The sequence below is a fragment of the Oreochromis aureus genome, linkage group 14 (assembly GCF_013358895.1).
Source record: "Oreochromis aureus strain Israel breed Guangdong linkage group 14, ZZ_aureus, whole genome shotgun sequence".
Taxonomy (NCBI): Eukaryota; Metazoa; Chordata; class Actinopteri; order Cichliformes; family Cichlidae; genus Oreochromis; species Oreochromis aureus.
In genome coordinates this window covers 2,119,391-2,184,943 of record NC_052955.1, presented here as the reverse complement: position 1 = coordinate 2,184,943, position 65,553 = coordinate 2,119,391, and the positions used below count along the sequence as shown (strand labels likewise).

Genomic DNA, 65,553 nt, shown 5'->3' with positions numbered 1-65,553 from the left:
TCTGTGTTGTGTGTCTGTGTGTGTGTGTGTGTGTGTGTGACTGTGTGTGTGTTGTGTGTGTGTGTGTGTGACTGTGTGTGTGTGTGTGTGTGTGTGTGTGTGTCTGTGTTGTGTGTGTGTGTGTGTGTGTGTGTGTGTGACTGTGTGTGTGTGTGTGTGTGTGTCTGTGTGTGTGTGTGTCTGTGTGTGTGTGTGTGTGTGTGTGTGTGTGTGTGTGACTGTGTGTGTGTCTGTGTCTGTGTGTGTGTGTGTGTGTGTGTGTGTGTGTGTCTGTGTGTGTATGTGTGTGTGTCTGTGTTGTGTGTCTGTGTGTGTGTGTGTGTGTGTGTGTGTGTGTGTGTGTGTGTGTGTGTCTGTGTGTGTGTGTGTGTGTGTGTGTGTGTGTGTGTGTGTGTGTGTGTGTGTGTGTGTGTGTGTGTGTGTGTGTGTGTGTGTGTGTGTGTGTGTGTGTGTGTGTGTGTGTGTGTGTGTGTGTGTGTGTGTGTGTGTGTGTGTGTGTGTGTGTGTGTGTGTGTGTGTGTGTGTGTGTGTGTGTGTGTGTGTGACTGTGTGTGTGTGTGTGTGTGTGTGTGTGTGTCTGTGTGTGTGTGTGTGTGACTGTGTTGTGTGTGTGAGCATGCAGATAAGCATTGATCATAAACGGAGACAGACGTGATAAAGCGATGACAGCAGCAGTGACGGGAGTTGGAGCTTCAGGTTAAGCTCATGATCCTCGTTAGTATCATTTGAAGAATTCCTCCTTCCCATCAGCATATAACCTCCAGCAGCATTTCCAAAATCATCACATCAGAACTGTTTGCAGTGAGTATCTCACACCAGAGAAACAAAGGGAGGGGGAGCCGGGACCAGGCAGGGGTCATGACTTCATCTGGAAGTCAAACATCTCCCCCCCGTCTGCCGTTACCAAATCCTCCCACAGATTCCAGCTCAGTGCCGTGTTTCGTCAGTGAGTCAAAGAGCGATTGTGTGCACGCAAAATCAAAAGAGAAACCAAACGCTCCATCAGCCGGGCATGACAGAGAGGAGAGCCTGTGAAAGGTTATGGCATGGCTGCCCAACCTGCTCAGGTGTGCTGCATCCTTACTCACCGGGTCAGCTCCACCCACCGATTACTTGGAAGAGATGGAGAGATAAGGTGAACGCTTAGAGCAAGGCCAGATCTGTCGCTGTCACCTGTCGCGAAATCAATCAAAATGCAGAGCAGTGAAACAAACCACGGAGGCCCCAGAAAAGTGCAATCAAACGGTGAGTTTATTACACACAGGAGAAGCGATATCAGCATATATCTCCCCACAAAAATACACTGGACGCTGATTTTATAGCATTTGGTGATCACGCCCCCACGTACGTCAATTACAGATTAAAAATACATTGTTTACAGTCAGTGGTACATCTTGTACATCTTTAATGGCTATAAACAGACATAAAACTTCTCTTTTCTATAACACCTTCCATACAAGGCAATACATTTCAAGCTTCGGGGTCTCTAAGGGCTAATTATAGACCCTCGTCATCAGTCACCAAGTAGACTAAAATGGAACAGGTTACCAAAGAAGCAGAATACATTTGGGCCTTCGCTCAGGCCTGTTACTAGATTTATGTGTATTGTAAGCATGCATGCAGTCAACCTGCTATGTTCTCATCTTCCCTCAGCATGTATCACCTGGACAGTCGCACCAGTGAAGCTTAAGACCCTTTTGGATGGAACATCAACTCCAAATAAGCACAAATATGCAATGTGTATAGATTGACCTTTTCTATTTACAGGCTTAGTTATGATCAATGTGATGACAAACATCTTCAATACAATATGAACCCTGTAAAAAAATATTACTAATAGAATAATGCTGTAAAATATGTTATTAATGCAATTATAATAATGCAAGTTATATGGCAGCAATAAAAGAATTTCTGAATCTCCACACACCGCACAGCTGATGATGGAAAATCTACCTTTAATAATCAGAGTTATCTTAAAGTGAGCCTTTTCTCTCCTGCACTGCTACAACCGATCTTAGGCTGCCTCCACCTGCACCCACCGAGTCCTGCAGCTCTGCTCAGTCTGGGAGAATCCCTGCAGAAAGATTTCTTCATGATTGTTATTCCAAAAACATGTCCTGACAGTTTGCCCTCCAGAGCAGAGACAAACCAGCCTGAGGCAGTTTGAATATTTCCCTCTGTGCTGTGCAGAGATCCGACTGATAGGGTTACAGTCAGGCTCTGCCATCTGTGACTGGAAGACGTGATCTATTTAAAACTCTTTTCTCTCTTCTTTGGAAAAGAGAAAAAAATCAGCATGTTTTAATCTGAAACCAGGCATTCATTGTGGCAGCAAGGTGGAGGTGATGGTGGGAACAGGTTAGTATACCCATAAGCACTTTCAGTAACCTGGTCTACCCCCTGATCTGTTTGATGGTATCAAGCCTATCACTATTCAATTCAGTTTTATTTATACAGCACCAAATCACAACAACAGTTTCATTAATGTCCTTATTTTGTAAGGTAAAGACCCTGTACTAATACAAATACAGAGAACACCAACAATCATATGACCCCCTATGTTGAAGCACAGTACGTATCACTCCGCGAGGCTCCTGCCTACTATAGCCATGATGCTCCAACAATCCATCAAGCGGTGCGGCTTCGTAGCTCAGCAAAGTCGTACTAAAACATTTTTGACAGTTTTTTGAGCGCCATGTGCCACATAAAATCGGTCCGAGGTCAGTGAGCACAACCAGAATTCATACATAAGGCGCGCTGTCGATTTTTCAGAAAATTAAAGGATTGATTTTAAGTGTGCCTTATTTTCCGAAAAACACGGTAATAACGATGGCCCGCTAGCATGCTCTGCCAAAAATTGTGCTTTGTTGTGTATCTGACAAATGAAAGCTAAACCAGTTCCACACCACTGAAGTTGCAGCATTTTTACAAACCAGTTCTGGTTCATCTGTTTCACTCAACGATCCGCTTTCACTCTTCTCATTCTCCGCCGCGCTTTTTCCGCCATGTGCATATGGAAACAAAGGCACTGCGCATGCACGTTTTACCCATATTCTATCGCGATATTTCATTTTCTTATCATTGCCCAACATTATACCAGTATTACCGTGAACGGTATGATATGGCCCAGCCCTACTCCATAATTAACCTGAGGGTATGAAGAGGACTCTCCATTTACATGAACTATTAGATAGATATGATACAAACCATCATTTCGGTTGGGTCTGTTCCCACAAACCCCGCTAGTTCTAGAGACTTATTCATCATGAAAGAAAACAAGACAGTCGATCGATTGATTACTTGCGCAAGGGAGGCCTCGTTGGTATCTTAGCTCATCACGAATGACCCCGACGATGGCCTCCTCCTGCTGCCTTTTATTGAGAGACAGTTCACACAGCAAACTTCTGTATGTAAGTAAGAGTGTGTGTGTGTGTGTGTGTGTGTGTGTGTGTGTGTGTGTGTGTGTGTGTGTGTGTGTGTGTGTGTGTGTGTGTGTGTGCGCGCGCTTTGGGGGTGCGTTTGTGTGACCTCCTGATGACCAAAAGGGTCATAAAAGCAGGAAGCTTACAACACAACAGATCTTTCAGATAGGATGTATCTACAATAAAACCTCCCCCAACACAAAGTGGTTAGAGGTGTTCAGGATCAAAGGAATGGCTTTGATCTTACTGCTTGAACTAAGACTGTACAAATTTAAGAAACACAATGGCAACATTCAACAATTAGACCTAACAATTTCCTCTCCAGCTTACGGGTTATCTGCTTTAGGCTACGTGTTTGAGAATTATACCACGGAGTCAGGTACTTCGGATTTGAGGCCTTAGTTTTCACAGGAGCTACAGTATCCAGAGTCGTACGTAGTGAGGAGGTAAAATTATTAACAAGATGATCGACCTCTGTTGGAGTAGCGTTCAGATAGCTGCTCTGCTCTGTGTTGGTACAGGGCATTGAAGATGATAACAGTGGGTGGATTATATTCTTAAACTTAGTTACAGCACTTTCAGAAAGACATCTACTGTGATAAAGCCTACTCTCCACTGCTGTGTAATCAATTATTGTAAATGTAAATGTTATCAGGAAATGATCAGACAGCAGAGGGTTTTCAGGAAACACTGTTAAATGTTCAGTTTCTATGCCATATGTTAAAACAAGATCTAGAGTGTGATTAAAGTGGTGGGTGGGTTCTTTTACATTTTGAGAGAAGCCAATTGAGTCTAATAACAGATTAAATGCCATGTTGAGGCTGTCATTTTTAGCATCTACATGGATGTTAAAATCACCCACAATAATTATTTTATCTGAGCTGAGCACTAAATCAGATAAAAAGTCTGAGAAATCAGAGAGAAACTCTGTGTAAGGCCCAGGTGGACGATAGATGATAACAAGTAAGACTGGTTTCTGAGTTTTACAGCTGGGGTGGACGAGGCTAAGCATCAGGCTTTCAAATGAATTAAAAGTCTGTCTTGGTCTTTCGTTGATTAATAGGCTGGTGTGGGAGATTCCTGCCAATCACTTTAGTTTGGTCCAAATTCTGTGCCAAAGTGAGACTAAACTGGTCCTGAAAACAGTACCAACAAAAACCCCCAAATACCCCCCCCCCAAAAAAACAACAACCAAAAAAACAGAACCCTGGAGTCAGCCTGGGAATACAAACAGAGGGCTGGTGTGGCCAAAACAGGCTCCAAAACAAGATGTGAAACCAGGCCCCGACCATCCCAAAGTTCCACAGCAGTCTGAAGGAATCTGAAAACAGGATAAAGCAGGTAATCCAAAACAGCTGTGAAATCTGAACCCTGAATCAGTGTGTAATTAGATACAGAGAGAAAACACTGAGTCTGGTAAGCTGGTGCAAAAGCGGATGTAAAATCTGGACTCGCACCAGCCTTCAACACTTCCTAATAGAATTTAAAACCAGAACACTGATCTACACTCAGTGCGGTTTCACCGTCCTGCATAGTGTCTGTTTGCACAGGTCGTATGTTTCACAGAGAGGAGGATTATGGGTCTTCAGCCATCAAGTTCATTGCCAAAACTGACCCCTGTCTTCTCCTGGGCTAAAGGGCCAATGGCAGCATAGCACCACCATCAGTCTGGAATCTGCAGCAGGTTCTCCAGGACGCTTCAAGACCGGAAACCAAACCCATGACGCAGCTCGCTGTGTGTTTACAGCGTTCACTCTGCTGCTAAAAACCAGAAACCTTCAACAAGCAGCGACATGTCGCTCTTCCTCTGACACATGTGCTGGACCCAGAACCGGCTTTGAATAACTGACAGGCACTCCCAGCTCACACTAAACACTCGCGTAAATCGAATAAAAACAGAATTATGTTTGCTGATTGAAAATAAGAAAACATGAACACAAACTGTGAGTCACGGGACATTTACGAGTCGACTCTGATCTGTGTTACACACAAAGCCTGACTCAAAGCCGTAAAGCTTGCTGGTTAACCTTTAGCTGCTTTTACCTGCTGGTTCTGGTTTGTGTGTCTGACTTAGTGTATTTCCAGCAGTTGCTGTTTTCTGATGAACAGTGTCGCACGCAACAGATCCACTCAGAGCAGAGCTCTTTCCAATAAAGATCTCTGGAAAAATGAAAACTTCCTGGTAAAAATAGGTGTGTGTTTTTGACTTGCAAATGAGGAACGGTGCTGCATGCAGGACGTCAGCACAGCAGCAACCACCAGCTTCCTCCACCGCCCTCCCTCTCTCTGTGTGGCCTGGCCTTCCTCATATAAACTGTGCAGAAGGAAGTCATAAAGGGTTTCTCACAGATTCACCGTGAAGACGCGCAGACAGGACAGTGCTGCAGGTAAGTCTGCTGTTTCTACCCCACCTCACCTGTATGCTTACATGTCACATGTCTGGCCTTTAAATGCTGTGATTAGCATATTCACACAGAAACACTGACACCGCCGCTGTTGGTATTAGTGTGTCTGCTCACAGATCTGAAAGTGTGAAAGTAGTGAATAAAGGAAAATGTTTTCTGGTTTTGGGATGAGAATGTAGAGATGGGAGCTTCTCCTCCTGCGGTTTCACTGCTCGCAGCGCGCACAGGCTTGTGTATCTTTGGCTCACAGGTGGCATCTTTCATGTGGTTCAGTGGTTCCCGGCCTATCGACCCAGCGCTGCAGGCTGCACAGAGGTGCAAACATCCAAAGAACGTCTGCTTTCCTCTGCTGTCCATCATTACTGAGAACCATGGATGGGAGCGATTTAGCTGTGAGGTTCCAGTGATAGTTAACTGTTATTGGCTGCGTTTGTGTGCCGGCAGCACAGAGTCAGTGGTTAGTGCTGTCGCCTCACAGTAAGAATGTGTTCCTGTGTAGGTGGTCTCTCTGTGGCTGTGAGGGTCCCATCAGGGCTCTCTGGCGCCCCCCTCCCCGGTCCGGAGACAGGTGTGCTGGAGTAAGTGGGTGCGAGGCAGAGGAAGCGCTGCGTGGATGTGATTTGTACCCAACATGCTGTTTGCACTCAGAAACGGCACTGAAAGTTGCTAATGCGGCGGACTGCACCGCAGCTCTTCGATGATGAGGCCAGTTGATGTGACTTTGTGGCAGACTTAAGTGCAACAACATGAACCGCTGGGACGTCTTGTAGTTGGTTATTTTCGTGGTCAAACATTTGTCCCTCAGGTTTTTCCTCCTTGTTGTTATTCCCTCACGTCCATGCCAACGGTCTGATCTCCCTCTGGGAATGTGCTGACATCCTTATACTGATGCTGTGATGAATACTTCTAATACATCTCTCGTGAGGTGCAGACGGATTCACGCAGGTACGGCGTAGATTCCTGCAGAAGCACAAATCCTCATTGTTGATCACACAGAGACACCACAGTGATGTTTGAGCACAGGTTTAGTTTTCAGTCACATGTCAGTGAGTCTTCTGGGAGATATTACTGGTGGTGACGCAGTGTTGTGATGAGGCTTCCTCAAAGAAAATAGACCCTCTCTAAGTGTGGAACTTAAAAAAAAAATGTTTTCTTTGCCAATAAAAAAATTCTCATGAAGTTTCGATTATCGGTGGCTGCTGTTTCTCTTTAACTGGGTCGCACTGTGGCAACTAAGCCGCTGTGACCACAAGCTGCAGCTTCGCAGTGCTGATGTAACAGAGCAGACGAGAGCGCTGAGCTGATTGGTCAGGAGAAAAACACCAGAGCTGGAAATATCTGCAGTCACAATCACAAACAGATCGAGGTTTCATTTGCTTTAAATCCACTGTTCAAATGAAAACGTCAGCGTGGAGGGACAAACAGGGCGAGTCCTGCATGTTTGCCAACAGCTGCGTGCCTCGTCACATGACCACACATACCTGAACTGGAAACACCTGTAAGGAAAACAACAGCAGCCCTACCCCATCGCGTCTGCTGTTTCAACCTCAGTTTAAAAGTCCTGCAGGGACACTTGTGCGATTAGAAACAGGAAATGGCGTCGACCTGTTGCACAAACACGACACCCTCGGTCCAAACTGAGCGTATCGACCCTCAGGGCCGCGCACAGGAACGAAACCCCTCGTTTAACAGAACAGTGAAGCCAGAACGATAAACAGGCCGACAGCACGAAGCCGACATCTACAACGCCATCCGTGAGTGAGGTCAACGCTTCGGTCAGAGCGCAGACTAAATGTAAACTTATCGAGTTACGTGCACTCGATGAACATGTTGAACGTGGAACATCCTCAAAAAACCCACTGTGGAAGAAAGAGTGTGGACAGCGAGCGACGAAAATGAAGAAACTGATAAATACTTTGAGAGCAGCGTGCAGTCGTGTCAGAGGTCAGACTAGCTTATTTCACTGTTGCCGCTGTATTCAGCGCATTTGCTGCCAAATGCAGTGATCTGATTGGTCAGATCTGTTTGTTCGTCTCTGAAAAATCAAGTTTGGTTTCACGTTCTTCCTGCAAAATTATGCGGTTGGCGTGAACGTCACATCAACAACAACTGAGCGTGAAATATATTTTTAATGCGTGAAACAGTGGCACAGATTTCGAGTGTGTGAAGGTCTGCAGAGTTTCAAAGGTGATGTGGGCCTGCTGCTCTCAGTCACACGGGAGTGAAACCAAACCTCAGCATCAGCTCAAAAACAAAAGCTCAGGGAGGGAGGGAGACCTCTGTGGAGAAATTATAGAATAAAACAACAATAATAATAATAATAATAGTAATAATAATAATGCCCGGCTGCCTGTTGCCGTGGTGTTTGCTCTGCAGTGCAGCCTTCACAGGTTCACATCAGACTTGTGTGTCGTGGTCCTGAGTGTTCTGACTCAGTGTTTATGGTTTGCGGTTAATTTATTTTCTCTTTTATTCTTTTTCATGGTTTTGGTTCTGCTTGTGTTAGAGTCTTAGTTCCTAGGATTTAGGTTTCTGTTGCTCTGCCTTCCCCGTGTCCCTCGTAGAGTCACTCTGCCTCCTCAGTCAGTCGTGTCTCAGGGCTCGTCTGTCTTTGATAGCCTCGTGTCTCATCTCAGTGTATCTAGTTTTGCTTCCCCTTGCCTCATTATGTGTGATTAGTCCCAGCTGTGTTTCCCTCCTGTTTCCTGTTCCCTCCTCACTACCTTGTGTATTGAAGCTCTGTGTTCTCCTTTGTCGTGTCGTACGTCTCTTCAGTGCTGTGTGTTTCCTCCATGGTCCTCATTTCCTGAGGCCTTGGTTTACTAGCTTCTAGTTATTATGGTTTGTTTCTTGTTTCCTGTATTCAAGTCTTTCACAGCACAGTGAAAGCTCCTTTAGTTCCTCCCTCTGTGTCCTGTGAGTCCTGCATTTGGGTCCAATCTCCTGCCTGCCACACAGCAAATGTGACTGTGTGTGGTTTAGGATTCAGAGCTGTGGTGAAGGTGCCAGAAGAAGCAGGCAGAGTGGGACTTCCTCTGGCCCCACGGCGGCCCCCGGGCTTTACCCTGGCATATGTTGGTCCTGGTTCATCGGGCCGGGGCTTTGCAGAGGTAACGACCTGTAAGGACAGATGATGGAACCTATGAAGGAGGAGGCCTTGGTTAAGATGCTGTCAGTGATCGGGGTCAGGCTATGAAGATGAGCCGGCTTCTGTTTAGGTTCACGAAACTTCCCACACCCCCGCCCGTCATCGTGTGAATGCAGTGATCTTTCTGCTTTACATCAGTGATGCTCTGCTGCAGTAACAACAACATCATTAAAAAAGTGGAACAGATGAAACAAACACTGTGCAATAAAAACACCGACGGGTGCTGATCTGAGGTCAGATAAGCTCACGATAGTAAGTAGGTTAACACAGGCTAGCAGGATCCTTCCTGCGTCTCTGACCTGTGAAGATGTCACACAGGGTCAATGAAAAGATAAGAGCAATCGGTTCTGTGAGATCACATATCGTCGTATCGATGAGGAGATCAGACCGACAGGAGTCCTCCTCCTCTGGGAGGAAAGTCTGAGCCGCTGTGATCGTCAGGAGGAGACGCGCTGCTCTGTGAGAGGCAAAGATGATTTAATAATCATCATTACTCCACATGTTTCTGACTCTAACAGAGACGAGTGTCAGTAATGCAGCTGCTGCTGTAACCTGTCCTGTTGCTGCACAGCTACGAGGCCATGTTTGCAGTGACAGACCCACCTGTCGGGTAAATCTGTGTCACTGTACAGGTGTGTGTAAACCCCACACACCTTCAGGCGGTGAGGAACACTAAACGTGAATCTGTTGCTCGCAGCTCAGGAAGCTCCTTGTTCATATTCATGTTATGAATCAGGTGTGTCAGGTGTACAACGCAGCCGCCAACACATCTCACAGAAGAGATGACAAATTACACAGAAGGAAACAAATCTGTGGTTCTGGAAACACGTCCACTCTGCGTTTACCACGAGATTTATGACCCACATCAATGATATTTACAAGATTTTCTAAAATGAGTTTTATTCGCTGATGATGTGAATGTTTTGGGCTGTGGTGAGAATCTCCACAGGATTTAAAATAAATGGTTTGATATAAATAAATATGATGCTAAATTTGTCAGTATTTGGTAACAGTAAGGTATAAAAATCAGATTCAGGTCAAACAGAAATGTTACATTAGTCATATTCTAAATAAACTTTCCAAAATCACCTCAGTGACCTTTTAGAGGTGAAAAGCGTGCCGCTGATGTGTGACGCAGGAGTGTAAGGGGGACATTACACTAAAGATGTGCGACGTTCAGACGACCACAGGACGTTTCTCCACATCCACACAGTGCGTGGCGTAGAGTCGCCGCCCCATCATAGCCTCATTCTTCCTAATCACAGGTGCGGTCAGTTCAGATTATCACTATGAAGCACAAAAAATAAGACCTGCTTTTTCTTGGTGTTAAATATCGACATAATTATGTGTAAATGTTAGAAAAAGCGTGTGCGGGCACGTTAATGAAGCTCGTCCTAAATATGGAGTGTGTCTGAGCTCCATGTAAAGGTGATATTGTCCTGTGTGAATATTGTTTAAATGATTAAATATCATTAAAGGAAGTCAGTCTGAGCTTCTCTTTACCTGTTCAGTGTATCTATACTTCGATTTTCTCTTTATCAGTTTTCTGTTTATGGTGTGATTTATATTTACATGTTTGAAACAAAACGCTGAATCTGGTCTGGATGGAGATCTGTATCAGTAAAATCCCAGTTACCGTTGCCTCTGTCTGCTCTTCTATTTTAACAAACAGCTTGAAGAATGAGCTGTTTTTAAATCGTCCGTTTCTTCGGCGTCTGTGATGTTCGCCGCCTTTCACCACAAGTTTTTGTTTTGTTTATTGCTAAAGGCTCCCTCTTATTTAGCATCACATTTGTTTAGGTGCCGTGAGAGCAGCGGCCTCCTGAAAAAGGCATGATTGGTAACCATGTGTTGTACCACTTCCCTTTTCGCCTTCAGCAGTTCCTGTGGTGACCGTCTCTGTTTTAACCGCCGTCTAACCCGGGTTGGTCTTTCCAGACCCGGAAACATGGCAGCTTCGTCCTTCAACCAGTCCAGAAGCAACAGTAACTCCAGCTGTTATGAAGACATCCAGGACACTTCAGCCCACATCTTCTTCATGGTGATCTACACCCTGGTGTTTCTAGTGAGTCGCTGTCCTCTCTGTCTTCATGATGTGGCAGCAAATAACTATTAAACTTTGACTAAATGATGCAAACCTCCTTCCTGTCCCTCCTGTGTCTGCAGGTCGGTTTGTTCCTCAACGGTTTCACCCTGAACGTTTACTTCTTCAGGGGTCAGCGCCACGCGTCCAGCGTCACCATCTTCCTGAAGAACCTGGCAGCGGCCGACTTCCTCATCAGCCTCTGCCTCCCTTTGCGAATTATGAAGTATGCCAACATTAAATCTGAGATCATCCGCAAGGTCTACTGCAACTTCGGCGCCTCCGCCTTCTACCTGAACATGTACGCCAGCATCACGTTCATGGGCTTCATCGCCGCTAACAGGTGGGAACGTAATCAGGACACCTGCACAAAACTGAGGCAAAAATACAAAAGCAGGGAAAAAACAGGCGTTAGAGAGAAGAGAGGACTGTAAATAATCAGGGAACTGATTACAAGATGAGACACAGCAGGGAACAGAGGACAGGTGGAGACAATCACAAAGGACAGAAAGAAAACTAGACCAGAAGAATAAACTTCAACAGCAGACAGACAAATAAGACTGAGGCCTACAGGGAACAGAGAGGGAACTAAAACAGGCGCCAAAACTCAAAAAACCAAAGAATCAAAAACACACCTGAGAAAAATACAGCTGATACAAAAATACGCTGAAGCTGTAGCAAGTTTGTTTCTGCTGCAAACATTTTCAGCGTATTTACAGTGGATGGGATGTGGGTTCTTATCTTGTGGTAGATGATTGTCTTCACTCTGTATCAAATTAAATTTCAAGGAAATCGAACGTGGTTACGTTTGTCTGGCGTTTATTCGGGTCGTGACACCGAGCTGAACGCCACCTGCATACATGATGGACTTTTTTTTTCAAAACCATAAACAGTCCACGATGTGCGTCATGGCGATTAGCGCCATTGCCTGGTAACTAGGTCACAGCAGCATGAGTAGGGTTCAAACGTTAGCTCTCCGGGTACCCTCAAAGACATGCTCCTCAGGTTTACTGGTGATTCTAAACTGGCTGTAGGTGTGAGTGGGTGTTTGTGTCAGCACTGTGATAGGACGTCCTGTGACAGATCATCTCAAAGGTGTAACATCCAAACTTTTTTACTGAATTTTCAACCGTTTAAAATTCCAGAAGGTGAGCAGTGAATGACTTTTTATTAAGTCTGTTATGTGGCTCTACAGTTCATCTGGCTTCTCAGCCAAACAGGAGAAAATTACACGTACAGATGTAGACATGAGCCTGATCCTAGCAGCTGTCAGTGTGACGCTGCGTGTTGTCTCTGCAGCTGCAGAGAGGTATCAGCATGATACCGTCATACTTGTTTAAAAAGCAAAGGATGTGGTGTTGATGCTACTTCTGCCTCAGTGGTCAGAGCTGAAGCAGCAGAATGAAATCGACAGCGCAGTTCATCACTGACTCAGCACATTTGCACATATTACACACACACGCACACATCAAGAGGATCATTTAAGAAGTGAAACACCAACATCAATGCATTTGCATTTAACATTTGTGAACGGTCAACTTTGCTTAAACCGCTGTGGTGCATCTCCACTCGATCTCGGCTGTTACTGCTGGACCTGAAAAAATTAAGACCCAATCTGAGACAGACCAATGGAAAACCCCAAACCCAGGGAGAGCAGGAACAGCCAAATTACCGTATTCTTCGGACCATAAGGCGCATTCAGCGAAACAAAACAGTCAGATAAGTCAAACTTTACTCAACTCATTCTTCTTGCTTCCTCCACTTCCGTATCATTGATTCATTAATGCTGTATTCTCTCACAGCTGCTCTATTCCCATGTTGTTGCAGTATATTAATGACTAACCTCGTATTGTGGATGGATTATCTCAGTTGTTCTCCTGACTGAAGTTTGGTCCGTTTACAGCATCCTGCCATGCGATTGCATTTGTCCCTAACCACTGTGAACCCTCACGTTAACTTTTATCGAGTGGAAAAAAGTTAGCGTTCATCCTCCAGCTTCACTGTGTTTATGCTATGCTAACATAGCTGTGTAGCTAGCGATCACGTAGCACATCATTATATACCAGCTAGCCCAACTTCAGTAACCCTACAAACGTCACTGCTGTTTAGTTTTCTGTCTTCATTTATGTTGGAAGTGATAGCAGAGCTGTACGTTTGAATGTTTCAGAAATCTCTCAGTCAGAACATGCTATATCATGTTTAGGTGGAAGCCAGCGAGCTAACTTCCTGCTAACTTCTAACTCTGTTAAATGTAATAAATCCTGTTTTCATGGATGCCTGGATGTTAAATTTAATAGTTACACCTGGTAAAGCAGCAACACTGATCATTTTATCAAAGATGAAAGAATTTAGACAGTTTGTAACTCTCAGTGATGCTGCAGTGTTCGTTTGACTCTGGGACCTGAAGGTGACGGAGTTTAGGACCCAGATGACTCCGCGAGGCTCCTGACTACGGTAGCTGTAATGCTCCGACAATCCATCAAGCGGTGCGGCTTCGTAGCTTACCAAAGTCGTTCTAAAACATTTTTGACAGATTTTTGAGCGCCATGTACCACATAAAATCAGTTCAAGGTCAGTAAGCACAACTAGAATTCATACATAAGGCGCGCTGTCGATTTTTGAGAAAATTAAAGCATTTTAAGTGCAACTTATAGTGCTGAAAATACGGTAGATCATATATTCACACCCTACCTGACCTGATTATTTCCAGCAGACTTCAGACCCTGTCAGACTCAGTGGACCCATACAGCGCTGTATCCGTGTCACAGTGAGTTTAATAAGAAGCGTCTCCAGTTCGAATCACACAGATCCGGATCTGGCAACAGTGCAGGTCCAAACAACTGTGAACAAAATTTAGGGAACATACTAGAGTCCAGTTATCAGTCTACTTCGAAATGGCAGTCATCAGTCATGTCCCTGTGAATAAAGGGTTTACTGTCGTCAATGAAATGCTCCCTGTCCTCCCTGAAGAGGAAGTCTCTGTGCGTAAAGGTTATCAGTTAAAGCTTTTCTTTGGGCCACAATCGTCCAACAGTCAGTGGCCACAGACATGGTGGAAAGTGCAGGATGGAGAACATGGGTCCACACTGGATGAACATTCTTAATCTTTGGTTTTCAGGAGGTGAAAGGGTTGGTTTGACTCACACACTGATAGCTCTCTCCTCCCTGCAGGTACCTGAAGATCGTCCACCCTTTGGGAAATCACATGCTGCAGACAGTACGAGGTGCTAAGATAATATCCATTGTAACCTGGGTCTTCCTCATCACTGTGACGAGCTCCTACATCCTGGTCTCTCTTATAACAGAAAACTCGGTATTTGAAACACTAACAAAAGTGAGCTGTGATGAGATGCACAGTAAAGAGCTCAGCGTGCTTTACAAAATCATCCACGTCTTCTCGGCCACCATCTTCGTGACCGTCCTCGTCTGCCTGGTTGTCTTCTACTACAAAACCTCTCGCAAGCTTTCAGTGGCGCAGGAGAAGCAGCCTGCATCTACTGGGTCCAAGAAGCTCGCCAGATCGCGCAGAAACATGCTGGTGCTGGTCAGCGTCTTCTGCGTCTGCTTTGTCCCCTACCACCTGGTTCGCCTTCCTTACGCCTACACATCCAAGACCAACAACTGTTCGTGGAGACAGGTGTTCTTCTACGTGAAGGAAATGGCGGTCTTTGTGTCCGTTCTCAATGTTTGTCTGGACCCGCTCATCTACTTCATCTTCTGCAAGGCCTTCCGGGCCAGGTTGAGCCTCAGGAACATGCAAACCACTACAGAGGTGTCAACGGTCGCAGCGAACGGAGAGAGGAGGAGCAGCGATACGCAGAGCTCCATCAAAAGGAAGCTATCGCTCACCCCAATGACAAGGACCAGCGTGCTGTAGCTTTAAGCTAACACACGAACAACTGTGATGAATGTGAGCTTTAAAAACTGCGACTATATGCCAAAGCTGCCTGCTGGGACCAGCCATTTCAGGATGCTGGGTGGTACCACGTCGGGCTTTTCAAAGACCTACACTGAAATGTTTCTGTTTGCTATCAAACAGTCAAAGGCCTAAATATTAAGAAAAGTCATGTCAGTACACTGAAGTATTTTTTTTGTAGATGCAGAATTTCATCACTTAGTAACTATTTATCATCTATCTTCTGTTTTAAGTCTGTGACTGTAAAAAATCCCTGATGGCCGGCTAAACTACAAGCCAACATATCTCAACATATCTCAGAGGTTTTGACATTTTATCACCTCTTCCTGCACTGATGTACCTTTAAAACGTCCGAATCAGCCTCTTTTCAAACTCATTTACAGGAAGCAGTCCGATTTGGTCTCAGGTGAACTGGACCAGTAAAACCACTGCATAAAAACCTATGTGTTTGAAAAAGTGTAAATATGTACATTCTGTTATTGTTCACTTAAACCAGAGCCACAATCTGTATGTAAACGACTCTGTATATAAATAAATGTAATACATTTATCACACTGAAATAGGGCTTTGTTCCTAAGCATCACACAGTACAAGTCCCTCCAAAAAGTCAGTTTCAGGCAGGCGCCAGCTTTCATATAACCAACTGACGCGACCACAGACGCAGGCAGAGGAACAATGACTCACTGCATCGAGAGGGGTTTTTCTACAAACATCTTTGGAAAACCTCGGCCTCTTTATCACGAGGAAAAGGTTTGAATTTTGACTTGCAAATGAACAAATATGGCACTTCAACACACGCACAGGCTTTTTCTGCAACTCTTCTTCCTCCCACGCCCTTCCTCCATGTGTCATCACACCTTTCTGACATAAACCTGGGCCAAAGGACATCACAGACAGGCGAAGGTCACTGCACTCTGTACACCTACTACACCAACAATACTATGCAGATCTCTTATATTTCTCTGCTACAAATACTGTAAATAAGTCCTGTATGCACTTAGATATGAGCTAATGTAAATGAAAGATTAGTATTCTCCTAAAAGGTGTGAATTAAAAAGTCTGTTTACTTAAGTGAAAGTGATCAATACAACAATGAAAAAGAGATTAATTATGAGTTTAAGTGTATTCAAAGTGCACACAGATGCTCTGTTTCACTCTTCTTGCTTGGTGTTCTCTCTCTGCGGTAGAGCATCACTTCCTGTTCCTGTTCCAACACACAGTGATGTTTTTGTGTAGCTTATCTGTGTAGCCAATTTCATTAAAATTTATAGAGAACTTCTTATTTCATAGTGTCACCTTCACGTGCTTCATCCAAAGCACGCTCTCTGTGTACGGAGGAAACTTGTTAGGAGAGACGGCATCCATCCCACTTTGGGAGATGATTATGAGTCTCTCTATCCACAGCGTCTTTACCCGTGGATAGAGAGACTTTCAGCTGTACGGCGCACTGTGATGACCTGCATGATAAGATCAGCGAGCTCTGCAGCTTTATGAAAATATCCCAGCACCATGCTTCTGTTCTGGTTTTCATCTATCATCTGTCTCCTCGTCACACAGCACAGAGCATGTTACACTGCACAAACAGTCCCAGTTTAAACACTGGGAGGAACCAAAATCCACCAACTCCATGAGCACAGAGCGATCCCACACAGATGCTCTCAGGAGGAGCCCAGCCGACCCTAACTGTGCGTTCATGTTTCTTATGCTTTGTGTTTCAGTTTGAAGTCGGGCTTGTTTATAAAACCGATTGCTCATGGGTATGAATGTGAGTGTGAACGGTCGTCCGTCTGTCTGTGGTGACCTGTGGTAGCTGAGATAGGCTCCAGCCCCCCGTGACCCTGATAAGGATAAGTAGAAGAGGATGGATGGAAGCTCTTACTTATATCTCATTATGATTAACAGAAGACGAATGCAGGAAATAACACACACTGAACCTGTCTGTTGAAATGAAATACCTGACAGGGCCAAGCTGTGGTGCTTCACAAGGTTAGAAATCCAGACTAAAGCCAGACTAGTCTGAGGACACAAGAACAGCAGAGAGGAGATTCAACTGACCTGTTGGTTAAAATAACCGATTCAGCAAACTGCAGTTTTCTTAAAGTACAATAACATCTTTGACCTAAAATTGTTGTGTATTTGCAGTCATTCCAGCACTGATATGAAGCACTGCAGGATGTTACCAAAAGTATTCACTCGTCTGCCTTCACACACACGGCCCTCATCCCACTCTTCATCCACAGGGTTTAACGTGACGTCGGCCTTTTGCCACAAAGTTTCGGGCTGTTTCTGGGACTTTTTGATCATCCTTCCAGAGCAGACACTGAAGTTGGAGGAGAAGGCCTGGCTCGCAGTCTCCGCTCGAATTCATCCCAAAGCTGTTGTGTCAGGATGAGGAACCGCCAAACCAGACTCATCCATTGGATAGCCAGACGGAGAAGCGTGATTGGTCACTCTCAGATTTTACGTGACCTGCCGCTTCATGGCTGAGCTGCTGTCTCTTCACCGTCGCTTCCACTTTGCTGTAATCCCACTAACAGCTGACTGTGGAATATTTAGTAGTGAGGAGATTTCTGCTGTGACACGCTGGGGTTCACTGAGCTCCTGAGAGCCTTTCACAGATGTTTGTAGAGCAGTCTGCAGGTGCTGGTTTTATACACCTGGACATGGAAGTGACCGGAACACCTGAACTCACCTTGCAGCACTTTCATAGTGAAACCTCTGTGAGAGTATGAAAGCGACTGGTTGTTGTTGTTGTCGTCTCAGAGGTGTTAAAGAAGTGGATTTATAGGTGAAATGATGTGAGGGGAGTTTGGTGGGACTTTTCTCACTAAAGGGAAGTGACAGTGTTTCATTTCCTCTTCTGGTAACCTCCACCACACGACTGACAGAGGCTGAAAGCTGCAGCAATAGACAGCATAACGGGGAAGTTTGGCTCTTTCTATATTGTAAATCCCCAAATTAACAGAGCTCAAAAGGACAAAGACACCGCGCTGGAAGCAGAGATGCATCATAACTTCTGAGAGTTCAGGAACTTAACAGTGAAGATCTTCAAACTTTGTCCAGTTTGTCCGACCTCGACATCGATGTTTGGATTACAGTTACATCAAACAGCTTTCAAAGGCATCTCAGACGCTTGCTATGATATTTTTATCATACCTGATAGTTCTTTTTTCATAGTAGTGATGAAAAAAGAACTTTAAAATAATGAGCTTGCAGGTTTTACTCTGCTTTATCTCAGAAATCTCTCTCTGCTTTTCGGACACATTCAGGATCATCATCACTTTGGTTGTGCAGGGAATGAGTCACCATTCAGACCTTTCACAGTGAGCAGAGCATCACTCCACCTTCTGTCTCTGCTCACCTCCTCGTGCATGGAGGTGAACACCAACAACCTTACCAACTACGAGCTAACGGCCACACAACAGGCAGAATATTGCAGCTAACATGTACGACAGCAGTGCCCAGCAAAGGAAACGAAGCTTCTCTGTCAGCGTGTCAGTGATGCGGGTGTAAAATCGCAGCATGTCATGTTTAACCCAGCCAGGGACAGAGGCTCTACTTTTTTATTTTGGCCTCCTCTCAGGCTCAGAGGTCATAATCACGCTTCACTTCAACTCAGTGCAGAAAACTTGCTGCCCTGAAGTTTCCTGCTGCTGACCAATCATCTGGAGCTCAACAAATAGTTTTGGTGACATTTAGGAGACATGCAGGAAAACAGCTGCCTGATGATTTTTGTTTCCCTAGAATTCAGTTTTTAACCTCACTGCAGACTCCTTGGTGTGTTTTTGCTTTTTGCTCATGTCGTCTTCTTTTGTTTGCGTGACGTGGAGACACGCAGCATTAAGTTTAGCTCCTGTAGAACAAACTCAGTGTCACCGCAGTAGACGATGTAGTCGCGACCTTTACTGGCTCGTGGTCGTCAGCACCAGTTTTCCAGGATTCACTCAGACCAGCTGGGAGGACACACATGGGTTCGATTCCAGGAGCCTTTTTTAGATCTAAAGTCTGAGTCTGACAGACGCCTCACTGATGTGACATCATCGCGGGGATTTAGGACGCTGCTGGTTTTTGACCTGGTCTGTCTCTGGGTCAAGCACGCTGAAGCAGGTGCAAACAGGAAGTCAGCAAACAGCATGTATCTGAGTATTAAAGTCACACAGTGGGTTTCCTGCTGTTGTACAGCCAGCAGTACGCTCTGACCGATGAGGACTAAATAAGGACTGATGTGAAACGATTGAGCTGAGCGTCATCATTCTGTTAAAACTGTGTCAGGTTCCCTGAGCTGCGCTCGCCGCCTGGCATCAGTAACAAACAGGAAGTCTTAATGTGCAGCACGGGCACACCGGCCTGCAGCCACTTCTGACTTTGGTTAATGAATTGATCCCGGAGTGAGATTCGTGGCTCACATTTGCGCAGGCAGACTCTTCCTCCTTTGTCACTTTTGTTTTTGGAGAGTCTGTTGGTACACGCCTCAGGCATGCAGCAGAACACCCAGCTCATGCAGGGTGAGGTGAGCTGGGGATTTTTCTGGCTGGTTGCCATGGTGAATGATAATATCAGTGATGCTGGAGTCATCACATGGGGAGTTAATTCAGGGTAAACACACATTGTGTTTACACACTCAAAAGTCTGCTGATAAACTTTTTCAAGTGCCAGAAAACCTTCCATGCTCAGGCGCAGGTATGCAGCTGTTTTATTTCTGAACTCCAAAAAATAACTTCTCTCCATCTCGCACCAACTCGTGGTCCACATATCTGTGGCCCTCACAGCGACTCAGAACAGACTGCAGGCACAAACGCTCCGATCCTGACGCAGACCTGATTTCACAAAGGCGGGGGCCGAGTCCACTCAGGAGCAGAGTCGGAGACTTTAATGATTCTGCTGGAAACTACAGCTCCCTGTCTGCATGTGCAGCCAGCCTCATCCTCTGCTTTGGGTTGTGATGTTCATGCTGGTGAAACAGAGTCTGTAAGATTTGTAATTTAGCTTTAAAACCAGGATGTTTCTGGTTTTTCTAACGTGCTGAAGACTTTGCTCAGCTGCTGTGTTCTGCTGGTCAGTCAGGTTTGGTCACCTTGTTGTTGCTGAACAGACTCCGGGTCATGTGTGAGTAAATCACACGTTCTGGTTCTCGTGTGGTTCTCAGTCAAACCTCAGGTTCAGGTATTGAGAGTTCACTGATGATCAGTATCAGCACTGCAGACGGCGCACAAAGCAGACCTGCTGTCTCTAATCAGCATCTCTACACTTCCCATTTAACCTTCCTGCAGCGTTGGCTCGTTGTGTCACAGCGAGTCATGTGATCCACTTTCACGCAGTCCGGCGCATTAAACCTTCCCCACTGAGTCACCACACTCTCATCAGAGCTACATGCTGCTTTGAGACTCACCTGCATGCCAAACCCCTGCACAGCAGCCCTGCTCGGTTATCCCGAGCACACGGCGCCATCTAGCGACTTCTTTGAGAGGTGCGCTGGCAAAGCAAAACAATCATTAAATTAATGTTTCATTAATTATTTAATTCAGCTAAAGACAAAAATAATGCTGGATTTATTACTTTGAAATATGTTAAAATTTGTTCTCAGTTTACTTTGTGATGACTTTATTTTTGGGTTATTTACAAGTTTGATTTGTAGGTTAATAATTGCTTAATTTTTGTTTTGTTGTTTATCTTTGAAAGTCAGACAGGAAGAGTATAGGACCAGCATGCACCGGGGTGCGCCCGTGGATTTGCACCAGAGCAGGAGAAGCAAGAAACAACAAAGACTGATCTTTTGTTTGTTGGATAAATAAAACGTAAAGAAGTTTTGGACATTGGACTTGTTTCTCAGCAGAGAGCAGCAGCGGCTTGATTTTCAATGGTTGGACAAACAATGGAAAATAGTTTTTAGCCAACGTGATGAAGGTGAATGAAGTTGCATCTATGACTTTATTATTGATGCCCGTCAGGGAAACACAAAGACTGTAGAGCCGCTGTTTTCATCATCCACACGTTTCCATGTGTGTCGCAGTTTTTCAGTTTCAAAGGGACATGAGCGGTACAGCCCTGCGTCCTTCCAGCCTCTCGGTGTCCGTGAATCAAACAGCGGCACTGCGGTAACTCCGTCTGACTTTGTTACCTGAAGTGGATAAATGATAGTATCATAGAAACACCCACGTGAGCTGTGTCCTCGGAAATCTGGGCTGGTGTGGACTCTCCAAGGACAAACTGGTAAGAACTGTTCCCCACCGCACTGAAATAAACAGGCTGTATCATAAACTATGATATAAGTGTGGCGGTGCTGTTAACATGTTTAGTTATAACGGACACTTTCCTGCCTTTAGTCGCGTTGATGAGCGGGGTTAGTTTTCTGTCTGCGACGTGTTTCACTAACAGTTAAACGCAACATGACCGAAAAACACACAAATCAGACGTTACTTATTTTTACTTTATGTTAGTAATTCTAACAGACAGCTGGTGCTTAGAAAACAGTTGAATAAATATTAAAAACAGATGATGTCATCATTTCTGGACGGGGTCAGCTGGTTCAGACGTGGAAACGCGCCTTCTCTTTCCTCCTTGTGTAAAATGATTTTTAATGCTAGTTTTAATTTAACACCAGATAATAAAGAACAGTGAATGATTCAGTCTAACGTGTGCTCCAGTGAGACATTAAACTAAAGTCACGAAACTTCAACCTGAGCCAAATAAACACTGAATGTCTGATCTGTGGCATCTGTGAGGTTAATTCAAACACACCGTCAGTCTTTTTGCTCCTGACCAATAAAATATTACCTGCTGATGTTCTCCTGCACGAAGCGACCGCAAACAAACGTCACGACGCCGATGTTCACAGGTCAGGAGAATGTCTTGGTCATCTTTCCCTTTGTCCGTTTTATTACTCTGCTTTCAGCGCTTTCGCCTCACAGCTGAAGCGAGCTGTCTGTGTTTCACGCACATTTATAACTTTCACTGTTTTTCTTGCACAGAAACGTTTAAACTAAATGGTGATTTTAATTTGTTTTCCATAACAAAGAAAGACGTCTTGCACATGTTGTGACGTCACATCCTGTTAGTAGTCTGCCTGCGTCTTTTCTCTGGACATGAATTTAATTTGAAAATCATCTGAAATGATGGAGCAGCGAGTGTGTTACATTTGTGTAACTGCGCTTTCTCATCTCTGTGCGTGAAGCAGCTGAAAGTTTTTTCCCTGCAAAGAGTTTCTCGGTTCCTTCGCGTTCATCCACACAGCGCACTGTCGCGTGTTTTTGCAGAGATTTTTACAGCGTGGGAAACCGTGATTCAATTTGCAGATACTTATCACAGCGCGTCCCGCCCTCCTACACATCCGCATCCAGCAGACACTTCCTGCAGGGATGCAGCACAAACCTGCAGCGTAAGAAGTGCAGGCTTTACTGTTTCTACTATTTCTATGGTTTTCTCCTCATCAGAGATCTCACACTGGTTTATCACTCTATCTTCACCTTATCATTCATCATGCTTCCTGTTCTTGGCTGTGCTTACATGTTTTCACTGCCTTTAAGTGTCATCTGCATGCAGGCTCTGCACATGAAAACGAGCCTGCGGGGCTAAATCACGCATCACATCATCCACACGCTCCTGAGATGAATTTGTTTATGTGCTTTTTCCCAGAACAAACACAAGCAGTGCAGCTTTGAGCTGTTGTGTTTACGACACCTGCTGTAGTTGTGCGTATGTTTCTGAGGTTAAGCATTAATCATCACAGTCATGTGTAAACCAGGCTCAGAGGGGAGTTCATGCTTCGCCCTCGGCCTCCCAGCAGGTACGGTATGAAAATCCTACGTTTCCTTCACCTCAGTTTTCAGGAAACTCGACCTCTGACCTTTAAGTCGAGGTCACTGAGATTCAGTTGTGTTCTCGAGTTATCACATTCACAAAGTCGTATGAGCTGCCCGCCTGTCCACAGGACCCGGTGTGTTTCTAACTGACGTGCTGGTGCCGGGCGCCTGTTTTTCTCTCAGAGCTTCGTTCATCGGGGCTCAGTTCCAACGAGGAGCTGAAACGCTCCTCAGAGATGTTGCTCCGTGTTGACATGACATCATCACACGGCGGCTGTGCTGGGCTGAGCTCCAAGTGTGGGCTCGTGTTAAAGAAAACACAGAGAGCTTGATGAGCTGCAGCGGGTCAGAAGAACCGCAGGTGTGAACTCACCTGTGGACGTCGCTCGCTCTGTGCCGGGACCTGCTGAGGGATTTCTGTCACACAAACACGTCAGATGATGTCTAACCATTTATTTAGATTACATTTAATTATTCTTTTCTTTCACTAAAGCTGAAATTTTCACTGTTAAAGTGACGTCATCTTCCCCTTCCTCTCTTCTGTGGACTTTTGCTTTTTCTCCACTTCTGCTAAAAGCTGATAAGTGCGATCAGCCTCGCCAGATAAACCAGAAGTCGCTAAATTTATCTGTAAAGAATCATTACTCACAACTCAGTTGCTGGAAACGCCTTCAATATGCATATATGTGTTTGTGTGTGTGTGTGTGTGTGTGTGTCAGGGAGGCGGGGCTTGTGGTCACACTGACGACAGCAGCAGCGTGCTGCTAACAGGCAGGAAAACACCTTCCATCTGTCTGCAGCTTCCGCAGCTCCGAGCACATGATCTGCACTGACACACCGAATCAAACACACCCAGAGGACCCGAAGAGAAGCTGGAGGCCCCGCTCAGTCCCTTAGGGATCCAACACGCGGTCTGACAGCCCGGGAGGGGACGAGGCGGGAGGGGACGATTCACTCAGGTTTGTTTTTAAGAGGAAACAAAGCAGCGATCATGACTCTGTGGGAATGTTCTGTCTGTTTCAGGGGAACCATGTGAAATGGATGACACACACAGACACACACAGACACACACACACACACACACAGACACACACAGACACACAGACACACACAGACACACACTGTGAAATAATGAACCAACAGAGTTGAGATTTGTGATCTGAGACAGTCATTTTCTTTTCTCTTCCTGCTCCCGTTCTCGGATCTCGTCGTCTCCTTTCAGTAGTTTTCTGTCTGATTATTTCACGTCTCTGTGGTCGCTTTCGTGTCACTCTGGTGGTTTTACATCCTTTCGTGCTGAGCTTGTGTGTCTTTGGGGTTTTTTGATTGATTTAGAACAGGAAATGTCACCTCTGTGACAGTTTGGTAATCTTTTCACAACTTTTACAGCGAGTAGGTTTATTTTCTGACCTCTCCTCAATATTTCATACTGCTGTGTTAAAGGATTACAAATGAAGAACCGAAAGCTGCAGTTCCTCTAACATCCAGCAGGGGCTCGAGCAGTGAGGCGAAACATGTTTACAGCCTGATACAGAAACGGTTTAGCTAATTTCCTCACAACAACTGTACGTAACTCACCTGTTTAATTGTATCAAGGCGTAAAGTTTGCATTATTAGGGGCGTGGCCTCTTTGACTGGCAGGTAGCTGTAGCTGTCTGCTAGGCTTCGCCTCGGCTCGTTGGAGTCCCCGAACTGGACCTCTGGACCCCGTTTGTGCGTCAAAATCCAAAGTCTACAAACCAGTGTGTAAACACTATGCTGTCCATCTTTTATATACAGGCTGTTCCTTTTTAAGGTTCAGGGGATAAAAACACTGAATTTATCCTAAAGTGGCAGGTTCCTCGGCGCATGCAGAAATGCATCTTGGGACTCGTGGTTCTCCCCTTCAGCTTTCACCTCTTCGTGTCTCTGTGGTCTCGGGTTTGGACATTTCTGCCTCCTCTGCTTGTTTATCATAAGACTGCAGCTGCAGGTGGAAATTCTAGTCCCAAACCCTGGTGTCTGAGTGCCATGACCTTTAGATGACTCTTCATTTTCAGAGAAAGCTAAACCCCCGGTGTCACTTTCTGTAAAGCTGATTTTCCCCCAGTTTGTGTGACTCAGTACAGACGATTTCCTTCGTCTAAATTTTCCTGCTTTATTCTCCTTATTTGGATGAAAAATGACCCACTGTTGGCGACACAGTTTATTTTTACTTGGGTGCACATGCGTCGTCCTCCTGCCACAAATATTCACAGAATGTGGATTCATCCGCTGCTGAAAATAGTCCTGAAGACGAGCGCTCTCTTCTCCTGTTTCGTTAAAAATACCAGCGTTTGTGAGGCTTGAAAAAAAGCCAGTGTTCAGGTGAAGCCACAGACGGAGAGGAAGTCAGATCGTGTTCGAGGCCACGTTCTCCTGGTTTGGGCTGAGAACTTTGAGGACTTCCTGTTCCATCGATGGGGCGCTCTTTCAGAACGAATGAGGCCCTCATGGGAAAAACTGTTAAGGTAAAACACCTTTGTGTGAGTGTTGGGGACATCATGGCCCCCCAGGGTGCTTTTTGGCATCCTCCATTTTGATTTGGGGCGTGAAGCGAGCAGCGGCCTCCTGATAGCATCACTATCGACCACCACGCTCAGCCGCCTCAGCCGGGCTTTAACTTAGGGTGAACATATTTTGACTTCCAAAAAAAAAGACACTTGGCCCCGTCATGAAGAACTTATACTGTTTGTTCAGAGAAGATTTTAACATATTTAAATGATACCCTTTCTGTGCCGTTAATGAATGGTGAAATAAAATATGTCATAAAGGCTTTTACAAGTCAACGAGTGCAAAAAAAGCGGACGGTTGGTCACCCTACTTTAACTTCTGACGTCTGGTTACCGTTTGGAAACGAGCGCCGTGGAGGGAGGACGCCCCGCTCTAAGAAAGCGAATGTTTTATTACGGAGGGTGGATTTGTGCAAATTAAAATGTGACTTTTTGTGCAGAAGCAGGTGGAAATAACTTGTTTAATGTGTGCAGCTCCCAGCGGCTGGCTCAGTTCAGCTTTGGGTGTTTTAATTATTTTAGTTTTTGTGGTTTTGATGGGATTAAAAAGAAATGTTTTCCCAGTTAAATGCAGCAGATCTGTGATCCTGACTCGACGTTACAGGATGTTTCTTACCTGCTGATCCTCTCTGAGAGGATTATTACCAGGAGAGGATGAGTGCTGATGGTCTGCAGCTGTAATCAGAGGATCTGTATCAGTTTGTTTTTCTTCGACATGAAAATGAGCTCCCGTGATGGCGAGCTTTCTTTTCTCTGACTTCCTGCTTCACACAGGTTTGCTGCGACCACAGAGCTTATTTTACATCCTGCACCTCAGCATGTGCCCGTCTCACACCTCGGCTCTGCCACAGCTCGCTGCTGTTTCTAAAAAAGCAGAAATGCTCAGAGGTCAGAGGCTCGTGTGTAAACATAGAAAGCAGCTTCTCAGCCTTTTTATGTTTACGTGACAGTTACATTTATAAATGCTCCCGCTGTCTGTACTGAGCCTCAAAACCAACACTTTTGGTTTAATGTTTTATAAGATGTGCAGTTCATCTGGTTTGTGGCTGCTTATAATAATGCAGATAACAGGAAATGATTCACGATAAGAAAACATCTAAAAACATCAGAAATAACAAGTTTGAGGGGAGCTTGTTAGAAGATGAAGAAGACCTGAAACCAGCTGTGAGCAGCTCTGTGGGCACATCGGGAGGATTCAGTAGCTGCTGCTTGTTTTCAGGGTTTAGATGGTGAGAGATCTGAGGTAAACCAGACGCTTTAACAAGCTTCAAACAGGGCGCTTCATGATGATTCCTCTGATTTCAAAACTTATTGACAAAAACCTGTGAGTTTGAAATTGTAGACGTGCTTGATTTCCACTGTGAGCGTGAGAGGAAAATTAGTGCAGCTGAGTGTTTGAAGCCGTCGGCTGTAAACCTGTTTCTGTGTCAGGGCCTGATTCAGGTCTGTTTACACTGAAGGGAGAAAGTTCCCTGAACACAGAGTCACATCACGGACACATTACAGACATGACACATGACACATGACACGGACACATCGCAGACACGTGTCAGTTAAGATCAGATGAGACTGTGCGCGGCTGATCAGCACGTCCTGTTTGCAGCAGCAGCTGTATGAATTCTTATAAAGACGAGAGAAACGTGTCTGTGCTGCTGCTCTGTGCACACTCACAACCTGAACATCAGCTCCCCGAATCTGAGTTTAATGCGTTTGTCTCTGTTTCTTTGTGTGTGTGTGTGTGTGTGTGTGTGTGTACCATGTTTGTGAGGACCAACAGCCTTACGGGGACAAATCCCCATCCCCACGAGTTTGAAGACATGTTTGAGACTCAAAATGTGGTTTTAGAGTCAGGGTTACAGTTAGGTTATGGTTATGGTTAGCATTCATTTTTGATGGTTAGGGTAAGCAGCTAGGGAAAACATTATGTCAGTTAGATGTCCTCACTAAGATATGAAAACAAGAGTGTGTGTGTGTGTGTGTGTGTGTGTGTCACAGCTGCTGCAGATGTGCAAACTTGCATATAACAGTTTGAGTGAAACACTGCATACGGCGGGGTCTCTCAGAGCCCCGCCCCCTGCTTGGCCGATGACCTCTCACAGTTTAAAAGGACTCTCATTGGCTGGTGCCAGCAGCTGTAGCACCTCCCCCCCACCTCAAACCTTCCTGCTTCTTCTTTGCTTCCCTCCTGCTGCAGAGCTTTCCACTTTTCCCTGTCGACCGACACAACTTTCCTCTCACCGACCCTTTAACACATTCATGCCCGCCTACAAATCTATGCACCTGTACCTAAACTGGCCACTTTTTCATGCTTCTCATGAATCCACTGCCAAAAATGTGAAATAATTTATGAAATACAAACATTTTTTGCAGGTACTGGGAAATAAATGAAACCAGTGTGTTTAAACTGACTGCAACACTTTCAGTGCAGACAGATAAAAATGCAATCACACGTTTTTTAAATGTGCTCGATCGATCTCTCTGCGTTTCTACAGAGGCCGTAATACAAACGAGGTTTTGTGGTTTAACCTTTGGAGTGGATCCTCTTCCTGTTTCAGGCTGACAGTGAATGCAGCTGTGAGCAGCCCAGCAGCCTCTCTGCTTTCACCTCCCGACGAGCGCCACATCACCTCACGATGACTCCTGCCATCAATCTCAGCACTGGCGGCGCTCCGGAGAAGTCCTGCATCGTCAACGACCAGATGGGACCCTTCACAGTTCTCTACATCCTCATCTTCATCATCAGTCTGCCTGGAAATCTGGTGTCAGTGTGGGCCTTCATCCACAGCCCCAGAGCCAAGGTAGGCGGGACGACTCGAGATAACCCGAGGTCACACATGAGGTGAAAAGTGAGGCGAATGTCCCGTGGCGAGGTGTCACATGACAGTGTAAAGGCGCTTGAAGAGCACGTATCAGATAAGAGAAGAAGAAGTGATGTGAGGATTTGTGGTCAGTTGTGGTGAAATGAGCTGGAATGAGGATTTGTCTGACCCCGTGACTCACAGTAAGCTTCTCTTTTCCTCGGACATAGAAGAAGATTTAGAAAAGAGTCGAGGTTTTAAAAATGAAGCTTTAAAATGAAATTGTCCGTCGGCCTCTGACTCCTCTGTGCTCAAGGCTCTCAGATGGAGATGTGGACAAAAAGACCGCAGAGTTAAACCCCTTTTGCATCAGTACCTACTCAGATTGACTGGTTTTCCATTACAACCCAGTGTGCGTGCTTGTCGTCATAGCAACGCATCTGCGTGTCCAGCGACGTAATAATATGCAATACGAACGCTACAACAAAGGCGGACGTCGAGGCAAGAATAAACCTGCTGCTCGCTCTGTGGCCTTTCTTTTGTAGACGTTTCCCTCGTTTCTGAGTTTAAAAAAATAACAGTTTTAATTTTTGTGAATGAGACGCTCTCATGACTCATCGAGTGACGCTTCTGACCGGCCAATCGGTGGCATGTAGTCTGATGACGTCACATTTTACTACCTGCCTGGGCGAGCAGGTACTTTGACCTAATGGAAAATCCTGGAAACCGTGGCGAACGGTTGCCAAGTCGATCTGATTAGGTACTAATGGAAAAGGTTTGTAAGACACTTCAGCACAGCCTTCACTTAAAAACACCCATGAACACACATTTACGCCTGTGTGGTGTAAGTACTCCCACCTTACCCAAACTCCAGGTTCTGGACAAATTCAAAGACCTTTTGGTCACTTTGAATTTAATTTGTTAGAATGTATTTATTGTCTCCAGAGCTGCAGTTCCTCTAATGTCCACTGGAGGCGCCAACAGTGAGTCAGTCCCCACAGACCCTCATGTTAAAAGGTGCAACTGGTTAAATTGTATTAAGGCAGCTGCAGCACAGGTGGCTGTAGTAGCAGAGCTGATGATTTGAGTCCGTGTCCATGTTTAGATGTTTTTGTGTCCCTCAGCAGAAGAGCGCCAGCATCTACCTGATTAACCTGCTGGTGGCCGACCTGCTGCTCCTGCTCGCGCTGCCCTTTAAGATCATGAAGGACCTCGGGGTGGCGCCGTGGAACCTCATGGTGTTCCACTGCCAGGCCAGCGCCGTCACCATCTACATCAGCCTCTACGCATCCATCGCCTTCCTCGCCTTCATCATCACGGACCGCTACCTGCAGGTACTCTCCTGCCTTCTGAATGTTCAAAAGCAGCGCTCGGGTTAGCGGGCACCACGCACCGTGCGGTCTTTCTTATGTATTTAGATTGAAATTGTTTTCAGACGTCAGAAACAAGAATGTGAGTGTCCTCCTGCAGGAATGCCACACTGTGCGCTCTCTGCGGCTGCAGGAGGTCGGCTTCGCCCGGCTGCTGTCGCTGGTCGTTTGGCTGCTGCTGCTGCTCATCATGGTGCCCAACATGGCCCTGCCCATAAAACAGGTCAAGGTAAGGCAACAGTCCTGACAATAATCCTCTGTGACTGTTGGAGGTGCACGATTCACATTTCTAAAGTGCACCGTGCAGGCCAGCGGCGGCTCTTGGAGACATTTTGTCCTCTGAGCAGAAGGAGGTGACGCTGTGCCTCAGACTTGTTTGTTTCTGTTGCTCCTGCAGGAGCAGACCTACCTCAGCTGCTCTTCACTGAAGAAGGACATCAGCCTCCACTGGCATGCCCTCACCGTCTTCCTTTGCACGGCGCTCTTCCTCAACGCCTCTGCCGCCACACTCATCTCCAGCACCCTGGCCGTGAAAAAGCTCCTGCGCAGCCGCAGCGACCCCAAACTCTGGGCGAGTGCCAGGAAGGTTGCGGCGAGCGTGGCGGCCGTGGCGTTGGCCTACGTTTTCAGCTTCGTCCCCTACCACGTGGTCCGCACGCCGTACACGCTGGCCCAGACCAAAGTCATCACAGACTGTGAAACCAAGAAGCGGCTGTTTCTGGGGAAGGAGTCCACGCTGCTGCTGAGCGTGCTCCACCTCTGCTTCGACCCACTCATCTTCTTCTACCTTAACGCCCCGTTCAGACACACCATCAGAAAGCTGTTTCCCTGCCTCGGAAACCACGCCATCAGCAACGCAAAGGAAGAGGCGGCAGAGGAAATGATGCAGCCGGCGACCTCTGCACAGCAGGAGGCTGCATGCTAACCGCACTGTCTCCTCCAGGATGGTGGTTAGCTTAGCACAGTGACTGGAAAGTGTTAGCTTAAAATGCACTCTACAAAGACTACAAACATGGACTAAAGACTTACAGATGCTCCTCCATGTGCAACAGGATTCAACTTGACTTATTAAACTTATAGATGATTACTCACTGTTCAGTTTTTATCAGTGTGACTGATGTTAATAAAATAAGGACAAACAGGTGAAATTATTAAAACTCTGTGATGCTGTTACATGCTGACTCTGTAACTTTCAAAATATCTGTAATTATTAATTCATACAGATGAAGCAAAGAAAACAAACCCGATTGGTCCTTTTAAGTGCTGTGAGCATCTGTCACCAGCAGAGGGCAGCAGTGACCAGCATTCACCACAGTGCTACTCACCTGAAACACCTTATACAACCTTATATATCCCTCTTATCTTTTTCAACAGAGGACACGATTATTAAAGATAAATACAACAACAAAAAACATTTTTAATGTCATGTCAACAGGTCAGAAAGCAGAATCTAAACACTGTGATGATGATGATGATGTATTTAAAGTGCGCCTTGGGAACATTTACTGAAGAAGTAGAAAAGCTGTTGATCCGAGTGATCCCGTTAATGTTCCTTCAGCTCCAAATCAGCAGTTATGCACAGTTACGATCCTACAAACAGGCCAAACGCCGTCGGCGCGGAAATAAATCAATCAAATGATGAGTGTGGCTGTTCTCACGTGTAGCGGGATCTGACTGTGGAACTGCACACTCATTGGCTGACACCTGATCAATCACATCCTTTGCCAATAGGCACATCCTAGATAACCATCCTTTCCGAAATCTAACACCACGATGATCCCAACAGGTTGATTCTGTTCATCTGGACGTTTCAGTGGGAGAAACGTTTCATCATCATCAGGTGACTTCTTCAGTCTCAGCTGACTGCAGGTTTCAACCTTATGAACAGGACATTTGCATAATGACTGGAACCAGCAGCACTGAATAAACAATAAGCTGTGAGGTCAGTCATTGATCAACAACCACTGATCAATAACCATGCGTCCCATTCACAGAGAGTTGGGGAATGGCTGCAATCACAGCATAGGCCCCTCCTCCATTCAGAGATGGTCTTTCTCTCACGTTCATTCAGTGAGAGTTATAAAGGTTATAAAGGTTAAATTAACGATAGAGACCAAACATCATAAACATGTTTGTTCTTTTGGAGTCTCTGGTGGACATCAGAGGAACTGCAGGATTTGGTTCTGAGTGTTTTCATCATTTTCTGTGAACAAATAAAAGGTTTTTGGTAGTTTAAGATTAAAAACAATCAAAGAAGAGGAAGTATCTCCCTATGATACTGTAAGCAGGAGGATGGAGCTCCTGCAGCCGTTCACATTCCTGACCTGATGGAGTGCATCCTGATCCAGGGCCTGACCTTCTGACTGCACGTATGAAATTATCTACAGCATCTTATAATAATGGTCAAACACGCCTCACGGTGGCCAATGCAAATTATAGTCTGAACATTAAACAGTGAAAAGAAGCTTGTCTCTAAAAAATCTCTCTGCATTTCTGTTTGGAGACGTAGCGTACGAAACATAATCGGATCGCATCATTTAAACTTAAACACTGAGGAGACGTGCGTGACGACACGTGGACCGAGCTGCTGACCGGAGACGTCATTAAAGATGGCGGCTCGCTGATAATATGTGGCTAACGCTGACATTATAAACAAACATGTAATATATGTATTATAGCTGAGAGCAGCTGCTAACTGCTCTTTGTAGGTTATGACATCATCTGCCTCCAGTAAGAACACTTCTACACTACTGCAGATCTGTTTTATTCTCATTTGTAGCTTTTATATTTGCATACATTTGTAACTATTTCAGCTTTTTAAACTCAATAATGCTTATTTTAAGACGCTGGAAAATGTTCTTGTTCTTTTCCTACACACTTCATCTGTCCGTCCTGTCACGGACTGAACACTTGTCCACAGTGAACTTCACCTCTCACCCACTGAAGGCTGGGATAGGCTCCAGCTCCCTGTGCCATGAAATGGATACACAGGTGAGGACAGTGATGAAGGATGGACTTTATTTATCCCACACTTGTGATTTTCCTGAATAAAGTGATTCAAAAGTCTGTGTCACCCATGGAACCCCAATCGCAGGCAGCGATCTTGTTGGTGGCTGTTGGAGTTTTCCGGGTTTGGCTCATGTGGACAGCCACAGCAGTGATAACAGACACAAAGAGGGACAGCTGAGATCTGTCAGCAGATTGTTGCACACCCTGGAGGCCTTTGACATTCAGCACACGAGCGTCCGTGTCACTGTAAAACAAACTATGAGCTGCTTTCACCTCTGAAATTCCCTCTCGTTCTCCGGAATCGCAGAAATGTCGCTGACAAAGTCGGAGATGCCCAGGCAGCTGTGGAGACCTCAGCAGATATGAGCTGCTTGTCACATGATGCTGACAACAAACTGACAGGACGCAGGCCCCATAAACACTGATGGAGCCTCCAGTGGACATTAGGAGAACTGCAGGTTTGGTGCTTTGCTCCGTTTTTCAGCCTCCAAACTTAAATATTTGATCCTGGAGTCGAGTCAAAGCTTTCTGAGGGCAGTTCACCCAAATCAGGAGGCTCTGAGTTGAAAGTGTTATTTATGAGGACATGTGAGCTGATAACAGAGAGTGCACAGCCATGTGTTCTGCCATGCTCCTCCCTGCCTCACCATTTCAAATATGCACTGTGGAGACAGTGGGCAAAGGCCGGGGCCAACAGTTGCAGTGGGGCATGGTAACAGGGTACGATCCGAGGATCTGCCTGACGACAGCGTCCTGCTGTTTGCACTTGGAGCTGCAGCTGCTGCAGTTGGGACGGTCATTAAATGAACTTAAGGCCTCAGAGGGCGGACGACTTGTTTTTAGTCTCGTCAGTAAAAGAAATAAAACAAACTCTCATCTGATAAAATAATAATCGTTTATTCTTGGCCGTCCATCCAAAGACCGGTTTGTGTTAAAAGGAGGCTTCACATCTCAGTGCTCATAAACATCAGGCTTTAATCAGGTCAGAACAACATAAAAAATATTAAAGGCAACAATGGCCGACAAACCCTCCACAGTAAGGACGGCTGCAGAGTTGTGCTGGTTGTGAAGGAAGGAGCACCAAACATATTTCATTCAGTGGGTGGAGACTCAGCAGCAGTGATGATGGCACTGATAACCAGCTACTAACAGGGGAACCAGACACCTGCTGACCTGAGATCAGCTACAAGTCTGTCTACATTCATACACAGACTCAATCAGAGCGGACATAAAGCCTTCAGTTAATCCAAAATGCTGCAGCAAGAGTCCTGACAGGGACTAGAGAGAGAGAGCAGATTTCTCCTGTACTGGCTTCCCTTCATCAGAATCAGAATACTTTATTGATCCCTAGGGGAAATTATTTTGGTTACAGTGCTCCAGTATAAACAGTAACAAAGACAGACAATACACTAAGTAAGAAATAGACACAATATATACATGACTTATATACATATAAGTCACATATTGATAAATATCTGAATAAGAAAGAAGAGCGTGTGCAAAAAGGACGTAACTATTGCAGTATACAGTGTGTGAGGTGGAGGAGATGTACAGGGAGATGGCCACAGGCAGGAATGATGTCCTGTGTCGCTCAGTGGTGCTTTTTGGTCATCTCAGTCTCTCACTGAACGTGCTCCTGTGGCTGGCCAGCACGTCATGGAGTGGGTGGGAGGAATTATCCAACATTGTCTTTATCTTGGACAACATCCGCCTCTCGACACCACCTTAAGAGTCCAGCTCCCACAACATTACTGGCCTTATGGATCATTTTATTGAGTCTGTTGGCATCAGCAACCCTCAACCTGCTGCCCCAGCATGCAACAGCACAGAGGACTGGCCACAACAGACTCACAGAAAATCCTGAGCATTGTCCGACAGATGTTGAAGGACCTCAGCCGCCTCAGAAAATAGAGACAACTCAGGCCCTTCCTGTAAAGTGTAGTAGTGTTTTTAACCCAGTTCAGTTTATTGTCCACGTTGACCCCCTGGATTGAAACAGGGCTCAAGGGTTTCCTGGTCTTCCTGAAGTCCACGATCAGTTCCTTGGTCTTTGCCACGTTGAGCTGGAGATGATTCTGCTCACATCACGTGACAAAGGAGTCGACCACAGCCCGGTACTCTGACTCATCACCCCTGCTGATGCATCCAACCACCGCAGAGTCATCAGAAAACCTCTGAAGATGGAGGTCTGTGTGCAGTGGCTGACGTCTGTGGTGTAGAGGGTGAAGAGGAAGGGGGAGAGGACGGTCCCTTGTGGTGCCCCTGTGTTGCTGGTTACCTTGTCAGACATACACTGTGGAAGACGCACATACTGTGGTCTTCCTGTCAGGTAATCAACAATCCAGGACACGTCCACCTGCATCGCTGTTAGCTTATCTCCCAGGAGGGTCGGCCTGATGGTCTTGAAAGCACTGGAAAAGTCAAAAAACATGACCCTCACAGTGCTCGCCGGCTGGTCCAGATGGGTGTAGAAACGATTGAGCAGGTAGATGATGACGTCCTCAGTTCGGAGACGGGGCTGGTAAGCGAACCGAAGGGGATCCAGATGTGGTCTGACAATGGGTCGGAGCTGGTCCAGGATGAGCCTTTCCAGGGTCTTCATTTTCATTGTCTCCCTGTTAAATCCAGAATTCAAAATCCTGCTCCTCACATACAAGGTCTTAAATAATCAGGCCCCATCTTATCTTAATGACCTTGTAGTACCATATCACCCTATTAGAGCACTTCGCTCTCACACTGCAGGCCTACTTGTTGTTCCTAGAGTATTTAAAAGTAGAATGGGAGGCAGAGCCTTCAGTTTTCAGGCCCCTCTTCTGTGGAACCAGCTTCCAGTTTGGATTCAGGAGACAGACACTATCTCTACTTTCAAGATTAGGCTTCAAACTTTCCTTTTTGCTAAAGCATATAGTTAGGGCTGGACCAGGTGATCCTGAATCCTCCCTTAGTTATGCTGCAATAGACGTAGGCTGCCGGGGATTCCCATGATGCACTGGGTGTTTCTTCTTCACTCACTATGTGTTTATACACTTCTCTGCATTTAATCATTAGTTATTATTATCTCTGGCTCTCTTCCACAGCATGTCTTTGTTCTGTGTTCCTCCCTTCACCATCAACCAGTCTCTGCCGGAGGTTTCTGCCTGTTAAAAGGGAGTTTTTCCTTCCCACTGTCACCAAGTATTCACTAAATGGCCTGTATTTGTATAGCGCTTTTTACTAGTAAGGACCCCAAAGCGCTTTACACATCCAGTCATTCACACACTGGTGATGGCAGCTACATTGTAGCCACAGCCACCCTGGGGCGCACTGACAGAGGCGAGGCTGCCGGACACTGGCGCCACCGGGCCCTCTGACCACCACCAGTAGGCAACGGGTGAAGTGTCTTGCCCAAGGACACAATGACCGAGACTGTCCAAGCTGGGGACTCAAACCGGCAACCTTCCGATTACAAGGCGAACTCCCAACTCTTGAGCCTTACTAATGAAGGTTGTCTGATTGTTGTGGTTTCTCTGTAATAGTGTACGGTCTTTACCTTACAATAGAAAGTGCTTTGAGGCATCTGTTGTTGTCACACTGTCCCTTTAACTAATTCCTCTGTTTTTCTCCATGATGAAGTCATCAGCCGTGGATGATTCCTGGTGTCATAGTTTTCTGGCTCCAGCTGGCTGAGTGCGGCCCGGCTTCGCTCTCTGGACCCACAGAATAGGAAACATCAGGACTGAGTGTGAGAGGGAGACTGTATGGGCTCACTGCGTCCTTGGTGTTGCAATAAAACACACTACTCTAAAATTAGACCCTGAAGACCGATATTAGCTCACTTCCCAGATATGGAGCTAAACACACACACACGGTGAAGGTTGTGCAGTGAGTCAGCTGGGTTTTTGTTCTGAAACAGAGAGACCAGTCATCCCCCATCACTGACATCATCTGAGCAACAGGGAGGAGGAGAGGTGTCGGTGCACTGTGGGAACAGTACAGTTATTAAGATACAGTAGGATGTATGTGAAAGATGGACTGAGTAACCATGACGAATATCTGGTTGTTTCTGAAATCTGATGAGGGGGAGCATTAGCGTTAGCTCTTATGTCCAATTACATTTTGTTTATGTGGTTAGAGACCAACCACCAACCACATACATGGTATACAGTATTAGTTTTGATTTAAAGATTACAGCTAGCTCTTTCAAACTATGAAGATTATTTAAAATTAATACATATTTTTATCATCTGTTTCTCATTATCTCTTTCTCCTCCACCATTGCTCTCTCGCCTCCTTCATTCCTACCTCTTCTTCCTCACTTCAAGCTTCATCTCCTAAATAAGTCAGTTCCTCTAACACACAAAAACATGCATAAATATGTGGGCCTCTGGTCTCTGGATAGCTGACAACAAGCCAGATTAAAAACAGCATCAATTTTTTATAAGCTAACATTATGAAAGCTAATGTTCGGCTCAAGTGTCCTAAAAATCGCACTTTTCCCCTGAAAAACAGTTTGATAACATTCCTACATCGTGTGACAGTTTATTCACTAAGAGTCTAACAATGTTTGAACCGTTTAAAAGAGTTTTAATAATTCAATTCAGTTTTTCCCTATGAGCAAGTGCTTTGGCGAAAGAGGGAAGGAAAACTCCTTTTTAACAGGAAGGAACCCCTAGCAGAACCAGACTCAGGGAGGCGAAAGGCTAACAGAAGCTAGCAGAGGCTAAGAGTAGCTAACAGAGGCTAAGACTAGCTAACAACTGTTAAAAAGGCTAACAGTGGCTAATAGGGGCTAACAGCAGCTAACAGAGGCTAAGAGTAGCTAACAACTGTTAAAAAAGTAAACAGTAGCTAAGATATGCAAACAGCTACTGACAGAAAAGTTCAGGATATCCTCAACAGCTCTCCTCAGTATCGCTGTCGTTTGAGAGAAAGGAGCTTTAGTGATTCATCGACTTGTATCAGACTCCTTTCACAAAGTTTTACAGCTTCTTCCAGAGGAAATGGACGTGGACCCATTAACAGCTGAGGTAAACAGCGGACTGACAGACTATACTCACTACAGAGTGTTTGTCCTACAGTGTCCACTGTAGCTAAAGATATCCACATGAATTAGGAGGGTTAAGAAAACAGAAATCACTTGATTACAATCTGTAATCTGCTGACATCTAGCGATGAGATTTTGCACACTGTACCTTAAAACAACTGCTCAGATCGACCTGCTGTACAATCAAAATCTTATGCTAAGTGTCAGAAGTAAACAGTTTGCTTTTCAGACTTTTTCAGATGGAATGTTTGAAGCTGTTTGTCTCATCCAGCAACGTTTGGTCTGTGGTCAGATTTCAGTTTCCAAATCTTTGTTCCATGCAGTTAGCCATGTCTGGCGCATCAAGTTACAGACCCTGGGCACAAATGTTTCATGGACCAAAGCCAACTTGAGTTTAATGGTTTGGCTTTTCCCCCCTTCTTCAGTAATGAGACATAAGATGTAGGACGTACAGTGTACTTGTACAGAATAGTTTGAATCACTGAAAAGTCACAGTCACGCTACAAAAACACAAAGCAGTCAGAGAGCTTTTCATGATCCACCACGACTGTGAGCTGGAGCTGGATCAGAGCTCGTGTCGCTCATCCTAAACATTTTCTCAACATAATAAATCTGATCTGCAGTTTTTATCCTGATGCTGTTAAAAAACTGTCAGTTGCCAGTTTCTGCTTGTTCATGCATGCTGGGTGTTAGCTCAGACACCTGACCGTTAGCCTTAGCAGCATATGAGGTAAATACATAGTCATGGTTTGCCCATGTCCATACTACACTATCGTTCAGTTTTAGTCGTTGTTATATGTGGTTATATCGTATCAGGTAAATGTTCCTGTGTGCCAGCTTTGGTTGCTGTTCGGCTGATGTTGGACAAACACAAACGTGTGGATTATTAGTAACATATGGGTTCATACCCAGAAGTGTTAGAGGGTAAAATTCTGGTTCTGTTCCACCATGTTGATGAGTTTGGAGGAGATATTGTGGAATTTCTCTGTTTCAGAGTAGATCCGTGGCCTTTGTTCCTCCTGATGTGAATGACTGGTTTCCATGTACACTCCTATACTGGGGCATTTTGGTTCCTGCCTAATTGTAATCATATGTTTAACAATCACATGTCCGGCCAGCTTTGGCAGTTTTTCACTCTGCCGGAGCATAAATACATAAATACATAAATACATAAATACACGGGGACACAAGTGGCAGCTTTAAACCATTACAGGTCATTTGTTCCCACTGAGGAAAACAAGCTGTCACTTTTTGCTATAAACGGTTTTTTCGTGGTTCTGTTCGTGGTCGATAAGAGGCTGCGATGTGCGGGACGTAACTTTTTGTTTTCAGAGCTGAACAAAGACCTGGCTCATTCAGCACGGCGGCTCCAGTGTGTTCAGGAAGCTGTGCAGGTGTTGGACCGAAGCAGGCCAGCTGTCTTTCTGCTAAGGAAGCTGAGCCCCCCCCCTCGTGTCTGCAGGCCTGCACACACAGACGCGGGACTGAAATCATTCCCAAGTCTCTGGAAAGAAACAGTCCATGTCCTAACTTCCTTTAAGCCCAGTCGAACGGCCGCTTTCGCCTCATCTCTCTCATTCTCTGAATATTTTCCCTTCTCTCTCTCTCTGTCCTTTTTAAGTCTGACTGGTCACCAAAACGCCACCAGACGACCCATTTATAGAGAGAGAGAGGGAGAGTGAGAGAGAGCCGGAGGTCGTTTGGTGTCGTGGGAACGGCTTTAAAAAAATACAGGCCTCCTCTCACATCACATCACAAACACACAGAAACACAACTGGTTTCAATTTTTCACTGGAGGTCAGTCGCGTTTCAGTCCTCCCCCCTCCGACGCACCGACGCACTCATCCTTTCTGCCTCCCCCCTCCTCCTCCGCTCTGTTTGTGAAACCGCACCTTTGTGTGTTTCATGCCTGGATATCAGTCGGTGCTCGGGGTCCTGAAGCCGATGATTTCAGACTTCAGCTATGTTATCTTGAGGAAACATTAGATCAGATTGTGCAGCATTTTTATCTCCTGACATAATCACAGTATCAGATTGGGAAATCACAGCTATAAATTCTTGCAGTGGCAGAGATGTGAACAAGGCACACTGCACCACATGGGCTGCATGCTCAGCACTGACACGCAGATGTTCTGCTAGCGCTCTCTGAGCTCTGTTCATGTGCAGCAGAATTCACAGTTTAACTGGAGTCCACTGGTCCACAGACACAGATATGTAAAGGGTTCAGAGAAGAATCCCCGTCAGGCTGACTCAGTGCAGATGTGAAGCTGAGGATCAGCGAGTAAACCAAAGCACGCAGCAGCGTTAATGACTGCACTGGTGCTGTGGATGGATCGCCTCAGAGCTTGCTCTGTTTTCAGCATCTTCTTCCTGCAGTATGATGCCGTTTGTCTCTGTGGGACCCTCGACACGAGAGCAGCTTAACCCCGTCCTCCATCTTTCAGGCATCATGTGTGAGAAGCGATCGCTTACAAGTCATTTGGACAGTTTGATTGCTTTCAGGAAGTGAAGGAGCGTTTAGTCACGGAGATGGTTAATAACCCCAGACTTTGTATTTATGGGGCCTGGGATGTCAGCGACTATCATGTTTATTGTATAAGTAATCAATAAACTGTGGAAACGGAGATCTGGGTCATGTTTGATGAGGAGATTCCATCTCTAAGGAACTCCGTTTGCCAGATCTGATCATGACATTGATCGATGGTAAACCCACCCTTGTGCTTCCAGTACCTCCTCATTAAAGCAGACCTTTTCTGCTTTTGTTTATTTCCATCTCCTGCTGCTCTGGTGGATGTTCATATTAAACATGGCCACAGTTTCTAATAATGAGCTCAGTGTCTGCAGGCTCACAGTAAACCCCGTGAGCCTGCAGACTGCTCTAAGCAGTCGCTCTGTCACAGCTTTTTCTGCTCTGCCATCTGTTTGATGTCAGTAAGAGATGAAATCCTCAGTATGGGCCTGATGAAATCCTCAGGCCCATACTGAGGCCGGGTTGGCCCGGCCTCAGGAGCCAGGCCAACCCAGCGCTGCCACGGACCCCAGCCGACTGTATGGCCAGGTTAGAGTCACCAGTTTGGCCTGCAGCACCCGGAGAACATGATCTCTGAGTGTGTATTTGTTCCTTTGTATGGCTGCTCTGTCTTGCAGCTGTTTGTGGTTATTGCACTCTCCTTGCTCTCATTTACTTACATATTTGTGCTATTTTGGTTGCTTATTTTTCATAATGTTCTCTTGTGTCACTTTGCAGCCTCGTTCTTGCTTTTGCAGCTTTTTTGGGATGTGTTTTGCTTATTTTGTGTTATCTTGATGTCTTTATGGTAGTTTTGGACTCGTAAATCCTCTTTTTGTCACTTTCTCTATCACTGCAGTTGTTTTGCAGGTATTTGAGGATCTCCCTTTTTTGCTTTTTAGTCTCTCTTTGTGGTTCTTCTGAAGCGGACGTGCAGGCAGTCACTTCCAGCAGAGACTTTGATCCCCTGAGCTGCTGTTTCTGGTCCATTCAGTCATCAAAGAAGCTCGTCTGCTAATGATCTCTGGAGGAGCTGGTAGCTTCTGTTAGCTCTGCATGGAAACTGTGTGGATGCTGACTGTAGCTCCACATTTACTGTGTAGGTCGGTTTGAAGAGATGTTTCATAGAACAAGCTCACCGCTGTGACAGAAATAATTCAGAGAGGAGCTTAAAATGGTCACAGAGATGGAGGAAGGAGGAGATGCTGAGGCTGACGGGGAGGACAAAGAGATATAACGGAGAATCAGTAGTTTTCTATAAAAAGCCTGAGAAATATTAAACCCATGAAATGGAAAATACTTTAGTGTGAGTGTGTTTGTCTTGAGTACCCAGGCGTCTGACCTCGTCCACCAACCGTCTGAGTCACCGCAGACAGATAGCTGCTGCCGTTAGTCATCGTGCTGAGACGAACATGTGGCCCCGCTCACGAGCGAGACGCTTGTAATTTAAAAAGCTAATCTGCTCATTGGGATTGAAATGAGTCTCGTACCTCGAGGCAGAAGCATCTTTCTATGGTTCTCATAACTGCTGGAGTTCTTCCTTTCTTCTGTGTCAGCACTGCAGGAAGTGCGGACCATCGTGGTTCCTGCAGTGCTGACACTGTTACCTCCAAGCAGACACTTTTCAGAGACTGTAAAGGTGGACATAGCCTCTGAAAAGTGAAACCAGAGCAGAAGTGCCCTGAGCCTGTATTCTCTCTGATGGCCTGCAGGGGGTGGTAGGTGTGGCTGCAAACAGACTTTCTGTCCTATAGAGGATCGTGGGAAAACAGCCCTCAGCACTGACCTCTGCAAACACTTTCCTGATGACGTCATTTCTTTATTTTGGTTTATACTAACTGAAACATGAAGTCCATCATGTAAATTTGGTCATTTGTGAGGAATGAGGTCTGGTTTCAGAACATGAAGATGGTAACGGTGAAAACGGTCGTCTCGAGGCTTTGGAACTGGACACAAACCAGTGGGTGATGTCACAGCGGTTATGTCCATCTTTCATACTGTTGATGACACTTTCTCAGCATGAGAAGAGCTTTGATTCTTCTGAAGTGACCCATGAGTATCTGTACTACCAAGGAAAGGTCTTTCAATGCTTCCTTTATTACTTCCTTTCATAAGAGGATGCATTTGAGTGTCCTCCATAAAACCGAAAGGAGACACCATCCATCCCATCAATTCAATTCAATTCAATTCATACAGCACCAAATCACAGCAACAGTCGCCTCAAGGTGCTTTATGTTGTACAGTAGATCGTACAATAATACATACAGAGAAAACCCAACAATCAATGCTTGCTATGAGTGAGCACTTTGGCGACAGTGGGAAGGAAAAACTCCCTTTTAACAGGAAGAAACCTCCGGCAGAACCAGGCTCAGGGAGGGGCGGGGCCATCAGGCGGTATCTGAATTATTGGTTTGAGGTTTTTTATCTGCCTGTCGTGCACACAGCTGAAGAACCTTTGTAACTCAAATAATGACACAAATGTAACTGAATTCAGTACAGTACCCGACGCCTGTTTGTCACCACTGTAACTGTTAAACTTTATTGTTTTTACCCTCAGTGATGAAGTGATTTGTTCAGTTGGACGTCTGTGTTCATACTGCCTGCCTAAAATAACAGGGTCAGCTCTTTGTAGTCCATCTGTGAGATTTTCACCAGACGATATGCGATGCCATTGGTTTATACGATATATAAACCAAGCATCATCAGCTCTGTGATGGGAGGAGTGGAGATGTCTCACAGTGTGCTCCATGGTGAGTCTCTACAGGCTCGTATTACATATTGTTCCTGCGTGTGTGGGTGGTGCAGTATCGCAGTATCACTGAAAGCCTGAAGGACTCGGGCTGAGCATGCCGGCTCTTAGGGGAAGTTCATGATTTGAACTTTTCAGCCAAACGAGATGTGTTTGGGCTTTTTAAACCAAGTCTGCTGTTTACATCTCATTTCAACATGTTTTAAGTGGGCTTTGTGGGGTGGGGTGTTTCCAGGGGTCTTCCCCGATGGGTAGTTTCCACAACTGTTTAGTCTTGGTGAAATCTAATGCGTCTGTTTCACAATAAAAGCCACCAGCGCAGTTAGGCTACAGCAGCAGCAGCGGCGTGCGATGATGACACAGCGTGCTGAGTGAGCTTTGTGATCTTCGTCCATTATAAAGTCAGCGTCACACGTTAGCTGCTGCTCTGTAATCTGCACACATGTGATTAGAAACCAGTCTGATCCTTCCAGCCAATCGCCTCACAGCTCACCTGTCATTACCGTCTCTGTGTACCCTGGATACTGTCTGGGGTTCATTCACGAGGCTCTGCATGTTTTCATGCTTTCATATTGATTCAGTGAGAGAGAGGCTTCAATGACATCATCCTCCTGTCATTGTTCTGACACCCCTTTATTTACAGCGATGGGTCTCTGTGTCTGTCTGTGTGTGTGTGTGTGTGTGTGTGTGTGTGTGTGTGTGTGTGTGTGTGTGTGTGTGTGTGTGTGTGTGTGCGTGTGTGTGTGTGTGTGTGTGTGTGTATGCGTGCTCCCCCTGGCCTGAAACAGCAGACATGAATAAACACAGGATGATCATAAACAGTCGTGTTTCCACTCATTTCCTGGAGTCTCATAACTCTGAGCCTTACCTTCACTTTAAATATGAGACCATAAACTGTAATGATTTATGGTGCAGAGACGGGAGGCTTCACCAGATTTATGTCACACACACACACACACACACACACACACACACACACCCAACAATGACTTCACACCTTGGAGCATGAACACATTACACACAACAAGGCTGACTCAACAAAAACCACCCAATGCATGGAACCACACACACACACACACACACACACACACACACACACACACACACACACACACACACACACACACACACACACTGCTGTCCTGCTGTGATCACCTGCACGTGTGGTGCATTAATAAACTGCTGCTGTTCATGCACAGACTTCTTCAGCTCGCTAACAGCTCACGGTCTGCCTGCAGCGTTTGGCTCTTCTTCTGCTACAGCCACTTTAATATTTGAGACAAACATTGATTTATTTATCTATTTTGCATTTTTTCTTTTACATCTTGTGAATATTTTGATGCTGGAGGAGACAGAGTTCAAACCGTGCAGTCTGACACTGAGCTAATAAATCACAGACCAGTGAAGCGCTCCATGTGTAAACCGTATCATCTTTACACCGTGGAGCTCAGAAACTTTGTGGCTGTTGCATTAAAACGATCCTCCTCTGTTGGATTCCAGCCTCAGTACTGTCACGTGTTTATCTGCCAGCATAAAGCAGCTCGAGGTAAGCGTTGGTAAATTCACATAATCAATCAAATCATGCATTAATTGTTCCAACATTCATTTACAGCAAGCATTAGAAATGAAATAAGAAAAAAACCCAGTTTTGGTTATTATTAAGCTATTATTAGCTAAAAGGATGAAGAGCAGCTCAGCAGAGTCCTTCAGTTTCTCAGTCATCACGCCATGCATGTGTGTGTGTGCGTGTGTGTGTGTGTGTGTGAGATCCCCCACTGCTGAAACTGCAGACATGACTAAACACAGGATGATCATACACAGTCGTGTTAGCTGTGACCCTCACCTTAAAAACACTGGAAAATTAAATGATTTACATTTGGCGACTTTTGTCCTCAAATACGAGTGTGTGTAACCAGATTTATGTTCCCACAACATGACTGTTCACACACACACACACACACACACACACACACACACACACACACACACACACACACACACACACACCGACATACCTAACAATGATGTCACACTCTGGACTATGAAGACATTACACACAACAACATTGACAACAGAAACCACCTAATTGCTTTCACACACACACACACACACACACACACACACACACACACACACACACACACACACACACACACAGTTGGCGTGCCTGTGTTATAAGAGCACTGCTCGGAATCAGAGGTTGTGATTATCTCAGATTAGCGGTCAGTGATCGCATTAATAACCAGTGCAGGAGTTTCTCCATAAACTGCTGCTGCTCATGCACAGGCTCGTTCTTCAGCTCGCTAACAGCTCACAAACTCTTTTACAGCAGTTTTCAGTCCGGACTTTGAAGCTCCTCACAGTCCGCCTGCAGCGTTTGGAGCTCACCAACAGTCTGCAGCTCTCAGTGTTTTTATTTCAGGCAATAAAGACTAAAGATTTGAGTCTATCTGTATTTCTTCTGCTGCAGCCGCCATCTTTGTTGGGTAGACAATAAGTATTAGATCACACGTTCAAACTCTCTGTACGCACATTTTCTGCTGCTTATCTGGGCCGGGCTGCACGGGACGCCGCCTGACCAGAGAAAACTTGGGCTCCCTCTCCCCGTCACCGTCTCCAGCTCACCTGGGGGAACACCGAGGCATTCCCAGGCCTGCTGAGAGGTGTAATCACTCCCGCCTGTACTGGTTCTGCCTGGGGGCCTCCTCCTGGTAGGACATGCCCAGGATACCTCACCCAGAAGCATCCTGGACCCATCATGGTCATGCTCTGCTGCTGCTGATGCTTTCACTCTGCAAAACTGGAGCTCATAAACTACACCTAAATACAAATGTAATGTTTAAATATTGTGAAGATTTCCTTTTTAGATAATTCCTGTAGGCGAATGATGCACAGCACGTTTTTATCTGAAGAAGACTGCAGCGTGCGCCGGCAGCCACGTTTTCTCAAACCACAAATAAAAACAAACTACTTTTCTCACCACAGCTGACCCTTCAAGGCTGTTGAACACACATTTCACACCGCGTGGGCTGAGGTCACTTCCTCTCGTCTTCCTGGTCATTGACACGTTAAAGAGGGTCAGAGGTGAAGGGTGGACGCCCGCTGTGCTGGGACAAGAAGGAGGGAAGAGACGGAGGAGAAAGGCTGGAGCCAAATCTGTGGACGAGGGACAGAAAAGAAAATGATGACGTCAACAAGAGCAGAGGGGAGGGACAGGAAGTAGAAAAGCAGAAGGCAGAGAAACAGACAGAGACGATAACTTAAAGACCTAAAAGGAAAAGCAGCAACGATGCGCTCACTGCACTCAGACGTCCTCCACAGTCACAGACTCCAGTCCAGCAGAGCTCCTCTGGGATGCGGAGGATCAGGAGATTCTCATCATCGATCAAATCTGGTCTATGATGATGTCATGATGATGTCATGTCATCATGACAGTACGGCACATGCTGGTGCAGGCACAGCAAGGCTCTGTGGCGCAATGGACAGCACGTTGGACTTCTAGTTCGGAAGATGATATTCAAAGGTTTTGGGTTCGAGTCCCACCAGGGTCACCTTCTTGGTGCCGTGTCAGTAATAACATGACTAACAGCAGGAAAGGTTTGAAGGGTTTTCATCAGCTAACGTGAGCCAGCAGATGTTCCTGAAGGCTCATTTAAACAAGAGAAAAAATAACTCTAAAAGGAAGAAAATCCTAAAACCTGAGCAGAAAGGATGAAATTAAATGTCCAAAAACATCACGTTCATTTCATGAATTGTGTTTTTTATTTGTTCCTCTCTTTGTCTGATTTTCTTCACGTTGGTTTTCTGGCTTTTCCCTCCTGTAACGTCTCCTTTTTCCCATCCTCTTCTTTTCCTCTCATGTTAGTTCTTCTTGTTTTTCCATCTTCTCCACATCGTCTTTAACTTTTGTCCTTTGAGAGAAAAGAAAGCAGAAGGTTGTCCCCACGTATCTTCTGCTTTCTTTTCTCTGTCGACACAAAGACTCTGAAAAGCTTCTTTCCTTTTGGCGACCATCCTTCCCATCCTGCCCCCCTCTCTCTTGGCCGAGGCGCTGCTTGTGTGCTTGTGGTGTCGAGGCTCGCACACCCTTGAAGAGGTCCAGAGACCGCAACGCAACCAACATTTAGGTCACAAGCACGCACACACATATGTTTGTATTTCTGTCTTTGTGAGGACCCACACTGACACGTGTGTTCCCAGGTATCCGAGCTGATTACGAACTCTAACCTGAACCCACCCTTCACTCTCCAGCAGCCCTCTGAAAGTCTGGAAGTCACCGCGGTCCTCACAAGGACACAGACTCTACATACCACAGCTGTAAGTGCTTATTGGCAAAGATGCCGAAAGATTAGGCCAAACCCGCACTCACACACATACGCGTTCAGTGTGAGTCTGTAATAAGCAGCAGGGTTAGAAAGCCTCTCCACTCCTCTGCTAATTAAAGGCCATAAACCGATCTGAGCAGAATTCAGATATAATGAACAAAATCTGCTGTTTCGCCAACAAATATGAGGAAAACGCTCCAAAAACATCAACTGGAGCTCATCAGTCACTGCTGGGAGAAAACACGATGCTGTTCGCAATCCAACATCTGCGGTGAGCAACAGGTGAGCCGTAATGGGAGGCAGACACGGAGGATTACTGAGCCAAACGCACGCCCAGGAGCTCCAGGTGATTCTCTCAATGTAAAAGTCAAGTTTTGTACTTCATCTGTTAAAAATGCTGCTATTGATGACACGGCGCATGCCAGGAGTAACGCCCTACAAACCAGAGTATACCTTAGAGCGGTGACAACAGACCTGCTCGCATCAACGTTAAGATACAGCGAGCTGCAGGCAGCCAGGTGCTGCTGATGCGCCTGATTAATTAATCATCAGCAAAACTTTACGAAAGCAAAGGTTTTGTGAGTTTGTGGTCTGGAGCTTTCAGGTATGTGAACATCATACATAGCAGGTCAAAGTTCATGGCAGCACAGCTGAGGTTTGCAAAGCTTCTGGAAAGATCATCCTTTTTCACAGACCAGGCCGAGATGTTTGTCCATGAAACACAAAACCAAACATATCAGCACAGACACCTCACACCAACCGTCCCCTCACAGTCATCGAGTGGACCATGACCTCCTCTGTACACCAGTATGAGGACGTCTGTCCCACAGCTGAAGCTTGGACCAAACTGGGTCATCAGCAGGACAAAGATCCACGCACAGCAGCAGATCTAAGAGAGCTCAGAGAGCTGTGCATGGATAAATGCTGCACACATCAATGGACTGAAGCAACGCTGTGAAGAGGAGTGGACCAAATCTCCGCCACAATGAAACAGTCACCTCGTATTATTGCTGCTGAATCATGAGGCTCTCACAGAGTCTGTGCAGTTTCTGTTTGCACATGACTAAATCCCGTCATCTCTGGGGACTGGGATTGTTTTTTTCCAACTTTCTTCCCTCTTTCCTGCTCCAGCGGCGTTGGCAGTTACGGAAAAAACTATGACGGTCGACTCATCAGAAGAGTTCGGAGGCGACGGAGACGATGCACGGCAGCGTTCTTATAAAAACACCTGCAGTCTTTAACACTCTCTCTGCTTTCAAACCTCTGTGCTCCACACACACACACTCGAACACACACACACACACACACACACACATCCAGGTCGGTCATGCCGCCACGCCGCCATCGGTTTCGCAGTCTGCAATGAGACGGTGCGTGGAGCCAAGATGGCTGCTGCCGTGTCATTAGCAGTGGAAATGTGGTCGGTTATTAGAGATGGAATATCGGTGTGCGCTCCGGTGACTTCATGCGAGGCTGTTAGCTGATCCGGCACGAAGGAAACAGCCAAGACGTGAAACCAGGACACGACGGTTCTCTGTGACCTCATCAGGATCTGAAAAAGCTCAGAGACTCCTGACCGGCGTGCAGCCGCCACTCACGCAGAGCCTCCAGATGATCCAGTGAGGCTGCAGGTAAAGCCCGACAGTTTCTGTGGTGAGGCGGACATCACCCCCTAACCACAGCGAGCTCTCTGCTTCAAATCCAGCCACAGAGGTTTTCTGAACGCCATCCTCTCCGGTCTCTGTCCACAGCTTGGTGGAGCTGGGAGGAAAAAAGCAGTCTGCTCAGATTTCACTGCCACATCACTGTGGAAACGCCGCCGAGCTCGCACAGAGACTCTGATCAGCCGGCAGAGCACAGTTTGAGGTCTGGGAGGCATTAGGCTAACATCAGACAGCTGCTGTGCTTGTTAGCAGTGCTCAGTACCTGCTGATGTGATGGTGTGATGGTGTGGAACATCCTCCAGGACATGGATGAACTCCCAGTCTGTCAGTGCAGCCCTTAGAAAAAGACACAGATGATGCTGTGAGGAAGAGCGGGATGCACAGGATGTAGCTTCCAGGTGTGGAAGAGCCGTAAATCTGCATTCTGTTTAAAGACCACCTACGAGAAAAATGTCCTCATAAGATTATGGCTTTTTATTAATTGATTATACTCTGACTGATTGATGATAAGTTGTGGGCACGGACAGCTGGAAACAGCTGATTTGTTGTTGTGTATCTTTGAAGTCTGCTGCCTCGGGTGCAGACGTAGCTCCTGCAGACAGGTCCCTGCAGTCGCTTCTATAAATAACTACAGGTGTGGTGATGACAGTTTTGTCCAGCAAATGGAAAATTAAGTGTGTGTTTGTGTGTGTAAGGAGTAAATCCAGGATAACGTGTGACTGACACTTCACAACCAACAAGGAAGTACTAAAACTGAACTTCCTCTAACGGGCACTTGAGGCTGCAGCGGTGAGTCAGACCCCACAGACTGGCATGTTAAAAAGTCCAACTTCAGCATTAGTTTAGCTGCTCAGTCACTTCACCTCAGGCTCCAGAAACAACATCTGATCAATATATAACCAACAGAAGTGATTCCCGGGGACACAGGTGACTGTTAATAAACAACAGATTTTTCTGGGTTTGAATTTTGTTGAAAATTTACAGCAAGAATAAAGAAAATGTGTTTTAAGACTTTGAATCACAAACGTGATTATTTCTGCAAAGTGTTAACATGTCTGGGTCTGTGGGGACTGACTCACTGCTGGCTGTTCTAGGTTTTGAGCGCACATTCTTCATGCTAATATTTCATAGGCAGAAGATTGTGCAGCAGTGGAGTTTGCACTTTTATTCGGCCTGTGTCGAGAGCACAGATGTTAAAACTGGAGACATCGATCGATTCTATGTGCTCAGCTGTAACTTTCTTCAGACTGAGCACCAAACCGCCAACATCCAGGTGTAAAATAAGACATCCAGGTGTGTGCAGTCAGCCCACATTATTGTGTGAAACTGTGAATCATAAAACACGTTTTCACTTCCTGTTTGTGTTCGAACCGTCAGGACTGCTGAAAGGACCCCAAGTGTTGGAGTTTAGAGCTGCCGTCCTTTTCCTTTTGTTTGCCGATGACCTCCTGACCTCTGCTGCTCAAGCACGTGCACACACACACACACACACACACACACAGAGTCTGGAGGGTAATTGTCAGGAGGAAAGTGAGTTGTGGAATGTCTGAGTTTGGAATAACAGTGACAGGACGGTGCCAGCCGACCGGCTCTGTTTACCCCCACTGTGTGTGTGTGTCTATATATTTTTAGTGTTCACACTTTCTTACATCTGCTTCTGTTTTTCAGACAGCATTCCAGTGTGTGTGTGTGTTTCCTCGGGTTGTGTTTGTCCAGTATAAATCTCTGCCTGGTCCTTCAGAGGGAACAGATGTGGTTACGAAGGTCTCTGTTTCTTCTACATCACCAATAATTTAACAACAACGAGTACATTTTTTAGGGAAATTCACAAACTTTCCAGCAGCCATGGAATTGAATTAAATATAAACCCACCGCATATTTACTGCATCTGTCATCATAAGCCAGTCAGATGATACTAAGGAACACTTCATGAAGACTGTCATTTCTAGGCTAATATTAGCTTCTGTTGCACATTTCAAAGTATTTCAGATCAAGTATGGAAGCCAACGCTGAGGAGACGTCCAGCAGTGGGCGACTCCTCTGGTTATGTGGAAGTCAATGAAAAAATGAGCCCACGGTTTACCTGACCTATGACCTCTGTAAACACTCTACTGATGAGTTTGTGGTCTCCATCAGCAGTGCCAAGCCTTACTGTATAAAACACGATGCTTATAGATTATGTTTTAGTTCTGCATGCTTTAGAGCAGACGTATTAAACATAAGGCTCAGGGGCCAGAATCGGTCCCACAGAGACACCAGTCGGGCCTGCTGGATGGCTTTTAAAACATGAGCTGAGATTTTTCTCAATGGTAAAGAACTCCATCACGACCATTCATACCACAACAGAGAAATGAACCAAGACATGAACAATGAAATGATAGAAAGATTCTACTGGTGTTTACTGTTTACTGATCTGTCAGTTAACTAAACCTTTGCTTTATAATAAAAGGCACTGAGCTTTCTGTCATTTTACACATTTACTTATTTCAACTTCAGCCCAAAGAGTCATGCTGATGGATTTTTTAATGATACAGCAGCATTTTGTATCATGTAGAAAAACCGAGGTTTAGTATTGAAATTGTATTTTTTTACTATATTAAATGGGATTAAATGTATAGTTTTAAACTTCATATCCAAAACTGGAACCCAGTTAATATCACAGAGCGTTATAGTTAGCTCATTCCCACTATGTGGCTGGCACTACGTTTCTCTCACTGAAAACGCTACGTCCAGATGAACAGAATCAACTTTTGGAGACACTATGTGGCTCCTTTCAATGCGGAGGAGCAGCAGCTCTCATCCGAGCCCCAGACGGGAGGAACTGCAGCCTTTGGTGCTTTGGTTGTGGCTGCAGGGCAGAATGATGCTGATGGGTTTGAGTCAGCCCTTTAAAACTTAAGCGCTGCTCTGCGTGCGGCTTTCAACAAAACAACACGCACAAGCAAAAAAAATATTTACATATTGATTTTCATTTATTTTATAATTTGCATTCAGTGATTAGTATAAAATCTCTCACTAAAGTAAGTCCTCTGGAGTGAATCCTAGAGTCACCCGGAGGATGTTTCTTCCAGCAGCTGTAATCGTTATGAATCGCTGCTCAGACATGTGAATAATGACACAAAGTGCTTCCATATGAGGCCTGCATGTGTCACACGAGTATGTGTGTAACGCACATCTGAGAGCAGCTGATTCACTCTCTGTGCAGTTTTACAGGGAAAACACCTGGAGGCTCATTTTCCACCTCCAGCGTCCAAAGAGCTGCTCCTCAGTCACATCCTGCCCCTGACAAGCTTCCCTGCAGGGGGGAACAGGGCCGGCCTCGCTGCTCTCATCGCCCTGCCCGAAGATGTGGCGTCAGCCGGAGAAACTGCTTTTACTACCTTTTGATTTACACCTATGGTTACCACGGTGACCGCCTGTAGACTGTCTGCTGTCGTTCGTTGGTTTTCCTCTGTCCTCCTTGTCTGTGTGAGTCGTCCAGCACACAGATCTCATTTTATGCAATAACAAATTACTGAGCATGTGCCTCAGTCATCAGCTACCACACAAACACAATAACAAAACAGCTCATGTTTTCCACGCGTGAGCTAGGCTCAGGTGAAGCTTGTGTCATTAACATCTGCACATCTGGATCGTTCGTCATGTTGTGCCAAAAAGGGATTTCCAGTGTTTCCATGTGTGTTGTTCGTGTGTTTGTGCGTGTAGACTGCAGTTATGAACGGCTCGTATGGAAAATCCAGAAATGACCTGAGATGCTCTTTTACCCACTCGTCTGTGGTAAACTTGTGATTTTTCTCATGATTATGTGAAAGTCTTTTGTTTCCGTGCACATGTGCACACAGGTCGTGTGTAAATGTTCGGCTGAATGTGTTGTTGCATTTCTAACGTCTGTGTGTGGATGAGACGCCGCGTGACTCTCAGTGTTTCCTCACCAAAGAAGGAACTGACCAGTCTTTTTGTGCTCTTGTGTCGTGTTCGGAGCATTTTATGGATCTTTTTGTGTCTCTGCTGTCCTTTTACGCCTCTGTGGTACTTTTATGTCTCACTTTAAATACTTGTTTTGTGTGTGTGTAGTAATGTGTATCTCATTTGGATAGTTTTATGTCTTTCTGTAGTCATTTTGAGTCACTCTGCATGTTTCACGCCCCTTTGGGACCATTTCTTGTCTCCTTTGCTCATTTTTATGGTTTTGCACCTTCTTTTGTTTAATTTGGGAGCTTTTACACATTTTTCTGCTGTTTATTGTCATTTTTGGTCCCTTCGTGGTCTTTCTGTAGGACATCTGTCATAAATCGTGCTATCAGTCATACTTTTGCACACTTTCAGCAGAATAACCTCCGAGCTCTGCTGTGAAGCAGCTCAGGGGTAACTGGAAGCTCGCTTTCTTTCCAAATGTCACCATCAAAGAATTTCTGGTCCAAACGGGGAAATCTCCGGGATTAGAGGCGCATTCCAGACTGAAGCTGCTTCTTTGAAAGAGTTTTGTTCTCCTGTAAACAGCTGGACGCTCTCGCGCTCTCTCTCCCATGGTTTTCGGACCTCCCTCTCTCCCTCCCTGCCTCCCTCTCTCTCTCCTCCTCCTTGGTCCAGCAGCAGTTGGGGTCGAGCTGACTGCGCTCCGCCCGGAGCTCATCTCCAAACCAGCGGATCGCACCTCTCACCTCCCGTGGCCTGCGCTGTGACCCGTGGAGTGGACGGATCGGTCCCGACCGGACACGTGTCGGATTGTTGGGTTGTCTCCTTAATTTTTTCGCTTTTTGGTGCGTAAAACTTGGCCAAGTAGGTCAGCGAGGGTCCGGAGCGCTGACAGCATTGCCGTTAAAGCGTGTTGGGAAACTCGCTCTGACTGTGCTTGAAGGAGGAGGTGGAGGAAGCTGCTGGAGGCTGGCAGATCCAATGCGTCCGGAGCGGCCGTGTAAGCAGCAGAAACACCGGAGAAAGACCGACCGAGGGAGGGAGGGACGAGCGGAGCTCAGCGGGGTCTCACCGGCTGCTGGACCTTCATGCCTCCGAGGTACCCTCACGCTTTCTTTGCTTTGCAGCAAGCAGAGGTTATTTTACAAAATAAAAGACGCCTGTTCGTAATTTAACACAATAAAAGCTCCAGTCATTCCAGCGCGTGCCCTAGTTCCAGTGCCAGACTCTCGTAAAGTCTGTGCGCGTGCAACAGCTGTGTTACACGCACCATATTAAACTATGACCCTGTTTATTATGATGATAAAATACCAGTAATTACTTTAATTAATATCCCTATCATTTCATACTCATTTGTTAAAATATAATTAGCAATCAATAATCATGAAATGATCCCACTGCTGCTCCCGGAGGAGGAACCCTTTAGATGAGGTGACCTCTGACCTCTGCTTTAAAGAGAAAAACAAATAAACAGCTGCACCGGTCTTCAGTGTTAATGCCTGTAATTTACGCGGCGGCCTGTAGAGGGCAGCAGGAGGACTCTTGGCTCTCAGTGCGCAGTTTAACCCTTTAAATTTAATTTCTGCTGCAGCTGCATCTGCTCACAGGCCTCCTGTCTGAGCTTGTGTTACTCTGCATGTCGGCGGAACAAGTGTTTAAATCAGATCTGTCGTCTCGTCTCCTCTTTCAAACGCTCATTTGAAAAACAAACTTCATGGTTTGTCTCTGATACGTGAAGCTCGGTGAGGTCTGAGCTGTAGGTTTTCATCGGTCCTGTTCAGGCTGACAAGCAGGTTACCTGTTACTGACTCAACACACAGAGAGCTGTAGTTTATTATGATGTAAAACATCACATCTAGATCATTCCACTGCAGAAAATAGTCCCACAGAAATGAAACACCTCCATGTTTGGCATATTACCTGGTTCACTATAGTGTTGTTTAGTTATTGGCAAGCTCCTTGCTCTTATTTTGAAACTAGAGATGGCATGATACCACTTTTTTATGTCCGATACCGATATCATAAATTTGGATATCTGCTGATACCGATATGAATCCGATATAGTGTGTTTTTTAATCAATAAAACTGTTTTTTTTAATATCTTGCTGCATTTTGTATAAGTTCATACTCCAGTTTAAATAAACAACAACACTAAAGCTATTCTGTTATACCTGTATGTAAAAAATACACTGCACCCAAAATATTTCATAGTTCAGCAACACTGATCAATCTAATAAACTTAAACCTGCTCCATCCTCCCTATTCTGGTATTTTAAAGAGTACTTAGCAGAAATATTAAGCAGCCTAACTAATAGGGTTGCAAACCCCCAAAAAAAAAATAGGAACCACCCCCACCCTCCACGTCATGATGCTTAATCGACGTAATCAACTTTAATTTGATGCAGGGTGAAAAAAATGCACAGAAATAAATTATTTTTCAAGAATAATTAAATAGATTCAACATCTTTCTTCTACAGAATTGCAGACTGCACAGATGGTACCTTCCCAAAGGAAAAAGTATTATAGCTTACTAGGGTATATTAGACTTAACAGTTACTATATACAGTAATGGACTTCTATACATTTTACATCAGATTAAAACTTTGGGTGTAAGATTCAGATAATTATTTATTAAAGCTAGACATTTTAAATGAGGATAAGAAAGAAAAGTATGTCTCTGTGCCCCCTTTTCCTGTTCATGCCCTATCGGCCCCCTGGCTAAACTTTGCTAGATCCGCCCCTGCACAGTTACCAGCCGTCAGCTACGTAGAAAAGGATCCTGGTGTAAAGTAGTATTAATAATAATAATAATAATAAATAATAAACTTTATTTATAAAGCACACTAAAAACCAAGGGTATACCAAGGTGCTTGACAAAATAAAATAGGAAAAGGGAGATGGGAGGGAAAAGAAAAGGACCTGGCACGTATCAATTATAAAACCTTGACAATCATAAGATATAAAAGTAGTTCACAAGCATAACGGATAAAAATGTACCAACGCACACCAAGTGTTAACTAGGTGGAAAGGCAAGATTAAAGAAATAAGTCTTCAGCCGTGATTTAAACAGAGGCAGAGAGTCAGGCGCCCGGATAGACACAGGAAGGTTGTTCCATAAGACCGGGCAGCTACAGCAAACGCGGTCACCGCGAGACTTCAGCCGAGAACGAGGTTGCTCCAGAAGAATTTGGGTAGCAGATCTAAGTGCTCTGACAGGAGTGTGTAACCTGAGAAGCTCATTGAGGTAGCTCGGCACCAAATTATTAATGGTTTTGTAGGTGAAAAGTAATATTTTAAATTGAATACGGTATTTAATTGGAAGCCAGTGCAAGCCAGCAAGAACAGGAGTGATGGAAGAAAACTTCCTGCTACCTGTCAAAAGGCATGCCGCCGCATTCTGGACAGTCTGCAATCTAACGAGAAGGGAGGAGGAAAGGCCAATGTAAAGAGAGTTGCAGTAGTCCAACCTGGAAGTCACGAATGCGTGAATGAGTTTTTCCAGGTCATTGTGCGGAATGTAGTGCTTAGCCTTAGAAATGAGGCGCAGCTGATTAAAACTAGACCTCACTACAGCAGACACTTGCTTGTCAAATTTAAGCGAGCTATCCAGTAGTATGCCCAAATTACTGGCATAATCATCAGCACACAGTTGGTCGCGGGGGATTTTACTATCGAACACCACGATCTCCGTTTTCTTTTCGTTCAGGACAAGAGAATTACTCTTGAACCAATCTTTAACCTCACACATGCATTCACGAAAATAGTGAAAAGACATAGCAAGATCGTCAGTAATCTCAAAATAAATCTGTATATCATCAGCATAGCAATGAAAGGCAATATTATACTTCTCAAAAATTGCTCCAAGAGGGAGCAGATATAGCGAAAAGAGAACAGGGCCTAATACAGATCCTTGAGGCACACCACAACGTACAGGTACCGAGGAAGATGAGAAGTTGCCCAAATTAACCGAAAAAGACCTGTCAGCGAGATAAGATTTAAACCAGTTGAGGGCAGTGCCTCTTATACCCACAGTATGCTCAAGTCTTAGTAGAAGAATGTTATGATCGACCATATCAAAAGCAGAGGAAAGGTCCAATAAAACCAGGACCACAGAGCGTCCAGAGTCAGTGCTTACAAATAGGTCATTGAGAACTCTAAGCAAGGCCGTTTCAGTGCTGTGGCTTAAAGGCAGACTGAAATTTCTCTGCAATGTTGTTCGTGTCTAGGTACGCCTGAAGCTGAGAGAAAACTAGTCGCTCCAGGATCTTGGACAGAAACAGAAGCTTAGAGATCGGTCTATAGTTCAAAAGATCATGACAATCAAGATTCTTTTTTTTCAGAACAGGCTGGACTACAGCATGCTTAAAGGCCAGTGGGACAGATCCAGAGAGTAGAGAATAATTCATTAAGAATAAAATGCTCGGTCCAATTACATCAAAGCAGCCCTTAACAATGCGTGATGGGAGAATATCAAACACAGCATTGGTGTTTTTCAGTTGATCAACCAGCTGCTTCAGAGTCGAAAGTAACACGGGCTCAAATTGATGAAAAGTTGAATTACACTCAGAGGAAAAGACGGGATAAGAGGCAGACGAAGAGGAAAGCTTAAGGGATGAAACCTTATCTAAAAAAAGAATTTGAAAACGCTCACAAAGAGCTTGTGAATACAATAAAGGCATATCAGGACACAATTCTAACAACAGCTTATCAAGCTTAAACGTGCTGCTGTTGTTCAGCCGCTGGTTTCCTCTTTCTGGTGCAAAGTGGGCCAAAAACAAAGAAGAGAGACGGACTCGCGACAGAAAAGCCGATCAGCTGATCATTGATCAGTTTCATGATTGAAGTAGCAGCAGGAGGGGGGAGAGAGGCAGTGGCTCCATATATCGGTTGTTAAGCTTAACATGGGAACGCTTTACAAACATTCAGAGATGAACTTACACACTTGCTTTACTTCTCTCTGGGATAACTTCCTCGGAGATGAAATGCTGGTTTGGTAGCGAGGCTACAAATACACACAGCCGCTCTATCACGTGACGCACACTGCTCCGGCGTGCTACGGTTATGAGCCGAGTTATGCCGTGTCGCAAGTTTTGTGAGGTGCTTTTTTGATATTTAATGGATCGGATTACATTTTTTATTTCCCTCCAATATCCGATCCAGTAATTTACGTCAGTATCGGACCGATACCGATACGTAATATCGGATCGGTCCATCTCTAGTTGAAAGTACAGGAAAGAGGGCCTCACTGTAGGGTCAGCTGATTATAATGCTCCATTATTCATTTATGAATTGAAAGATGTGCAGAGTCAGGACCTGTAAGCAGAAGTGGTTAGTGGTCATGTGACCCCTGAAATCAGACTCACGCTTGCTGTTTTTGTCTGAAGAGTGCGAGACACAAACTTTTATATAAATGAATTTAATGTCAGGTTCTTTGACTCTTCATCACATCACACACAATCAGTGAAAATCTGTTCTCACCATCAGTTACCCAGCCATGCAGTGACCGATCACACTGTGTGTGTGTGTGTGTAAGCTGAATCTGCGGGGATTACATCTCTGAATATCAGCCAATAAGACCCTTCGATTACTGCCTTAGAAAAACCCTAATGGAATTATAATTGTGTGTGTTAGTGTGTGTGTTGGCGGGCAGATGACAGCTCAGTCCTCCTGAGCATCGATCTTACTAATAGGCCTCTTTGTCAAGAAACAAACACACACGTCGCTTTCTGAACCGGACTGAACCAGCCTCACAAGAGCTCTCATTGGTTTATTTATATTTGTGTGTGTGTGTGTGTGTGTGTATACCATGTCTACATATCTTTGTGGAGACCAAAAATTGGCACGCTACTATACTTGTGGGGACCAACAGTCACATATGCGGACAAAGTGCCCGTCCCCACGAGTTTGAAGACATGTTTGAGACTCAAAATGTGGTTTTAGTGTCAGGGTCACAGTTAGGTCATGGTTAGGTCATGGTTAGGTTATAGTTAGGGTTAGCATTCATTGATGGTTAAGGTTAGCAGCTTGGGAAAGCATTATGTCAAGCAGATGTCCTCACTAAGACATTTAAAACAAGTGTGTGTGTGTGTGTGTGTGTGTGTGTGTGTGTGGTCGACAGGTTGACCTGAGGTCATCTGAGGTGACTGTGGACAAACTGTAAAGTCAGTGAGACTCAACTACAAGCATGTTTTCTTCATGAACACATTTGATTGGTCTGTGTGCTTGTATTTGTTCTGGCTCCGCCTACTTCACTGATGATATTTGAATGCTGATGAAATCATGTTAAGGTGTCACATGGTCTTGGAGATGGAGACATGTATGGAGTGACATCACGGGCCTGCAGTGTGTCCTACAGAAGAAGCCTGGATCTGTGGAAAGAGCCACAAACACCTTAAACTGAATCATTAATGATATTATTAATTATTTCATGACAGTTGTTATCAAAACGTGAACGATGTAAGCAGCTGCCTCTACGGTGAGTCTGTCGTCCTGTAGATGTGGATACTGGTCTGCAGCTGCTGGTCTTTCTTCTTGGTCCAGCAGCACATGAACCAGTTCTCCACCTGCTGCAGGATCCCTGCAGTCCACAGAGGATCTCCTGTCACACCGCAGTCCCAAATGCTGGAGCTGGACGCTGTCTCTCTCTGGAGCAGCAGCTGAAACCGGCTCATAGAGCCAGCCACCGGGGGCTAGCTGGTTACCTACAGTGGCGTGCTTTCACAGGACGCAGCTGACAGAAGCTACAGCAGAATGCAGCGCTGTGTTATTATCACTCATATATGGTGTTTAATGTTTCCATGCTGTGAGCTGTGTGGAGCACATCTTCTCCACGTCTGCGTGGGTTCTCTCTGCGCTCTCCAGCTTCCTCCCACTGTCCAAACACATGCACGTTAGGCTAACTGGACACAGGCGTGGACGCGATTGGCCCCGCCTCTTCCCCGTGACATTAACTGAAGTGTCTGAGTGGTGAAAACACAGGTCGGTCAGAGAGCAGAGCTATTTCTGTTTTGGAAGAAAGATCAGTGGAATAATAAAGACGAAGCAGGACTTTCACTTTCACAGAGCTGATTCTGAAAACACTGAACCGCCTCTTTCACTCCGCCTCCTCCTTCAGCCTCCGTCAGTACAAACAAACTGTTTTTGTCTTTTTGCCACTTTTTCTCTTTTTCTCGAACTCAGGTGGGGATGAAAGATGAAACATCACACATTAATGCATGTTTAAAAAATAATGCATTCATCAGCAGCAGCATGGCTCTGTGGTGCAACGGACAGCGCATTGGACTTCTAGAGACTTGCTACTGAGGAAATTCAAAGGTTGTGGGTTCGAGTCCCACCTGAGTCAATATTTAAAGAGCCATCAACCCTCTCCAATGTCCTGCATGTTCACATTTCCAACATCGGGATCAAGTTGCTGTAACTTACTCGTGGTTGATTTTTTAAGGAGGTGTGAATTGCCTCTGCTTTTCCATCATTTTGTGCTAAGCTGCAGTCTTGAGACGTCAGTATCCTGAGCGCTCAGATTCAAGGTTAAGGTTTCCTGCATCAGCCACAGTGAACTTTAACCCATACAACCCTGAGCTGGTTATAAAGGTGAACTTTAAAGAAAGGCAGCAGCAACAGATGTAATGTCACACATTCAGTCTCGGCTGTTTCACCTTCTGAAAAACACAAAGAACCATTGACTTCACAGGCGAGCAGAAATCAAACGCACCCCAACCATCTCAGCTATTTGGAAGCAGTTTTAATATTGAGCCCGTGCAGTGTAATTATGGGATGTGGTTGGATCGTTTCCCTGGTGACCGGTGTTTGTCGTTTATAATAATTAGTCCGACGATTTAGCATCGTCTGAGGTTAGACAGAGGCTCTACTGTGACATACAGCAGTGTGTGTGTGTGTGTGTGTGTGTGAGGCTCCGGCGGCAGATGTATACCGCAGTGTTTCCAGCCTCAGAACAACACAGTAAACAACATAAACAAAGCACACATACGTGTACATGCAAGCACACAGATTGGTTATTCAGAGCCACTCCAACGAGAATTTGGACGACTCGAGCCTTAGTGTGTTCCATTACACAGAAAGGTTGTGCGTTATTATTATCGTCACAGACTAATAAGCCGGTGAACATGTGGAGTGTCCAGATTTGGCCAAAAGGACGGTTTTCAAGTCTGAAAACTGCAGTTTTTAATTATTCACTGAAAAGATGAACGCTGCTGATCTCAGCACAGCAGTGTTCATGGAAAACAGATGGAAAGTCCAAAATATTTCACACTCAGACAAGTTAGAATAGTAAAGATGCGATGCTCATTTACGAAGCCAGTAGATCCAGTCATGAAACTCTGGCACCGATCAGCCAGCCATGGAACCAGAACAAGCCGATCGGGTCAGCCTTTATGAGCCGGCAGCACTGAGAAGGCTTCCAGTCTGTACTTTGCTTCATAACCATTTTAAGCACAAACTCGCATTAAGAGTCTTTAAAGTAGTTTTTTATTGGCTGACTTCACTGCCGAGTAGAAACAAAGCTCTAATGTGTTCATTGTGTAAACCAGGTGTGCTCAGAGGCGCGTGAATCACTGCTCATTCCAACAGTGCTGTAAAACACACCGTCTCTGTCATTCTGTTTCATGCCAACACACACACACACACACACACACACACACACACACACACACACACACACACACACACACGTCTGATATTAGCCACACAAACATGCATAAACACATGTGGGGGGTTTCCACTCACACACACACACACACACACACACACACACACACACACACACACACACACACACACACACAGACCCTCTCCTGGATGCTTCAGGAAGAGCTTCAACAAAGCTGTGACTGAAACAAACCCCCAAAATCATATCTGCATGTTTCCAGGATGACGGCCGTGTGTGGTATGAAGTGATTCCGTGTGGGACGCCATGTTCGGAATGATGTCACGTTACGTTTATGTGTGCATGCACATGAAACACTGAAACTTCACTTTTTCCAGCTGACTGGTTTGTGATTCTGTTTGTGTGTCTGTCATTCTGTTGTTGTGCGTGTACTTTGTAACAGACGTGAGGCGTGTAGCTGCAGTGCTAGCAGTGTGCCGCGGTCAGGCCTGGCTCTGTGGTGCAGTGGACACACTTTAGACCTGTAGCTTCACAGGTTCATCACGGTTCTGAGCTTGAAGAGTGATTATCTGCAGATTATCAGGGAGCAGTCTGTGGATGTCAGTCTCCTTTCAGGCTTTAATTACATTGTTATCATAGAGCAGTATCACGTACTCTGTGTAAAGGATCCACATCAGCTAGTTCATTTTCTATAATCAGAATAAAGTGATTACATCCTGACTCAGACATGATTTTTGAATGAATATTTAAAAAAAACCTGATCAAGACTGCAGCAGGTTGGAAAGCTCAGCTTCTGTTTGTAAGCAGCACAAAGTCTGACGGGATCTAACTCAGAGTGAAAAATGTGATGATTTGATGATGAAGCGAGAAAGAAACACCACAGCGGCTGTTGGTGCGTGTTGTAACGGCGGTCTGATGAGGAAGGAGCGGCTAGCAGATCCAGCGGAGGTTAGCTGCACAACTCGGAGGCCAGTGAGTGAGACACAACAAGATGAAGACCATACAAGCCTGGTCTCCATGGCTGTTGTTGGAAATCTGTTGTTTTTGAGGTGGAGTCTTTCTGTGACCAATGCTAGGTTGGTCTTTGGAGTCAGCTGTAAGTGTTCTGTCTGTGTTTGGGATCAGATCAACAAGCTTTACAGAACAGCCACAAACATTATGTTTGTTTTAATATATTTATTTAGCATTTTAGCACCAAAACAAATAAGCCAATCTTGAACTATAGACTGTGGTGGGACTCGAACCCACAACCTTCTTCTATGAAAGTCTGGAAGTCCAACACACTGTCTGTTGCACCACAGAGCCATGCCAGCGCCGCCGCTGAGCTTGGATAGAGCCAATCTCAACGTGAGCGCTCGGTGCAGTCTTTCCTCTGCATCAGTACCACAGTGATGCTGAAAAGCTGTACAGTGATAACGGTACATTTATGTTTGGTGTTCCCTGAAATCTGTGATTTTTTATATACTCTCATAGCTAACCACGGGACCAGCGAGCTCTGCTTTCCACCGCAGAGCAGCAGCTGCAGACCTTTATCACCCACAGGTGAAAGTTGGCTGTTTTCATGCATGCTGGGAGAATCCGGTCAGGATATTTTCAACAGGAAAGGTGTGCTTCAGACACCTCCTCAGTACTGAGGGAGAGAGCGCTGTCTGGAGAGCACTCAGGAGGTAGGACACATGACCTAAGCAGGCAAATATGTGTGCTATTCTCACAGGCAGTTAGCGCTGGGAGCTGGCAGGTTGGAGGCTGTTTAATGTCCCATCAGACGGCGTTGGGCATGCACCTCCTCCAGGCCATGTTTAGAAATGTGTGACTGACTTAATTCAGGTGAAAGCAGCACGTCCTGCGTCATCTTTAAGTCAAGCTGCCGCGTGAAAACTGCTATCGGTTCAAGTTGGAAAGCGACGCATCAGGTCGCGACCGTGCTCGTTTTTCTCGACTTGTTTGGACGAATTGATCCGGACTGAAACTTCAGGAAACCTCAGCCAACAACCCAGCTTTTGTTTGGCTACACCAACACAACTCCAATGACATTCAGTGGTCAGACAGATGTTAGTCCGCTGTCCTGTTGGATGGCGCTGTGACATCACCTGTGACCGACAGTTCTGTATTTTACGATTTTGACTGAACTTTTGTTTCCATCGTGTTTCAGGACCAACTCTATTAGGTGGGTTATTTACTACTGAGTTTTCTCAGGTCAGGTCAAATTCCAGAAATGAGCCCTTGAAAAAGATGTTTCCATCCCTTAAACAGGCCGGGACAGAACTGGAACAAACTCAAGTAAAACACTAACGTCCAGATTTAGCAGTGTGCAAACAGACTGAGGTCAGAGGTCACACTCTCTCTCCCTGCTCTGAGTCAGACTTTATGTCCCCCTCTGGAGAAATTTCACTGAAGGAATTTCTGCTCCATTCTTCTGCTCTTACATAAGCCAGCTCACATCTATTGTCCTGACAGGCAGCGTTATTCCGAGCGGTGTCATCCTGTGCCAGCGCGACTGGCAGGTCCGGTTGATTTACTAAGGCTGTATTTTACCAGATTACACAAGTGCAGCATGAGAAACGTTCCACACGCTGAACGCAGACAATATGAAAGTGTTTGGAGCACAAAGACTCTTTTGTAGGTTTCTGTTTGGTTAAAAAAAACCCTGCAAACACCGACTCCAATGGGACTCAAACCCACAACCTTTGTGCCCCAGAGCTGCACAGAGTCAGCACCACCTCTCTGGTTCCTGTGTGGACAGAGGCTGAAGACAAAACCCTGGACCTCACTGAGTCCTGACCATAAACTGCAGACGTGTGGTGCAGGTGAGGCAGGACGGCTTTACACGTCACTGCTGCACAAACCGAAAACCGACTCTAACCTGGTATCAACTGTGAGACCTCATTCATCTTCATTCATCTTCTCTTCTGCACTTTTGCAGGACAAATTAGCACAGGGGTGTCAAACATAAGGCCCAGGGGCCAGAGTCAGTCCACTGCATGGAAAATGTAAAGGACGGCGAGACACAGAAAACCATTCGTACGTATGGGCAATTTAGAGTTTCCAGCTAACCTATCCACACTAACTGCATGTGTTTGAACTGTGGGAGGAAGCCAGAGTACCCAGGGAGGACCCACACCACACAGCTCCACACAGACCCCGGCCTGATGGTGGAGTCAAACTCACGACCTTCTTGCTGTGAGGCTACAGTGCTAACTGCATTAGCAGAACAGCATCGTGCCATTCAGACCTGTGAATCATCTGATGGCGGCCCAGGCGTGCACTAATTTGGATGGGATACACGGCGCTCGCAGGTTGGAGGGTCTTCATTCTGCTGCATCAGCAGATTTTCTTTGTTTGTTTGCAGTAAATTAAAATCGTGGTCAAATCAGCACATATGAGTCACAGAGCTGTGTGGGAAACGGCACTGAAGGTGTGACGTCGAGTGAAGCGAGCAGCTGGCTGTCCGTGTCCTTAAACGCACCATGGCAAACATCTGTACTGCCTGCATTCAACCAAACAACTGTCAGTCACGCCTGTGTGTGTGTGTGTGTGTCAGTGTGTGTGTGTGTGTGTGTGTCAGTGTGTGTGTGTGTGTGTGTGTGTGTGTGTGCGTCAGTGTGTGTGTGTGTGTGTGTGTGTGTCAGTGTGTGTGTCAGTGTGTGTCTGTGTCAGTGTGTGTGTGTGTGTGTGTGTGTGTGTGTGTGTGTGTGTGTGAGGAGCTGGTTGATGCTATGAGCACAAAGGAAACAGCAGGACAACAGTGTTATTGTGTGTTCGGTGTGAGTCGCAGCGAGGCCACACACCGTGCGTCGTCCTACACTGTGCGATGATGTGACTGGGTTTATGAATCTGGGCAGGAGTAACCTTGGCTGGCGACCACAGAGGGAAGCGGTGTCAGACTGCGGCGTGTCATGTTTAGAGGATCAGGAGGCCTCCCCACATGTACACGCAGCAGAGGCCGTGAATAAAACACAGACACAGTGTGTGGACTACTGTTTGAAGCCTTGGGTTTGTCACCATCTCAGTTTATTTAGAGACAGAAGCGGCCATGTTTGCAAAGCCAAACTATTGTCTCTTCGTACGCTTAAAGAAACTTTTAGGCCAAAGGCAAAGCAGCTCGAGCTTTATGAGCAAAACCACAGAGACGGGGTCAAACGGAGAAGAAACCCCGGACAGCAGCTGAGAGCCTTCATTCAGTGCTGCGCCTCTGATTGGCTGACAGGATGTTGTGTAATCTGGGAGAAGCCTGGCTGCTGACTTGGTTTCCAGAAGGAAGTTA

The 65,553-nt window shown here is 45.6% G+C and overlaps 3 protein-coding genes, 1 long non-coding RNA gene and 1 other non-coding gene across 13 annotated transcripts in view; 4 read left to right on the top strand and 1 right to left on the bottom strand.

Annotated features, from left to right (window-relative positions):
* Positions 1 to 5,622: 5,622 nt before the first annotated feature.
* Positions 5,623 to 16,076, top strand: LOC116329766 (P2Y purinoceptor 14-like). Of its 3 annotated transcripts, none has more exons than XM_031751846.2 (4): positions 5,623 to 5,809; positions 10,914 to 11,040; positions 11,142 to 11,401; positions 14,230 to 16,076. In XM_031751846.2, exons 2-4 carry the CDS (start codon positions 10,924 to 10,926, stop codon positions 14,933 to 14,935), a joined length of 1,083 nt encoding a protein of 360 aa, XP_031607706.1. In that variant the 5' UTR covers positions 5,623 to 5,809; positions 10,914 to 10,923; the 3' UTR covers positions 14,936 to 16,076. The 3 variants fall into 3 exon arrangements, with proteins under 3 accessions (XP_031607706.1, XP_031607705.1, XP_031607704.1); XM_031751845.2 differs by having other exon boundaries at positions 10,857 to 11,040; XM_031751844.2 differs by having other exon boundaries at positions 10,854 to 11,040.
* Positions 16,077 to 20,888: 4,812 nt separating this feature from the next.
* LOC120432844 lies at positions 20,889 to 21,828 on the bottom strand. Its single transcript, XR_005608130.1, has 2 exons — positions 21,749 to 21,828; positions 20,889 to 21,092 (listed from the first exon to the last, which is right to left on the bottom strand). It is a non-coding gene; the product is annotated as an uncharacterized LOC120432844 (long non-coding RNA).
* gpr171 (G protein-coupled receptor 171) lies at positions 21,044 to 30,645 on the top strand. 4 transcript variants are annotated; one of them, XM_031751842.2, is made up of 6 exons: positions 21,056 to 21,184; positions 23,493 to 23,732; positions 27,860 to 28,102; positions 29,227 to 29,436; positions 29,573 to 29,701; positions 29,870 to 30,645. In XM_031751842.2, exons 3-6 carry the CDS (start codon positions 27,938 to 27,940, stop codon positions 30,395 to 30,397), a joined length of 1,032 nt encoding a protein of 343 aa, XP_031607702.2. In that variant the 5' UTR covers positions 21,056 to 21,184; positions 23,493 to 23,732; positions 27,860 to 27,937; the 3' UTR covers positions 30,398 to 30,645. The 4 variants fall into 4 exon arrangements, with proteins under 4 accessions (XP_031607703.2, XP_031607702.2, XP_031607700.2 ...); XM_031751843.2 differs by lacking the exon at positions 23,493 to 23,732 and having other exon boundaries at positions 21,044 to 21,184; XM_031751840.2 differs by lacking the exons at positions 21,056 to 21,184; positions 23,493 to 23,732 and adding an exon at positions 24,668 to 25,262.
* A 22,707-nt stretch (positions 30,646 to 53,352) lies between these two features.
* plekhg2 (pleckstrin homology domain containing, family G (with RhoGef domain) member 2) overlaps positions 53,353 to 65,553 on the top strand; it is a 94,049-nt gene continuing 81,848 nt past the window's right edge. For all 4 annotated transcript variants that reach the window (XM_039622662.1, XM_039622661.1, XM_039622660.1 and 1 more), the window contains exon 1: positions 53,353 to 53,765. The gene's annotated coding sequence lies outside the window, so the exon portion shown is untranslated. The remainder of the gene's footprint in view (positions 53,766 to 65,553) is intronic.
* trnar-ucu lies at positions 59,917 to 60,008 on the top strand. The gene is given in 2 exon segments: positions 59,917 to 59,953; positions 59,973 to 60,008. It is a non-coding gene; the product is annotated as a tRNA-Arg (tRNA).

Bases quoted from the DNA above. Each gene is read 5' to 3' on its own strand.
- gpr171 (XM_031751840.2), top strand. From the start codon at position 25,212: ATGGGGCGCTCTTTCAGAACGAATGAGGCCCTCATGGGAAAAACTGTT. The intron at 29,437-29,572 runs GTACTCTCCTGC...GTCCTCCTGCAG, and splicing joins TCACGGACCGCTACCTGCAG to GAATGCCACACTGTGCGCTC. The intron at 29,702-29,869 runs GTAAGGCAACAG...TTGCTCCTGCAG, and splicing joins TGCCCATAAAACAGGTCAAG to GAGCAGACCTACCTCAGCTG.
- LOC116329766 (XM_031751846.2), top strand. From the start codon at position 10,924: ATGGCAGCTTCGTCCTTCAACCAGTCCAGAAGCAACAGTAACTCCAGC. The intron at 11,041-11,141 runs GTGAGTCGCTGT...CTGTGTCTGCAG, and splicing joins TCTACACCCTGGTGTTTCTA to GTCGGTTTGTTCCTCAACGG. The intron at 11,402-14,229 runs GTGGGAACGTAA...TCCTCCCTGCAG, and splicing joins GGCTTCATCGCCGCTAACAG to GTACCTGAAGATCGTCCACC.